The sequence below is a fragment of the Octopus bimaculoides genome, chromosome Z (genome assembly GCF_046866305.1).
Source record: "Octopus bimaculoides isolate indiv1 chromosome Z, ASM4686630v1, whole genome shotgun sequence".
Classification (NCBI taxonomy): Eukaryota; Metazoa; Mollusca; class Cephalopoda; order Octopoda; family Octopodidae; genus Octopus; species Octopus bimaculoides.
The window spans coordinates 39,661,282-39,733,370 of record NC_142944.1 but is presented as its reverse complement, the minus strand read 5'-3'; the positions used below and the strand labels follow the sequence as shown (position 1 = coordinate 39,733,370).

At 37.3% G+C, this 72,089-nt stretch overlaps 2 protein-coding genes across 28 annotated transcripts in view; both read left to right on the top strand.

Annotated features, from left to right (window-relative positions):
- LOC106878999 (chromatin remodeling protein domino) overlaps window positions 1-4,453 on the top strand; it is a 137,416-nt gene extending 132,963 nt beyond the window's left edge. For 15 of the 26 annotated variants that reach the window (XM_089365216.1, XM_052973552.2, XM_089365217.1 and 12 more), the window contains 2 exons: window positions 1,395-1,490; window positions 3,216-4,161. In XM_089365216.1, the coding sequence (XP_089221342.1) occupies window positions 1,395-1,490; window positions 3,216-4,129 (1,010 nt within the window). In that variant the 3' untranslated portion in view covers window positions 4,130-4,161. Of the gene's footprint in view, window positions 1-1,394; window positions 1,491-3,215 lie in introns of all 26 variants that reach the window. The other 11 variants (XM_089365223.1, XM_089365221.1, XM_089365226.1 and 8 more) reach the window with 1 other exon arrangement.
- Window positions 4,454-20,171: 15,718 nt separating this feature from the next.
- On the top strand, window positions 20,172-69,485 carry LOC106881676 (THO complex subunit 6 homolog). 2 transcript variants are annotated; one of them, XM_014932143.3, is made up of 14 exons: window positions 20,172-20,308; window positions 25,745-25,860; window positions 27,915-27,979; window positions 44,836-44,890; window positions 46,112-46,163; window positions 47,222-47,262; window positions 49,222-49,264; window positions 55,935-56,012; window positions 58,942-59,044; window positions 60,181-60,233; window positions 62,211-62,279; window positions 64,557-64,670; window positions 66,660-66,788; window positions 69,358-69,485. In XM_014932143.3, exons 2-14 carry the CDS (start codon window positions 25,772-25,774, stop codon window positions 69,463-69,465), a joined length of 999 nt encoding a protein of 332 aa, XP_014787629.1. In that variant the 5' UTR covers window positions 20,172-20,308; window positions 25,745-25,771; the 3' UTR covers window positions 69,466-69,485. The 2 variants fall into 2 exon arrangements, with proteins under 2 accessions (XP_014787629.1, XP_014787628.1); XM_014932142.3 differs by lacking the exon at window positions 20,172-20,308 and adding an exon at window positions 20,319-20,430.
- Window positions 69,486-72,089: the final 2,604 nt, after the last annotated feature.

The following is a 72,089-nucleotide window of genomic DNA, read 5'->3' as shown; positions in this document are numbered from 1 at the left end:
TCATGTTATGGAACCCTATGCACACATAGAATTATATCATCTGTTAACTTTTCTGTTATTTGTGATTTACTTGTTGTGTATGAGTTATGAGTATGGCGTTTATGACATCAAAATATCAACTGTTGACTACATATATATTGCACATCTTAAACATTAACCATAGTATTTATTTATTGAGAATATTAAGGCTGAAACTTGTCACAAGAACAGCTAGAGTATTCATGTCTTTAACCTTTATTTTGTTTTGGCATTTAGCTCTATTTTAAATATTTAATGAATATGTCTATTCCTTCCCAATCCCTTTTTTTCATTTGTGTTGTACATTGTCTAGTTCATAGCTTCCTTACTATTTGTAAGTTTGTGCTAGGTCTAAGGCAAAACTGACCTCAACGGGATTTGAACTAACTAAATAGTGCAAAGCATTTTGTCCAGAATCAATAATGATGGACAAAATACCCAGCAAAATTAATCACAGGCATTTATGTTCTGAATTCAGCTATACCTCACATTCTTCCAGAGCTGATAAAATGAAGCATCAGTCTACATGCTCCATTCATTACTAGGACTGTTTGCTTATGTTTTTGCTTTACTGACTTGTGGGCCTCAAGATAAACAGCTGCTATTATGTTGGCAATGCACCATGCTATTAGCCAAATCTTCAAAAAAAAAACAAAAAAAACAAAGACATGCTTTCCTTTGGCAGGGAAGGTTGGATAGTCTTCCTCTAACTGGTGGGTACAGCGAAGGAAATTGTGGGGTGATTGTAATAAAAAAATTTGAAGACAGACTTTTTAGTTTCTGGCCAGCCTTCTACAAGTTTTTCAAGTGCCACTTGATGAGAAGTTGAGAGTGGAGAGAAGGGTTGTGTGTTTCAGTGAGTTTTACAAAAAGGTGTGTGTGAGACTGATGAGTTTCAATGCAACATTCTGATTATACATTCCTTAACAGGAGGAAAGATAAATGAAAAATAATTGTTTTGATTCCTTGGAATACCTTGATAGTTGTTTTTGGGTGATTGTCCTACTTTAAGGACATTTTAAACAATTTGTGTTGCTGTGCACACGTTCAACCATTTATCATCATCATCATCAGTGCAACCACCACCACCACTACTGCAACCCCTTCTAGAAAGTTACACTACTTTTACTGTTTTAGAGGTGATTTCTGAGTTTTTGGAGAACTATGGCCAGTTCTTGCTTATTTCTCATCACATCCCTCATAAATAATATCCTTGGAAAAGTTAATAAAACCACACCACTCGTTTTTTTTATTTTTTTTATTTTGCTCTCCGCTGTATTAGCACTTTCTGAGCATGTGTATAGAAAAGAAGAAAACAATAAGTTAGATTCATTACAGTTTACAATTATATATCTCCTTTCTTTTTTCCCTTTTAGGCAAAAGTGCTTTAAGCCAGCTTACACCACACATTAAACAACAGTTACAATATCAGCAAATTCAACGAAGAACTCTCCAAACACAGAAAGTTCCGAGTAAGTTGAGTTCACTTCATTATTTTATTTCTTAAACATGAAGCAGTGTTTACTGAATTTAACTAATTTAGATGGTCAACATTGATATTTTAAATGGTTACCCCTGAGTATTGCTCTTTTAGTGTGTATGTGCTAACACACATACACACCAGGGTGAAGGGATATGTTTTTCTCCAGAAATTTAGTAATGTGTCTGAAATAGTGGGAGTCTTCTCTTGTATTATTCTTGGTTCTTTACGTTCTGAATTCAAATCCTGCTGGGGGTCAACTTTGATTGTTCTGCTTTTGAGGTCAATATACTGAAGTACCAGTTGAGTACTGAGGTCAATGTAATTGAATCTTCTGCTCCCTCTGCTCTTCACAATTGGTGGCCTTGTACCAAAACAGAAACAAAAAGTAATAATACAACCAAGTCAGCAGTGGAGCTACTAGAATAGTAATGGGTTGGACAAAGTCCAGAGAGCTTCTACCTTGGCTGGTAACTAAAAGCCCCTCTCTCAAGAATGAAAGGCAGATTGTATGATGCCTGTTTGCAAACAGCCATGCTACATGACAGTGAAACATGGGCTGTAGCTATAGAGGACATGTGAAGGCTTGAAAGAAATGAAGCTAGTATGCTTTACTGGATGTGCAATGTCAGTGTGCATATACGACAGAGTGTAAGTGATTTGAGAGAAAAACTGGGTAGAATTAGCATCAGATATGGTGTGCAAAAGAGAAGACTGTGCTAGTTTGGTCATGTGATGCGTATGGATGAAAACAGCTGTGTAAAGAAGTGCTCATCTAATAGTGGAGGCAACATGTGGAAGAGGTAGACCCAAGAAGGCATGGGATGAGGTGGTGAAGCATGATCTTTGGATGTTGGGCCTCATCAAGGTGATGACAAAGGATCAAGACCTTTGATGATTTGCTGTGCTTCAGAAGATTTGTCAAGCTACGTAAAGTCATAGTCATGGACAGTGTCAGTGACAGGTAAAAAGTACCTGTGCTGGTGACACATAAAAGCACCAAGCTTAAAAATAAAGTAAGTTCTGGGGTCAATTTGTTCGACTAAAATTCTTCAAGGCTGTGCCCCAGGATAGCCACAGTCTAATGACTGAAATAAGTGAAAGATAGAAAGATATATCAAACAATATATATTCTGGATATTAATTTAGGACATGTTGAAATATTTAGATATTAAAACTTTACAACTGATGCCTTTCTTTGCCAGAACCAAAATTGGTGGTCTCATATGGATTGTTATCGAAAGGATTAAATTGGTATTTGGAATGTAACTTTACAAATGATAGAACTAGATATGATGGTTTCAGGTGGATTATGAAATGATTGGGAATTAATTAGTCATTAAAATAAAAAAAGTTTATTTATTTAACCCTTTGGCATTCAAATTACTCTCAAATGTAATTCTTATTTATTCACGTTGTTTTGAATTAATTATGCATTATCTTGAAGCTTCGGGATTTTGATGATGTGATTATTTATTTTTAGGATGATATTGTAAGATAGGTGTGAGAGGCCAGAACTGGCCAGTTTGAACATAAAACAGGTAGAACATTTGGGCTGGATATGGCTGGTTTAAATGCTAAAAGGCTAGAATATTTATCTGTTAGAATTGCGCATAAATTTAATAAATGTAATTGTTCCTTGTAAATTTACCTATATATTCACTGATTTTTTTTTCTTTCTTTCTATTTCAAAAACATAAATACTTGCTGTGCACAGTTGCTGGTAAAGCTGCTCTTTCTCTTGGAACTACATCTGCACTACAGATCATTCCATCATCAAAATCTTTCACAGTTCACCAACTCAATCAGATGATTAAAGGTCAGCCTCTTATTACAACAACCCAACCAACCATTATTGCAGCTATGAACCAAGGACAATCAGCAGGTCCTCATATGGTTACTAAAGTTACATTACCAACAGGTTCAACAACTTCTCAGATACAGACAATTGCTGCTTCTCCAATTAATATAACACAGGGCTCTGCTGTAGTCACTGCCCTTCCTACTAGCACCCGAACTGTAAGCACCTTAGCTCAGAACACTCCTACTGTTGTAAAAACAACATTAGCACATGATACAGGGGTTCAGGTACATGCTGTACATACAACTCTAGCTCAAGCCACAAAGCTGACTACACTGTCTCCATCTGTGGTAACCCAGGCTCTGCAGTCATCTCAGATAAGTAATCAGTCTCTACAGCAATTACAAATGACATTAGCTGGACACGTGCAGTCAAATGCTATTGTGGCTTCTACGCAACCGTCTGTCCTCTCTACTGCTGTTACAATGACACCAACAACACAGACTATACACCACTCACCACTCACAGGAGCAGCTGTCGTCAGCAGCCAACCTGTACAGCAGCAACAACAGCAACAACAACCCCAACAACAACAACCCCAACAACAACCACAGCAACAACAAACACAGACTCAACAACAAACTTCACAGACTCTACAACAGAATATCCTTTCACAACAGGCTCAATCTTCTCAACAGCAACAGCCACAATCACAACAGCAGCAGCAACCACAGCAACAGCAGCAGCAGCAGCAACAACAGCAGCAGCAGCAGCAGCAGCAGAAATCATCTCACTATGCTATGAGAACACGCAATACACCAAAACATTAACATATTTTATTAAAACAATTTGAATTGAAAAAGCAGGAATTTGCATGTGTTAGTTTGCAAATTAATGTGGATTTTAAGTTCATTAAATTTTGAATTTAGATTTCAAGAGGAAAATAAAAGACTGGTAAATAATTGTGTATGTGTATATGCATACTTACATACATGCATACATATATATATTTGTATATATATATATGTGTGTGTGTGTATATATATATATATATATATATATATATATTTCTTAATTGTTTGAGGTTTATATATTGTACATTTTCTTGTAATGTTGGTCTGTATATTTCATAGATTAAAATAGAGTTAAATAAACTCTGTGTGTGCTTGTATTTCATCAGTTCATGACTGTATTTTAGGATTTTATGGTACACAATTTCAGTGACAATTTGCATCTTTTAAATTGCGTCTGGTTTATCTGAAGCCATGGTTTGCATGTTTGGCCAAGTGGAAAAGAAATTAGCTTCCGTAATGATAAGGTTCTGGGTTCACTCCTGTTTTCTTTTCAACATAGTCTCAGGTCAATCCAAGCCTCATTAGTGAAATTGGGGTTGACAGCAAACTGTATGGAAGGCCTGTAAGATGGATTTGTATCTGTAATTTAAAAAGTGCACCCTTCTCACACATGTGTCTGTGGAATTATTCGGCCATTTATACGTTAATACAATGAGCTTGTATTCACTTGAATGAACAGATGGATGTTCATTGTTGAAATCAATGGTCTAAGGATCCATCACCACTACATTTAGATAGGGGTGCGTGTGAGTGTGTCTGTTTTTAGCACATGGTCAATTGAGTCATTGATGGAAAACTCAAACTTGCAAAAAAGTTTTAAAAAATAAAATAAAATAAAAAATTTTAAACAAAAAAAACAAATGTTTATGCATATGAGAAGAGGTGTTAAACTGCCTTGAAAACATCTACACGAAAAAACAAAAGAAAGAAAGAAAACGTGGCCACTCAACTGAGTAGTAAAAGACTCAGTTATTAACATTTTGGAATCGGTGACTCCTTCCTGCACATTAGACCTTCCATACTGCCTACTGCTCCTCTTTCTAGCACTCTTTAACACACTCATCTTTCATAATCCCTATGTCTTTTCACTACAAACCCAATTCTAAGGTACACTATTATGTTTGTTTTTTCCAATAACAAGTATCAATTTATATAAGCTCAAAATATATATTAACCACACATGATGTCTAGAAGAGTTTACAAAGCTCATGAGTCCTGTCCCTTCTCCTCACATTGATAAACATATCTTCTGACTGGAGTGAAATATCTGAATGCCACGTTGATTATAATTGGTTATATCTTTCTAAGATACAAGCAATCAGTAGTATGGCTTGATGGTAACCTACCAGCATTTTGAAGTTGAGACATGAGGGTGACATAAAGCTAAGAGATACTAGTTCATTTCTTTTTGTCTACTTTTTTCAGTTCCACTGCAACAGTCTTGTATGTCTCACAATTTCGAATTTCAAATAAAGCTCCTTTTGATCTGGTCATGACTGTATTACTAAATGTTAGGAATTATGAAAAGACAATTTCAGTGGTGCCTTGTATTTTTCAATTACTTTTCTGGCCTGCTACGTAAATCTTTTTGGCAGGAATATAAGCCTGCATGTGAACGTCATGTCTTAAGCATTCTACATGAGTCTACTGTATCAGTGTGGCTAGATACTTGCTGGGAGAATAGCTCAAATTTTGATATTATGTCTTGCCAATTAGCTTTAAAAATATGTTTTAGGTAAGTTCTATTAAAATAGTTTAGTCTTTTGGTAAAACATTATTATTCAGTTCATATTTTTGCTGTTGGAGGAGAATGGAAATTTTCATAGTTCTGTATAGTTTCAGCTCATATTTCTTGTGTTTCAGATATTGATGTGTTAATCTGACAAATGTTGTGCTGGACCCTGTTATCAATGATGAAATTTTATGACAATTTGTTGCTAAGATAGATAGAATTGTTGACAACATGAAATCTCTGGCCATTGGGATACTGGGATTTCCTAGGCTCAACTTATTTGTCAGTGATGAAAGAGTGATCACCACATATTTTACTGACCATTTTACCATTCTTCCATGGGCAGACAGTTTTTTACAGTATCGCTACTTGTCACTGTTCTTTGTCATCTTTGAGGACCTTCAGAGATCAATTTTCAATGCTTTCTTCCATGTTTCTCCACTTCTCCATCTGCAAGTTCCAGCCATTTCAAAAAATCTTATTACTTCTTCATGCAGCTCTCATCCTTCGTACTCATCACAAGTCTGTACCAGTGCAGTCTGAAGTCTTTTCTCTTTCATACTAGTACTAGGTCATCAGTAAACAGAAGTTCTCACAGATATTCTGTCTTAAACTTCTGTGTTATAACTAACACAGAAGAAAGAATATAATAAACAAGAGACAGCTGGAAATTAATTCAAATGACCCCTACCTGCACATTAACTTTTATTTCTGCATTCATGCTAACTCTCACTTTCCTGACTTCACTCTACATAGCTTCCAGAGTCCACACAAACCTTTTATCTGCCTCTAGTTTCCTTAGTAACCATTAGACTTCAGAGCATGAAACTCTGTCAGAGGCCTCTTCTAGCTTGATGAACAGTAAGTACATCTGAAGTTGCCCCTCTCAGAAGTGAGTATTGATGCTATCTTCTGGCATATAAGCAAACTGCACTTCATCTTTGTTAATTTTGTCCCTATTCAGTTGTGTTATATTTCTTTTGGCAGCTTTCACAACCTGGTCCAGCAGTTCAATGTCTATATAGTTTCCCCTATTTAGTGCAGTGATTTCCAACCTTTTTTATACCTTGCACCCTGAGGAAATGTTTGATCAAATTTTGCACCCCTTACAAAAGTAATTTCACATTTGAAAATAGAAAAAGAAAAGGCAATTTTCTAATAACTATTTTTTTTTTCCTGAAGTTGAATCACATACTGTAGTATGGGTGGACAAACTGAACTTAAAATAAGTTTTTGATTCAGTACATAAAATGTAAATGTAATTAGAAGAAAAATGTAAACAACAGTGAAATCAATCACAATTGTGGACATAAAATCCAACCACTTCTTCATTTTTGTTTCTCATTGATGACTTTATCAAAACACGAGACTTTCTTCCAGATAGTGATCTACAGGTTTGACTGTGGATTCAAGCAATTCCTAGATTTTGTCTTGATTGACAAACGAGAACATAATCATGCAAATATGTTGTAAACAAAATGAAGACACAACTATTGATCTTAATGTTAAATCTACAGATGTAGAATAATAAAATTTTTAATGTGTGCTTAATAGAAAAGTATTTTTCAGAGTTACTTTTATTCCAAAAAGTGATTTTAATAAATTACATACTTGTCCTTTTTGTATGCCTCCAACTGCCCCACCAAATGCCAAGCCATACTCCCAAGGGTGCAGGTACCCCAGGTCAGAAACGTCTGTGCTAATTCATCTACTTCATCCTTGTAGCAATTGATGATGATACTGCTATGCTAAGTCATGATATGAATGGTATGACATCTTCCTGTATTACCTTATTGTTTCTGTGAAATTTCCAATAAGCTGTCACCTTTTGTTGGTGATAATGATTAGAAGATCATTACTGTGTGTGTGCATGTTGTACTTGTTTGAATCTCTAACTGGTCATAGTGTCTTTTTCCTTCCTTTTTCTTTTTTCAGATCATCTTATGTCTGTGGATCTGTTTAGCTTTTAATCACTAAACTGTTCTTTGTTACATTCTTCACCAGAGAGCTACTTAGCATTTACAATTGCGTGTGTTTGTATATATTCTCAATTTTATAAGGTTCAGTATTTTAAACTCCTAAGACAATGTTGGCTAAAAATCAGAAATTATAAACAGTTCTAACATCTCAGTTTTGTTTTGGTTCTTGTCTGAATTCATGGAATTAGTCCTCTGGAGATATGAACTCATTTGATAATCCATACTTGCTCTTGTTATTCTGTAAGTTGGTTCTTCTCATAATATTGAAAGTCTTTTATTAAGTTTTGTGCATGAAGGGAGTTTCTTTGAACAACTGGAAGATCTATTGCTTCCCCATGAAGAAGAAATAGCTGCTGGGTTTACCAATCAAATCTGAACCAGTTTTCATGTATATCTCACTTGGAATCTGACTAAAGAATAGACAAATCATTTTTGAGCACCAAGGTTGAGCAACATTCAGTGCTTTGTTAATGGCAACTGAAGAGAAAGTTTGTTAAAAGCATTAATATTGAAATATCTACTGTTGTGTAAATCTTGTCAATGATCAGTTATGTCCCTTGTTTACACGGTACAGAATGGGATGGTCTTTGCAACATGGAATCATAGACTACTCAATGGTATTATGTGTAATTTTCGTGTTTTGTGTCCCAGGATAGTGTTAGCCAATTGTCTTGAATCTAGTAGAGATTCCATTTATACAGGTCTGCCAGGAGATGAGTTGCACTGCTACAGAGTTAAGGTCAGTGAAATTCATGGAACATCAATACTGTTCCATTATTTTCTATCGATGACCTTTTCACCAAAGTTGCCTGTCTTGTGGGTTTGCTGTGTCAGTTATCTACCTTTGTCAATGTATCACTTGTCATTGTAGGCCTTAGATGATGCTGTGAACATCTTAATATTTTTAAAATGAAGGAAGCTCTCAAATTGTTGACTCTCATCCAACTATGATCTAAATCTACATGTAGGGTATGGTTGAGATGTCTGTAGATAGATGTAAACAATGAGTATTGTCTCATAAATGCTTTGGTGTGTCTGTATTCCAGTATATTCATATGTTTAGTTGAGCTGTAATTCACCAATGTTGCGTTCACTATGCATTGTATGGTTGAACATAGTGGTTAGTGACCCTTTTAAGCCTGAGGAATATTTTTTATCCATCTGATGTGTCATATATATTTGAATATATATATGTGTGTGTGTGTGTAAAATATGGAGTCTTTTACACACACACAACTATGTGTCACTCTTTTCAGCTTCATAACTCTACTTTGTGTCCAAAAATAAATAGCTAACTCATTTCAGCCTCAAAGATAAATACTTTCCATTGCTTCAATTTTATGAAAACTTCTATAAAGTTTTCACAATAACTACAAAATAAATAATGTTGAAGTAGCTAGACAAATTTTTTTTTTTTTTTTTTTTTTGGAAAATGACAAGTAGTAGAGAATTTATACATTTTTTTTTTATTTGTAGAACAGTAAAACTTAGAGCAGATAAAGCCATGAGTAATAACCTGTAAACATTGGGTTAAAACATGCCTTGTATAGTAAAAGTCAAAAGCTAACAAAAGGAATAAAATCTTAATGACAAAGAATAAAACTTAACTGGAAATTTCACCATCTTAAATATCAGGAAATTTAGCAATGTAACTATGAATGAAAATGATCTTGCAGTACAACCTAATAATTGGTTTATGTGGCTGGCCAATAGTGTCCTTTTCTTTGTGACACTAGCAATACAACTTGTCTGTTTATCTTTTTCGTTTATATGTGAAATTCCTGATAAGTTCTCAAGATGCTATTCTTCCTGTTGCTTGTTGTTCACAATAATAGATTTTTGCTTACAGATATATCTATACACTTAGTGTGTGTGTCACATCCTCTGACATGCTGTATCTCCCTGAGAACTTTGTTAGAGATATGCATGTCTTTGGAGTACTCAGTCACTTGTACATTAATTTTACTTGTCGTAATTGATGGAGTGCCAGCTAATTGATGTATTAACAAAACATATCAATCTAATTTTAAGACGAAAGAACCTTTACAAAATAAAGTAAAATAAAAAGGGAAGACACATTGTGTTGTGATATAAAAATGCTTAGTTGGAAACCCTTCTGATCATAAGTCTCCTGGATTTGAGATGACATGGAACTGAGCAGCAAGAACACAGTTTTACAGTTTCTGACACAACTTAAAAAGAGTTCATTGACGCAGATCCATTTTTGATGAATGCAATCAACAGGATTTAGGATGCCTTATATAATGTAGTCTTAGATACATTATGACTGGAAAGTTGGACAGCATCAATGAAGCTGAGCCATTGCTATCAACCTAACTCAATTACTGCTCTTACTCAGGATTGATTGTAGGTCAAGTCATAGATGATTCCAGATAAAACATATAAGTTTATTTGGCATGGTTTATGATGTACTGATAATTCCAAAGGAAGAAGTAACGCAATACATGGCTACCAGATCAGGTCAGGAGTCATGTGCTGTAACAGCGTGTCGCTGCATCCACTGCCACTATTTGTTGGTGATTCCCTACTACTCATGTAGATAACACTTTATACCAGTCAGGCAACACCCCTCCAATTCATGGGTCTGTTTGGATAATCATTGCTGGTGAGGTTTTACGAGATAAGCGTGCAGACCATACCTTAACCTCTTTCAGTCGCCTTCTAACGACTGGAAATTTTAAGATCTCTGTAATTTGTTGGGAAAAGAAGGTGTACCGTATAATCTATACACCTTTGCTCTTTGATTTAAATTTCAAATTTTCAAACCGACCTTAACTTAATCTAGAAAGGATTGTCTTCCCTGATAGCAAGGATGCAAAACTTATTTAAGAGTTATTTCCCTTAGCTGTCATGGGAAATAACTCTTAAATAAGTCTCTGGATCGCATTTTTTTTCTTCCTTATTTATGGTAAGAACTTCACCCCTCGTATACTATGTAATGTCTCACATGCTACATATTCTAGAATTCTACATACAGAACGTTACCTGTGTAATATGCATCTCGATTGTCGGGTCTAAATTGTTTTCAAAGTCCATAATTCCAGATATAAAACCTTGGAGGGTGTAGAGGGGTTTGCACGGTACCTCCAGCGATGGAGAGCATTCGTGAAATTGGTCAGCTTTACGCATGACAGCGCCTTTGAGACCTCTAATTTGTAATGACCCTAGCCCCATCAAGCAAGAGCATGAAGCCAAGCCAAGCCAAGCTATATGTAACACAGCTACACGAATAGATAAAAGAACTTAAAAGTTTGGCAGTAAGGGCCAGTAAGATCGAGAGAGTGTGTAAATCGATTCCATCAATCCCAGTGCTCAACTGGTACATATTTTATCAACCCAGAAAGGACGAAAGGAAAAATCAACCTCAGAATTTAAAGGCGGACTAAATGCCGCTAAGTAATTTTGCTGGTGTGTTAACGATTCTGCCAGCTCGCTGCCTCACGAATAGAAAATATGTAACGGTTAGGTTTTAATTAGTGCATTTACCAATTGTAACTGGTAAGATTGATTAGGTACTCAATACTATGATGACGTCGGAGTCAGCAGTTGTGACGATAAAAATTTGTTGTTATAACGACAAGTTGCAGGATGTGAAAGATGAACAATGCATCAAGTTTTAAGGAAATATTTATTTACCGTTACGTTACAATACCTTGCCTCGACGGGCAGGTTATGATAGATCCAAAAGCATGCGAAGTAAAGTTTATATCCTCTTCATTGTTTAGTAGTAAATACAGAGAGAGATGGAATGATGTTGTAAGAGAACAGAATTAGAGGTAGTGAGAGTTGTAGGGTGTGGAACGTTGTCTCACAGTTGCTGACAGTAAACTTCATTTCTCCCTCGGATCAAGGTTCTAGCTGATCAGCCAGACTTCGTTCTCACTGACCCGTCACCATGTGACTGGACTCGCTGAGTCGTCACCAAATGACTGAACTGGTTGAGTTATCACCGAAGTGACTAACTAGTTGAGTCGTCGCCAAGTGACTGAATTATCTTTTTGCTTGGGGTTTATGCTTTTAAAACTATCCAGAAGGATAGACATATCATTAAGCTCAATAGATTTAATTGGTGGTCTTGTTATCTCTATTCTAGCTTTTGGTAGAGTAGAAGAGGTTAGAAAGGGTCAAGTGGTGGTGACATTATTTCGGCCTAGTTAAAAGCATCTGGAAAATGTAAAACTGCTGTCACAGAAAAACCATTGTTCCGCCGTGGGAGTGTTAATTTAAATTTGGCTATGGTGGATCGAATCCACTTCATGCTTGCAAGATTCACGACAAATATATCAAAGATGATACATAAACATATAACATTTATTATTCTTTCATATTTCATTTCATGTTAAATAAATTTATATATTACAAAAATTGTGTGTATTATCTGTTATATTATCTATAAATAATAATAAATGACTAGTTGTAGATAACTGAAAATATTTATTAATTAGTTGCTAACGGCAACAACGATGCAAACATTGTAAAACATGTTGTCAATTGGAACAGATATTGGAAGAGGAGAGTAATTATAAAACATATCTGTTTATGAAGTGGATTCGATCCACCATAGCCAAATTTAAATTAACACTTCAACAGAACTTTTCCCACGGTGGAACAATGGGTTTTTTTTCTGTGACAGCAGTTTTACATTTGCCAGATTGCCTTTAGCTAGGCCGAAATAATTGAAGGCAAAAAAACTGAGCAGTCCGCACTACTCTATGAATACATACATGCATGCATACATACATACATACATACATACATACATACATACATATTCAATTTATTACCGGCATAGTGAAGATTTGTAAGACGTTCCAAAAATTCTCCATCTGAGATTCTTATGTGGATAGATGCACACATGTGAGTGTGTGCATCGACAGCTCATGCAATGCATCAACTTAACCACATGTTTACAAACACCGATAACCTAAAAAGTCTTGTCGCCTTGTTAGCGACCTACTTGAGATCTCTCGAGAAGAACTTAAATGAAACTCAAAGAAAAAACATACATAAGTACAGGTGTATGTATATGCATACATACATAAGCACTCACACATATTCTTACATACACGTATATCTGCACACACACACACACACACACACACACACATACACACACACTGCTCAGATTTACAGAAAACAAAAGGCGAAGATAGGTGAAGGAGCAGCAAGCAGGTGTATTAGTTGAACGCATGCGCGCGTGCATTCAATATGAGAAGTTTATATACTCCCCAGAAATTTTATTTTTTTCTATTTTGTGGTTATGACGTCATAATAGCAAATGTGAAAGAGGAACAATGCATGAAGTTTTAAGGAAATATTCATTTACCGTTACGTTACAATATTGAGTGAGTATTTTAATAAAAAAAAAGTTTTGTGCTAATATGGTGCGAATAAAATGTTCAAGTATTTTTCACTGAGGGATATACTCTACAGGTTGAGTTCAAGTAACTGATACGCAAATCTGTGATATTAAGCAGAATATTTGCTATAACGATATCTCGGCATCAGCAACTCGGCGTTGAATCTGTCTGAAGTTTAATGGAAAACAGCTTCAAAACATTTGATGGCTGGGTGATAAAAGCAAAGTTTGAAGGGAATAGTAGTCATTTCCTTTGATTTTTAGATAGAAGCAAATAGGAAATCACACTTCCTGACCAAAGACAATAAATAAATAAAAATTTTGTTACACAGGGTTATAAGTGTGACTGGGCCTTGTACATGTTCATGCATGTGTGTGTGTGTGTGTTTATGTATGTAGCGTGTAGCTTTCGTTCTCTTTCACCCATTCTTTCTCTCTCTCATACCCTCTTCTTTTGTTTTCCTTCCTTTGTTCCTCTGTCTCATGCAATCCAGGGCTCGCACAATCAGTCCATCTCCATGTGTGTGTGTGTAAGTGCGCGTGCGTGTGTAAATGTAATACACACGCACACTAATCTTATGTGTCAGCACACAATGCCTTAGAATCTATGAGGGTGCATCTACATGTTAGGTATTATATCCTAGACACGATAGGAATGGAAGCTAAACACTCCTCAAATGACAGCATACTATTCCTTGTGGATATGTATGCATGAACCAAATATGTAGTTTCGTCACACCTTATGTTCATAAAAATGAAACTTCCTGGCGATTCACTAACCAGATCTCCCCCTATCCACCAACTGCTCTCATCTTCCCCAGCAGCAATACATACATGAATGTATTATACATTATGCATGAATGCGTGCGTACGTACGTACACACATACACATACATACATACATACACACATACATACATACACTCTTACACACACACACACACACACACGTATGATGTGATAAGTTATTTGAGAACATTGAATTTATCAGTTTTATTAGTTTTTAAATCCAATGGAAAGGATTTTATTTCTTTTGGAAGCCGCATGGCTGATAAAATTGTAACATAAGAAATTAGAAACCGTGCAGTCATTGATGCCATATGTGCTGAACCCTCTAAACGTTCGGACACTATAACTGTAATTCATTCAACAGGTCCAAAATACTATCGATTATGGTTCCGGAAAATCAATGAGGCCCATTCCCAAAGAACTTCTGGTGTCAGAGTAGACTATCAGAACTATGGTACACAAGAACATTCGAACCAAGTTGTATTTACTGAAGAAAGGCCAATTCATGTCTACAAAGACAGCAAAAATTTTGATCCGTTCCAAGCTGTTACTTAAGGTTAAAATCCATACGTACACGGTGTGCTTTGTTTCTTCACTGATAAGAAAAAAATTTAACCAACACCAAAAGTCTAACAGAAGAAATGACAGATGGTCATGTGCAAATCTTTTTTTTTTATGCTCCCAGAGTGATACACACTATGTTCCCAGTAACTGTGATGGTTTTAGGAGTGTTGAGTAATGAAATCATGTCATGCCTCCTCACATCATTATACGAGATGTTAGAATTATTGCTGCTGGGTAAGTTGAGGTGCAGGAGACAGCTATTAAGTCGTGGATGAAAGGAACACACAGTAGAAAGCCACGTGTATTTCAACAAGAATCAGCACTTTCTCACATAGGCCAAGGAACCGCAAAATAGCTGTCAGATACTTTTAACGAACAGCTACAGAATACCTTAGCTAAGATTTGAAAGCGAATCCACATTTTCCCCACATAGTCAAACATGTTCCTGGCCAATTCTCTTAGCTTTTTATCACTGAGAGATTAAATAGAATAAAATGATTACTTAGACTTTTCGATGACACTTACAGTGTCTGGTGTAGGAATTGCTGTGAGAACAGAGGATATGTGGATGACAGGCAAGGCTGTCCAGTAGGCCTTAGAGCAGCTGACATACAATGATTTCGTTGGATGTGTGGCAAGGGGCAGGGCTAGATTCGAAAGCTTGGCAACACAATATGACGCAGTTAGCAAGAAAAAGAGGAAGATGGTGCAGGAGAAACGGGGAGCATTAGTGAAGGAAGAACGGGAAAGTAGCGCAGAGGCAACGTGAAGACAGGGTACCTAGATTCTGCAAGTAGAATCCACAGAAGATGTAGTTTTTGGTCCAGGGAATGGTGTCTACGATGTTTACCCCAGCCCATCTAACATATTTTCATGGGGCTTAGTGAAAATCCGTGTCCTAAGAAAGGCAGCCTTGAGCACGTCTTAAAGCCACTAAGGTACTGAAGCTATTGCTAGAGACAAGATCAGGTACTCAAACCATAGCTGAGGCAATCATCGGCAGCAAAAGTGCCAGCACAACAGCCAGAACTATACACTCTATCAAAGAGGGGGAAAAGCCAACAAAAAGGACCTGAGAGCAGCTCCATGAGTTTACTTTCCACAGATAAATTTCGAGAGATAATTTTAGCAAATCAAGAATTTATGTTGTATGTTATTTGATATACCTGTATTTGCTGATGTTGTTTAAATGCATGCATCTGACTATTCTGAGTTATTTGTCTTGGATCTTGTTCAAAACGGGGGCACCAGTATTTTCTTAACGAAACACTTTGAAACTTGGGACACTGGTAGAATGTGTCATATAAAACATCTTTTTCTCTTAGTCTTCTTAACAAAAAAACGTACATCGCAAGTTATTCCATGTTAAAGTTGTCGTATTTCTGTAATTTCAACCAATGACTGACGTCCATTCAGCCGTGAAAATTAAGTGCTGACTACGTAAACAAACGATTCGCGGCGGTGATAAAATTATTATTTCCTTGTCAAAAAATGGCTGAAGCATATTGGCAGTAGCTAATAAACCTTTCTATTATAGGCACAATGCATGGTTTTTGAGGGAAGGAGCAAGTCAATTAGGGTTAGGGTTAGGGAAAACGAACACACGTGTGTTGCCTCTGCAAAATGTCAGAAGTAATGGAGATTAAATACGCTTTACACCGCTTAGGAGTAACTATAAACAGCTGAATACTTGTCAGTGATTGGTTGAAATTATCGAAATAAGACAATTTTTGGATCTTTTTTAAAACGGGGGCCACATTTTTCATTAACGAAACACTTTGAAACTTGGAACACTGGTAGAATGTGTCATATAAAACATCTTTGGATCTGTTTTAAAACGGGGGCCACATTTTTCATTAATGTTTTACGTAGTGTTTTTGGTACCGAAAAACTTTCAAACTTCGTATACTTATCTATTTTGTGTTATAGAACAGAAAAATATTTTTGTATTCGAATTTATTTCATGTAAAAAATTGTCTTATTTCGATAATTTCAACCAATCACTGACAAGTATTCAGTTGTTTACATTTACTCCTTTGCTGATTAAGCGATGTAAAGCGTATTTAATCTCCATACCTTCGTTTTATTTGCTTTTTTCATTTTAAATTTGCTTTAACCCTAACCCTAACCCTAGGGTTAGGGTTAGGGTTAATTGTTTCAGAATCGTTTGTTTATGTAGTCGGCACTTAATGTATATCGGCTGAATGGACGTCAGTGATTGGTTGAAATTACAGAAATACGACAACTTTAACATGGAATAATTTATGGATTTCTTTTTTTTTAAAGAAGACTAAGAGAAAAAGATGTTTTATATGACACATTCTACCAGTGTTCCAAGTTTCAAAGTGTTTCGTTAATGAAAAATGTGGCCCCCGTTTTAAAAAAGATCCACATTTTTTTCTCTTAGTCGTCTTTAAAAAAAAAGGAATCCCTAAGTTATTCCATGTTAAAGTTGTCGTATTTCTGTAATTTCAACCAATCACTGACGTCCACTCAGCCGATATACATTAAGTGCCGACTACATAAACAAACGATTCTGAAACAATTCTATCGGTGATAGGGTTAGGGTTAGGGTAAAACAGCAAATTTAAAAAGAAAAAAGCAAATGAAACGAAGAAAAAAAAAAAAGAAAATGAAAAAGCAAATTTAAAATGAAAAAAGCAAATAAAACGAAGCTATGACTTAATCAGCCAAAGGAGTAAATATAAACAACTGAATACTTGTCAGTGATTGGTTGAAATTATCGAAATAAGACAATTTTTTACATGAAATAAATTCGAATACAAAAATATTTTTCTGTTCTATAACACAAAATAGATAAGTATACGAAGTTTGAAAGTCTTTCGGTACCAAAAACACTACGTAAAACATTAATGAAAAATGTGGCCCCCGTTTTAAAAAAGATCCCAATTTTTTACATGAAATAAATCCGAATACAAAATTTTTTTTCTGTTCTATAACACAAAATAGAGGATCTTTTTTAAAACGGGGGCCACATTTTTCATTAATGTTTTACGTAGTGTTTTTGGTACCGAAAGACTTTCAAACATCGTATACTTATCTATTTTGTGTTATAGAACAGAAAAATATTTTTGTATTCGAATTTATTTCATGTAAAAAATTGTCTTATTTCGATAATTTCAACCAATCACTGACAAGTATTCAGTTGTTTACATTTACTCCTTTGCTGATTAAGCGATGTAAAGCGTATTTAATCTCCATACCTTCGTTTTATTTGCTTTTTTCATTTTAAATTTGCTTTAACCCTAACCCTAACCGTAGGGTTAGGGTTAGGGTTAATTGTTTCAGAATCGTTTGTTTATGTAGTCGGCACTTAATGTATATCGGCTGAATGGACGTCAGTGATTGGTTGAAATTACAGAAATACGACAACTTTAACATGGAATAATTTATGGATTTCTTTTTTTTTAAAGAAGACTAAGAGAAAAAGATGTTTTATATGACACATTCTACCAGTGTTCCAAGTTTCAAAGTGTTTCGTTAATGAAAAATGTGGCCCCCGTTTTAAAAAAGATCCACATTTTTTTCTCTTAGTCGTCTTTAAAAAAAAAGGAATCCCTAAGTTATTCCATGTTAAAGTTGTCGTATTTCTGTAATTTCAACCAATCACTGACGTCCACTCAGCCGATATACATTAAGTGCCGACTACATAAACAAACGATTCTGAAACAATTCAATCGGTGATAGGGTTAGGGTTAGGGTAAAACAGCAAATTTAAAAAGAAAAAAGCAAATGAAACGAAGAAAAAAAAAAAAAGAAAATGAAAAAGCAAATTTAAAATGAAAAAAGCAAATAAAACGAAGCTATGACTTAATCAGCCAAAGGAGTAAATATAAACAACTGAATACTTGTCAGTGATTGGTTGAAATTATCGAAATAAGACAATTTTTTACATGAAATAAATTCGAATACAAAAATATTTTTCTGTTCTATAACACAAAATAGATAAGTATACGAAGTTTGAAAGTCTTTCGGTACCAAAAACACTACGTAAAACATTAATGAAAAATGTGGCCCCCGTTTTAAAAAAGATCCCAATTTTTTACATGAAATAAATCCGAATACAAAATTTTTTTTCTGTTCTATAACACAAAATAGAGGATCTTTTTTAAAACGGGGGCCACATTTTTCATTAATGTTTTACGTAGTGTTTTTGGTACCGAAAGACTTTCAAACATCGTATACTTATCTATTTTGTGTTATAGAACAGAAAAATATTTTTGTATTCGAATTTATTTCATGTAAAAAATTGTCTTATTTCGATAATTTCAACCAATCACTGACAAGTATTCAGTTGTTTATATTTACTCCTTTGGCTGATTAAGCCATAGCTTCGTTTTATTTGCTTTTTTCATTTTAAATTTGCTTTTTTCATTTTCTTTTTTTTTCTTCGTTTTATTTGCTTGGATCTTTTTTAAAACGGGGGCCACATTTTTCATTAACGAAACACTTTGAAACTTGGAACACTGGTAGAATGTGTCATATAAAACATCTTTTTCTCTTAGTCTTCTTAAAAAAAAAAGAAATCCATAAGTTATTCCATGTTAAAGTTGTCGTATTTCTGTAATTTCAACCAATCACTGACGTCCATTCAGCCGATATACATTAAGCGCCGACTACATAAACAAACGATTCTGAAACAATTAACCCTAACCCTAGGGTTAGGGTTAGGGTTAAAGAAAATTTAAAATGAAAAAAGCAAATAAAACGAAGGTATGGCGATTAAATACGCTTTACATCGCTTAATCAGCCAAAGGAGTAAATATAAACAACTGAATACTTGTCAGTGATTGGTTGAAATTATCGAAATAAGACAATTTTTTACATGAAATAAATTCGAATACAAAAATATTTTTCTGTTCTATAACACAAAATAGATAAGTATACGAAGTTTGAAAGTCTTTCCGTACCAAAAACACTACGTAAAACATAGTGTTTTCCACACTATGAAAAATGTGGACCCCGTTTTAAAATAGATCCATTTGCTTTTTTCTTTTTAAATTTGCTGTTTTACCCTAACCCTAACCCTATCACCGATAGAATTGTTTCAGAATCGTTTGTTTATGTAGTCGGCACTTAATGTATATCGGCTGAATGGACGTCAGTGATTGGTTGAAATTACAGAAATACGACAACTTTAACATGGAATAACTTATGGATTTCTTTTTTTTTTAAGAAGACTAAGAGAAAAAGATGTTTTATATGACACATTCTACCAGTGTTCCAAGTTTCAAAGTGTTTCGTTAATGAAAAATGTGGCCCCCGTTTTAAAAAACATCCAAAATGGATAAGTATGCGAAGTTTGAAAGTCTTTCGGTACCAAAAACACTACATAAAACATTAATGAAAACTGGTGCCCCCGTTTTGAACAAGATCCTTTGTCTTACGTCACTCTTGTTAAGATTAATAATTTTAGTTTATTCTTTTCTACTCTAGGCACAAGGCCCTAAATTTTTGGGGAGGAGGGAGCTAGTTGATTAGAACGACTCAGTACGCAACTGGTATTTAATTTATCCATCCCGAAAGGATGAAAGGCAAAGTCGACCTCGGCGGAATTTGAACTCAGAGCACAAAGACAGTCGAAATACAGCTAAGCATTTCGCCCGACGTGCTAACGTTTCTGCTAAATCGCCGCCTTATTTTAGTTTATTCATTGTTTCGTGTATCATCAAACGGATAATTTCAGAGAGGTAAACTTTTTATATTTGACACCGTTAATACACTTAGTTTTTCTTTCAGTTCCATAGTTTCATACTTTTTTAAACTGATGCCTTCGTCTCTTCACAAACTTTTTCCCGAATCAGACATGCATGTAAGTTGGAGTTTATTGCTTCTTTACACATTCACTCGTGCGCGTGTGTATATATGTATGTCATGATATTGGTTTCATATTTTGGCCCCGGGAAGTAGAACGTAAATTTCATTGATTCCAGTGCTCAGCCGGCACATATTTTATCGACCCCCGAAAAGATGGTCATATCTACACAAGTGAACTCCCCACGCCGAATTTGTTTCATCATAACGTATCTACAAAATGAAACTTGAACTTTTGAGAAAAAATTGTGCTGTGTGTGTGTGTGCCTACCAGTTTGTTTTTGCACCTTAAATTCCGATATAATCGTAATCTACACCATGTGAAAGGTATTTGTAGAAAGTTATGGAGAAACAAAGTTGTTGTGGTGATGCGGGGGTAAATTTTTGTGTAGGTATTCCAAAGAATGAAAGGCAAAGTCGACTTCAGCGGAATTTAAACCCAAAACGTAAAGACAGGCGAAATGCCGGCGTGCTAACGGGTCTGCCAGCTCATTACTTTTCTGTCTGTCATGATAGACGTAAATGTTTATCACTATCGGTTTGTCTATTAGTGATTGATATGTCATGTTCCTTTTATATAAAAACGATTAAACTGAAGGATTTACACAATATTATTTAGTAAAGTGTATGTTTAGTAATATTAACAAGGAAACGTTTGACAGTGTTGTTAGAAAAAGCGCGAGACTGATATTAAAATCTAACTATTTAAAAGAAACTAAAATATAATTTAACGGCGTAAAAATCATCTAAACGGGATTTTTCACAAAGAGAAAGGAAAACCGAAGATGAAAGTATGTTAACAAGGGATGGAAAAATTATGTTGATATTTCTGCAACTTCAACATGTTTTTATAAGATTAAAAAAAAAAATTATATCTACTTTAAATAAACAAACTATTCCTGCATCATTCACCTTTATTTAAAGTTATCAATATCACATTCTTGTGCTGCTACATTTTTTACTTTCGTCCTTTCGCAGGCGATAAAATGTTTATTTGTTTCAAAGAAGCGCGATCGATGTAATAATCGATGATATTATGGTCACAGTTCAGTGGCTGAAACTAGTAAAAGAATTTGTAAATAATTTTAATGTATTATCTTCACCGGCATCGTTTTATTTTATTATTATTATTATTTATTTTTTGTTGACTTAATAAAAAAAATATAAATGAAACAATAGGCACAAGGCGTGGAATTTGGGGAGAGAGGGATAATCGATAACATTGATCCCTAGTAATGGCACTGTCATGGTATTAGCTGTCAGAAGCTAATTTTTCTACTTTCATTTCTGACAGCTAATACCATGACAGTGCCCTAGTAATTGATTGGTTACTCTACTTTATCGATTCCGAGGAGTTAAAGGCAAAGTTGATACCAGTGAAACTTGAACGTAATCAATCTTAAGAAATACCTCTAGGCATTTTGTCCGATGCGCTAACGATTCTACCAGCTTAAACAACAACAAATAATGATGATGATGAGACCGAGTTCATTTAAACTACTTCAATACTTAGCAGTTATTTTATCGAGCTTCCAATGATGAAAAAGTTTACTACGGTTAGATAAGAACTAAAACGTTAAGGGAGACAATTAAAATACTTGTACATTTCCAATCGTTTTTCTAACATCAAGGGTCAGCAAATTTATAATCATTGACTCCCTTCATGAAATTTTTGATACTTATCGACCCCATCATGAACATTTCAAAACTATAATTGAATACCATAATTAATAAAAGAAAAAAATGTCAAAGAAAGAATTGGAAGACAGGTTCTTCAAGCTGAGCCAAATGGCAGGAGATCCTAGGATAGACTGAGAATGAGATGGTTGGATAATATTTATAATGTCAGTAAGTCATGCTTGGTAATCTAGCTGGAAAATCTAATGATGATTGCCTCTGATAGGACCCTATGGTGGACGTGCCTACCCTCCCAAAAATAGTGGGGGAAGTGGATGGATAGAACAAAATATTTCTTGATTCAAGAACAATAATTTCTTCATTCTTTTGTGTTATTACTGCTTTTAATAAGAAATATTTCAAGAAATTCAATGAAAATAATGAAATTGTTAGAGAACAAAAATTCAGTCCTTATGTTGGTATTGTTAGAGTATTGACTTGGGTAGTCACATATACCTCAAGGGGTCTGTATTGAACACTTTACAAATCCCTATTCCAACATAAAGCACAAAACTGGAAATTTTCTGGTGAGTGGGTTTGTTAATTAAATAGATCTCACTTCTCTACTCCAAATGATTGATAAAAGTTGACTTGATGTAACAAATACCACAAGACATTTTGCCTTTCACTGTAAAAACTTTACCAATTCATCACTCTTCAAATAACAATAAGGATTTCTCTTATGATAATAATTATTTTTAATTTTGGCACAAGGCCAGCAATTTTAGAGGGCTGGGGTTTGTCAATTACATCAACAACAGTACTTAATCTGGTGCTTTATTTTATTGACTTTGAAAGGATGACTAGCAAAGTTAGCCCAGTGGAATTTGAACTTAGAATGTAGAGAACTAGAAGAAATGTTGCTAAGTATTTTGTCTAATATGCTAACAATAATAAAAATAAAGGTTTCAAATTTTGACTCAAGGCCAGTAATTGAAGAGAAAGAGTTATATTGGTCCCTGTGCTCAAGTCGTACTTATTTTATCAATTCCCAAAATGGTGAAAAGCAAAGTCAGCCTGAGCAGAATTTGAATTCAGGACATAAAGAACCGGAAAGAATGTTGCCCAACATACTAACCATTCTGCCAGCTTGCTACCTTAATAGTTGTTCATAAAGGGGAATCTTGATAAAAACACTAGTGGTTGTGACATCTCACCAACACAGTCCTCTTTATGAGTAAAATAAAATCATCACAGTTGTATTCACAAGACCTGAACCCCAAGTAAAAGTCTTTCGTATGGCAAGTATTCCACTGTGAAGCAGGTTGGGTCTGGTTGTTATCCAAATACTATGACAAAGATTAGAAGATGGATTCAAAATGAGAACTGTAGTAGAATGCTATTACAGAAGCGAGCCTACCAAAAATAGGATGCATAAAATATGGATAGAGAAAGACATGTTCCCTATCACATAACAAAGACTTCTAGACCAGTAAAATCTAATTGTGAAAGGACAATGGTCATCCCAGTTGGATCTAGCCAGAGAGCTTGAAAGACCAAGACAATAATTATTCCTATGGCAATTGGTGCACTTGGCTCAACACCCAATATGCTACTTAAAAGACTCATTATTTGAATGACATTAATTCTGTTCATAAGCCCTTCTTTAATGATAGATAAAACCTCATTTGTGAGTTTTTTTTTTATTTAATTTTTTTAGTTTCAGAATATTATTGTCATGGTGTGATGGTAAATGTATCGCTGTGAAATCTAACTAGTTAATAACAGTGTACATTACAATCATTATTTAGCACTAGATCAGTCTTAATTTCACAGACCTAAGGTCAAAAGGTGTTCCAGTCATGACCATCTCTTGTGTTTTTAACTATAGTATATCCATTACTATGTGATCCAGCCTGTCCTTTGATTTGTTTAAAATGAGACAAACCACAAATTCCTTCAGGTAGATGGCCCTGCTCGATCTGTAGAAAAAGCGTAGGTAGAAACTCTATAAGATGTACCCAGTGTAAGCTATGGACACATAAGAGGTGCAGCAATATCAAAGGGAGGCTAACTGGGAAGATAGCTTTTGTATGTGATAGAAAATGTGCAGAGAACATTCCAGGGAGAAAAACTAGAAGTAGTTGATAGCTTCCGGTACCAAGTGGACCAAGTCAGTAGCAGGGGTGGATGCTCTGAAAGTGTAGCTGCTAGAATAAGAATAGCCTGGGCAAAGTTCAGAGAGGTCCTACCTCTGCTGGTGACAAAGGACCTCTCGCTCAGAGTAAAAGGTAGACTGTATGATGCATGTGTGCGAACTGCCATGCTACATGGCAGTGAAACATGGGCTGTGACTGCTGAGGACATGTGTAAGCTTGCAAAGAATGAAGCCAGTATGCTCTACTGGATGTGTAATGTCAGTGTGCATACATGACAGTGTAAGTGCCTTGAAAGTAAAGTTGGATTTAAGAAGCATCAGATGTGGTGTGCAAGAGAGACGACTGCACTGGTATAGTCATGTGTTATGTATAGATGAGGACAGCTGTGTGAAAAAGTGTCACAGCCTAGCAGTTGAGGGAACTTGTGGAAGAGGTAGACCCAGGAAGACCTGGGATGAGGTAGTGAAGCACGACCTTGGAACATTGGGCCTTACCGAGGCAATGACTAGTGACCGAGATGTTTGAAGATATGCTGTGCTTGAGAAGACCTGACAAGCCAAGTGAGACCATGGCCTATGCCAGTGGTTGTAATCAGCCCATTTATGAATACCCCTCATTCATTGGACAATAAACCTTGCTAACCCTAACCCTATTGAGGCAAGTGAAATAAAAATCAAAATTGCTGACTTGGCTGATGACAGTACCGCCTGATTGGCATGAGTGCCAATGGAACGTTAAAAGTACATCCGAACATGGGGTGTAACCAGCCCACTTATGAGTACCCCTCGTTCATTGGACAATGAACTTTGCATGCGAAGACCTATTGAGGCAAGTGTAAACAAACCAAAATCGCTGATGTGGCCGATGACAGTACCACCTGATTGGCACTCAAGTGGAATGTTAAAAGCACATCCGAGCATGATCGTTGCCAGGACCATGGATTGACTCCCATGCTGGTGACATGTGAAAAGCACCATTTGAGCATGATCGTTGCCAGCATTGCCTTACTGGCACATGTGGGGGTGGCATGTGAAAAACAACATTCGAGCGTGGTCGTTGCCAGTGCCACCAGACTGGCTCCCATACAGGAAGCACATAAAAACACCTTTTGAGCATGGTCATTGACAGACCTGCCTTATCTCGTGCTTGTAGTAGCACGTAAAAACACCCACTACACTCTTGGAGTGGTTGGTGTTAGGAAGGGCATCTAGCTGTAGAAACTTTGCCAGACCAGATTGATCCTGGTGCAGCCTCTGGCTCGCCTGTCCTCAGTCAAACTGTCCAACCCATGCCAGCATGGAAAGCGGACATTAGACGATGATGATGATGATGAACATGGGGTGTAACTTACAGGAGATTTGGCTGCTATTCCTAGCAGTTTGTAAAACTACACAAAGGCTTCCTTGTATCGTTTTAATATAATTTCAGTAGTCATAAGAAATATTTAAAACATAAGTTTTAGTCCCAAAATAGAAGAAACTTTGTCTTAATTGATAACATCTTTTAAAGTTCTTTGTTGTTTTGTTACTTTTTCAGGAACGAGACTTAGCTGCTCGTCAGCAAATGTATACAAGTATTTATGCCATAGTTTTCTCACCTTGTGGCAAATACTTAGCAGCTGGTAACAACTATGGATATTGTGCTATATTCAGGTAAAAACATTTTCACTTCTTTACATGATTAATTCCCTTTTTTTTTTAATAATTTCTGAGCAAAATAACCAACTACTCCCAAAAACGCCAATACTAGTTCTTAGTTATATTCTTTCCATTGAAACCATTGTGTGGTGATGGGGAATATAAATCGCATGGCTCTTAGGTTAGAAGCTTGATTTCCAACCACATAGTTGTGGGTTCAGTCCTACTGTGTGGTACCTCGGGCAAGTGTCTTCTACTAGAGCCTTGAGGTGACCAAAGCATTGTAAGTGGATTTGGAAGATGGAAATTGAAAGAAGCCCATCAGCCCATCATTTATATATTTATATAAATATGTATATATATATATATATATATATATATATATATATATATATACATGTGTGTGTGTGTGTAAATGTATGTATATATGTAAATATATGTGTATATGTATGTAAATATGTGTATATGTATATGTATATAGATAAGTATATGTACATATATATATATGTATATAGATAAGTATATATATATATATATATATATATATATATATATATGTATATATATATATATATATATATATATATGTATATATATATTAATAGTCATCGCCAAGCCAACATGGCAGTCCAAAAAATAGGATGAATGCTGCCGTTGATTAGCTCCAAGAGGCCATCGCCTCTAGCTAGCTATGTGACACATGAACCTGTGTCCAGCAATTAGAGCAAGGTCATCTGCATAGAGGTGCTCCCAGGGGCATCCTGTCTTGAATTTCTCTATTATTGCCTTGAGGACTATGATAAATAGGAGGAGGCTGAGGACAGAACCTTGGTGGACCCCTACCTCTAACTGGAATTCTTCACTGTTCTCATTGCCAACCCTCACCTTACTGACAGTGTCCCTGTACATAACTTGCATAGCTCTCACTAACCATTCATCTATCCCTAGTTTCCTCATTGACCACCAGATAAGGGATTGGGGGACCCTGTCAAAGGCTTTCTCCATGTCAATGAAAGCCAGGTACAGATGTTTATGCTTGGCTAGGTATTTCTCCTACAGCTGTCTTACCAGAAATGTAGCATCAGTGGTGCTTTTCCCTGGCACGAACCCAAACTGCATCTCATCTAAACTGACTCTCTCCCTAAATAGTTGGGCTATGACCCACTCCGTGACCTTCATTACCTGATCCAACAGCTTGATACCTCTGTAATTATTTGTATCTAAAGCGTCACCTTTAACTTTGTAGCAGTATATATATATATATACTTGTCAGCCTGGGGCTACAGTTGAAGACATTTGCTGAAAGTGCCACGCAATGAGACTGAACTTGAAACCAAGTGGTTGTAAGGCAAGCTTCTTAACCACACAGCCATATCTGTGCCTGTCTGAAAAGGAGGAAGAAGAATTACAGACATACAACATAGAGGACAACTTGTTGAGTGCTACAGATCAAATCTGCAAGTCCCAACCAGACCCAAGGTGACATGGTGGAATTGTGTATCATACTAAATGTATATACACCGTCAAAAGGATAATATTGTGGAATTAGCTGAGATGAAATGAGGCATTTTGTTCACTACATAATTGATGATTTTGATTTAATGCTGTTTCACTTACATATCCCAAGGTTTTTTTTATTATAGCCTGGCAAACCTCTGCAATATCACTGAAAGCTTTCCTCTCTGTTTCCAATGTATTGAAGCACAAATTACACTTAAGCAAGTGTTAGTCAAGTGTATGGCATTGACAAGCCTCAACAATGGTGAAGTGTATCTGTTCTCATGAGTCACTGTAGCAATGATTTGTCTTGCTCCCATATATATGTATTGTTATTAACATAACAAGTCTATGAAGAGAGTTATCTCAGACAATTATGCAGCATCATGCCTTCTACCAGTGTGAATTCACATTTAGTATGTAACTCAGATTGTGATTTAATTTCATGCTGTTTCAATTGTGTATGCCATGTTTATTTCTTTTAATTTTTTCCAATTTACTTTTACTTTTATTTCTTTAACAAAAATTCTGTCGCAATTGCTTACACATGATTATGTTATGTCTTAAAATAGTTTACCAAGTTCCTTGTCTCCTGAAGCCACTGAAAATTCTTGGAAACCACTGTTTACATTTAAAGGTTAGTATTATCTATAATATGACTGTCTGTAATACTACTATCTAAAATATTTGGTGTCACATAACAGGCACCTGTGCCGGTGGCACCAAAAAGGCACCATTTGAGCGCTGGGCCTTACAGAGGCAATGTAACTGATGCTGGTGTCATGTAATAAGCACCTGTGCCAGTGGCATGTAAAAGCACCCATTACACTCTCGGAGTGGTTGGTGTTAGAAAGGGCATCCAACCGTAGAAACCATACCAAATCAGACTGGAGTCTGGTGCAACCCCGCAACTTACCAGCCCTGATCAAACTGTCCAACCCATGCTAGCATGGACAATGAACATTAAATGATAATTATTATTATTATTTTCAGGAATATTATTATCTATAACAACATAATCATCTGCTAGCTGGACTTGTACATATTCCATGCTTGTAGGCAACTTCTACAACATACTTATATTTTACATTTAAAAAATATTTTCCACAGCTATAAGATTGTATAAGAAGTATTATTTCAATGCAGAGCAACACGTGAAATGCTACAATATTTTCTTGGTGTGTACATTTCTTCAAGATGAATTCTTGTAGGAATTTTTAGTTGTAAAATTATTCATGATGAAGTTTCACTGTAGCTAGATAATTTTCTGTTCAAGCATCATCCTTATCATTAATGGCTGTTTATGATTGGAGTGGACCAAATGAAAGGCAACAATTGACTTGGTTTATGAATGCAATAATTTGATATATTAGAAAAAATAATAAGGTACTCAGAGATCTGGATGGTTGTGCATTTACAGAATTTTATTAATATGTCACATGTTTTTATAATTCATATATTAGCGCTTGCATCTACTCTAGTAGATTCTTCAGAAGAATCTACTAGAGTAAATGCAAGCGCTAATATATGATTTATAAAAACATGTGACATTAATAAAAATCTGTAAATGCACAACCATCCAGATCTCTGAGTACCTTATTATTTTTTCTAATATATAATTTTTATTTCTTTATTGCCCACAAGGGGCTAAACATAGAGGGGACAAATAAGGATAGACAAAGGGATTAAGTTGATTACATCGACCCCAGTGCATAACTGGTACTTAATTTATCAACCCCAAAAGGATGAAAGGCAAAGTTGACCAAAGCGGAATTTGAACTCAGAATGTAGCGGCAGATGAAATACCTATTTCGTTATTGCCCACAAGGGGCTAAACATAGAGGGAATAAACAAGAACAGACGAACGGATTAAGTCGATTACATCGACCCCAGTGTGTAACTGGTACTTAATTTATCGACCCCGAAAGGATGAAAGGCAAAGTCGACCTCGGCGGAATTTGAACTCAGAACGTAACGGCAGACGAAATACCGCTAAGCATTTCGCCCGGCGTGCTAACGATTCTGCCAGCTCGCCGCCTTTTTCTAATACATCACCTCCAAACCTTCTAATATATATATATATATATATATATGGTGGCTGTCTACTCCTTAAACAGAGTTTGACCACCTCCTGCACCTACACCTTAGCCCTTTGATGGCGTCTGATGTGGCTTTTTAAACCAGACAGTGTTTTGAAAAAACACCCACACAGATTGCACCTCTGATCTGCACTACCAATACCTGCAAGTAAGTTCTGCTCATTGTGGATCCTAACATGTCTTTTAAGACCCCCATTGGATTTGCAAACCCTCTGGCACACACCACATTCAAACGTGTGAACAGACATATAATCAGAATAGCTGGATGAGGTTTGTTTTCCATGGGTTCGCAGGTGAGATTTGAGGCCAGCCAAGGACAGACATGGTCTGTCACAGACTGTGCACACAAAAAGGTCCTTGTCATTCACCTTCTCAGTCTTTACATTTTTCCTTAAATGTCTCTTGAGCCCTGCTTGCATCATCCTGGCCTCTTCAAATGCTTTCACTCCACTCCACACCCTTGTTCGCCATCCAACTCGATCTGAAGCGAGGACTTCTATATCTTTTGGAGCCATTCCAATTGACTTCATAGCAGTCCTTATGCCATCCTTAAACCTTTTTTTAGGTTTATGCCGATAACGTTTCCCCTCTGCAAGCTCACCATAAAACAGCTGTTTCGGCATGCGTTCATCTGCCATTCGAACAATATGGCCACACCATCTCAATTGGTTCCTCAAAATCATGGCTTTAATTGAGGGGATGCCTGCAGATGCAAGGATATCTGTGTTTGGAGTAAAAGAATTCCATTTAATTCTTAAAATATGACGAAGGCATTTTTGGTGGAATTTTTCTAACATTTTAAAATGCCTTTCATAACAGGTCCAAGTTTCACAGGAATACAATAGGGATGTTAAGACAAATGATTTGTAAAGAGCCAGCTTTGTATTGTTATTTATATGTCGCTGGCGCCAGACGCGTGACTCCAAGCCACCAAATGCTTTTGCTGCCCTTTGAATTCGAAGGTGTATTTCCGTATCAAGATTTCCATCATCTTGAACAGAGCTTCCCAGGTAGACAAATGAATTGACAACCTCAAGTAACTTTCCCTTAACAAAAATTTTAGGGAGGTTACAAACAACACCATACGCAGGTTGATACATTACAACTGTTTTTTTCAGATTGATGGTCAGGCCAAAATCATCACAAGCTGCATCAAATGCAGATACAAGGGATTGCAGACCCGATTCAGAATGACTAACCAGATCGCAATCGTCAGCATACAAAATTTCCCTAATAAGTGAAGTAAAAACCTTCGTTTTAAACTTCAGTCGGGTCAAATTAAAAACATTCCCCGTTGTTCGATATTTTATGTAGATACCCTCCTCAGAGTTTTGAAAGGAATGTGACACCAACGGCAAAGTATATTGCAAAGAGGGTGGGTGCATCAAGGTCTCCCTGCTTTACTCCATTTTCCACAGCAAAAGATTCAGAAAGCCTACCACCAAAATTAACCCTAGCTCTCATATCCTGATGCAAAGCCTTGACCATGTTTATAAACTTTTCTGGGCAACCAATTTTCCCCAGAATTAGCCACAGAGCACTTCGATTAACAGTATCGAATGCTTTGCTCAAATCAACAAAGCAATGGTACAGAGCAAGATTCTGTTCAATGCACTTCTCCTGTAATTGTCTGACAGTAAAGATACAATCAGCTGTGCCCCTGGAGGAACGGAAACCACACTGAGACTCAGACACCATACTTGGAACTATAAAGGTATTTAAACGTTCTAACAAAATGCGGGCGAGCACCTTTCCAACCACAGACAAAAGGGAAATCTCACGAAAATTACCACACAGATCCTTTGGCCCCGATTTATATAAGGAGACAAGAATGGCATCAATCCAGTCTTGAGGCACTTTCTCACTTCTCCAACAGTGACAAATTAAAATATTTAAGAGTTCCATCATTTTGTCACCCCCATATTTCAAGACTTCTGCACAGATTCCATCAGATCCTGGAGACTTGTTGTTATTCAGCTTATTCATAGCTAAATAAATGTCATTTAGAGTTGGTTCAGATGCCATCTCTTCTATAACTGGAAGTTGTTCAATTTTTTCTATCGTCCTCATATTAACGGATGATGGTCTATTCAAAAGTGCAGAGAAATGTTCTACCCAACGCTTATGAATAGAAGCGGTGTCAGTCAGAAGAAAACATCCATCTTCTGTTCTCACTGGAGCTACTGAAGAAGATTTTGGACCATATACCTCCCTAACATAAGAATACAAACAACTGGCATCATTTCTATCAGCTGCTTCTTGTGCCCCGTTTGCCCTATCATTCCACCATTCCTGTTTAATTTTCCTTAGAGCAGTTTGCACCCTCCTTTTCAGCTTTCTGTAAGTTTCATTTGAGTTGGGATTCAATGACTGAGAGAGCAGTGTATTGCCTAAGTTTTGTTTTTCTAAAAGTAGATCGTGAATTTCTGCTGATCTATCTGAGAACCAATCTCTGGATTTATGAGATTTAAATCCCACTGACGAACTTGCAGCCTGAAATACTTTTGTTTTGAAATCTTCCCATAAATTGTTTGGGTCAAGATTAATACTTTCTATAGCGTCGTGGAATCTTTGCAAGTTGCTTGATAATTTAAAGTTTGCAACGTTTAACTTTTTGGGTATCTTAGGACCAGACTGTCGGTTTTTAGGTTTTATCGAAAAATCTATTTTGCCACGCAGTAGATGATGGTCAGTCCAGCTCTCTGCCCCTCTCATGACCCGGACACTAGAAACGTCTTTCATATCACATTTCCTAATCAAAATATAATCTATGAGATGCCAGTGCTTAGATCTTGGGTGCATCCAAGTGGTTTTATATTTATTTTTCTGCTTAAACAGAGTGTTGGTGACAACCAGATCATTCTCAGTACAAAACGTCAAAAGAGCTACTCCATTTCTATTGCATTTTCCAATCCCATGTCGACCTAAAACAGGCCATGAAACATAGTCCCTTCCAACTCTTGCATTGAAATCTCCCAAAATGACCAGCTTGTCAGAAATTGGTACTTTCCTCAATAATCTTGCTAGATTGTCATAAAACTGTCCCACAGTTTCCTCAGAATGGGACATTGTTGGTGCATAAATACTGACAACGGTAAGAAACCTACCTTTTGTCAGTTTGATACGGCATGACATGATCCGGTCAGATATACCACTTGGAAGCTCTGCAATGGAGGACACTAATGTATTCTTGAGAGCAAACCCAACACCAGATTCTCTACGCTGACCCTTAGGTAGGCCTTTCCAGAAGATAGTATATCCATAAGCAGATTCCATTACTTGACCCTCACCAGAGAGACAAGTTTCAGAGAGAGCAACTATATCAAGGGAATATTTCTTTAGCTCACATGCAATAAGTGCAGTACGCCTTTCTGGCCTCTTCGTGAAATTATCATCAAGAAGTGTGCGCACATTCCAACAGCCAAAATTCAAACGATGTTTATTTTTACTTTTTCTTGAGGACTGTTTGACCACAGTGGCAGAATGACGACCGGGTCCAGCCTGTGATACACTGGGACACCTGCCGGGCCAGACCTGTTCCCATGATGTTCCCAAGCCTTTTTTGCCATTTACTGAATTTGTTTCAGACATTTTAAAATAAGTTACAGGTGCATTTTTAGGTTTCTGCCAACCAACCAATTGAATGATTTTACTAAGATTTGGAGTACAGGAAGTACCTGTGCAGATGAATAATTTTTAGTGGGTGTAGCTTGCACTGCACTACCCCCACTTATTAGCCCAAGAAGACTTTCACCGGTGTGACAAGAGAATTGACAAAACCAGGAATTTCCAAGGCCTCAGGTTTTATTTCGGAGATTTCCTTCTCCTAGGTAGATTACCAACCAAGGTTAAAGAGCTTCTACCTGCCCATGAGGTAAGCCGTCCCATTCCAGACACCTAACCGATACTCAGATACTCTGTAAAGTGATCAAATATTACTCCGGTGACCGATGTGGAGCAGCTCATCAAAAAAAAAAAAAAAAAAAAAATTAAAAAAAAAAAAAAATAATAAAAATATATATATATAAATAAAATATAAAAGATAAAAAATAGTATATATATAAAATTAAAATTATTCATATATACATATTTACAGACATTCACACACATATACACACCCATACATATATATATATATATACATATTTACGGACATTTTGTTGGATGGTCGTTGACTGTTCAGGAGTTCATCCGCCCTTTGACAGGTCTTATTTTTCGTCCTGCAGGGTGTCCAACAACACCCTCCTCACCAAGCAAGCCTGGTGGGGTTGCCAGTTTAGTCGCCGACGACCCGACCATGCAACAGGTTGTACTGGATTACATGTTACCAGTAGCACTGAAGAGCGACCTGACATATATATATATATATATATATATATATATATATATAATTTTCTTATACAAACAAATATATATATCTCCACTGAAACACTCTCCTTATATAATTGTAAAGTGAATATGAATATAAAGTACAAATACACTAAAACCAGAAATTGTTATATATCATAATAATCATTAAAGTCATACAAGTGAAACAACTACCAATAGAAAAGTTAGCTAGAAAAACACAAGCAACTAATGATTCATGAATACAATAAGAGAATAAAATTTTCCTTAAAGTTCATTTAACATTAAATATCTCTCTATATATGTTCTGGATTGATAGGCCTTTATCACTAACACTTGGGGTAAGTTTATCCAAGCAAGACCAGTGATAAATGCACAGTGCAGAACACATGTGCTGAATTACTAATGGAGTGACAAAAATTATAATTATCTATAATAGTATTATCAATAATATTGTATCCTATAATATTATCTGTAATAATCATATCTATATTATTATTTGTTTTGTTATGTGTTCATATGTTATGTGCAAAGACAAAAATGAAAATGTTTTCCAAAGCAAAATGTGGAAGTTTTATTTTTAATATAAAGGATACACAAATCAAATATTTTAAAATAATTGTGCAAAACCATTGTTATTTAGTATAAATAATAAATAAATCTGAGATATGTGGATGTTGCATGAAGGAGTGGTGTAAAATAAACAAACTTGTCCATCAGTTCAAATATGTTTGGAGCACATTTGAACTGTAAAAAGGCTGTTTTCACTGTGGTTTGCCACGGAGAAAAATTCTTGCTTGAAGCAAAAAGTGAACCCTATGGACTGATTGATGCATTTCTAGCCTTTTGTGTTCTCCTCAGTCAAAGTGAAGCAACTCTAAACCAACTGGAAGACTTAGCTTATATGAAATCAGTAAAAAATTATCTAGCTGTCATGTGCTTTAGCTGCCAGGCCAGAAAAGAATATATGGTTGATGCACACATGTTTGATCTGTAATAAAGCATTTTCCTTGCAGTTTTCAAAGGAAAAAAATGTCTTGACCTACCAGGTCCAGCGATCACATAAGTAATTCTTCTACTGTGTGTTGACTAGGTCTACCATGCAATATCTTATTCTTTGGTACAGTTTCTGCCTGCTGGTTTCATTCACAAGGCATTGATCTGCCCAAGCCTAACGTAGAAGACATCTTCTTGTGTTACTCTGTGTGAATGAAGCAAAACTACATTGTTTTAGAACAAACATCTTAACCACACAGCCATGCCAGCACCTATATAGACACACACCATCATTGTCATCATTTAGCGTCTGTTTTCTATGTTGGCATAAGTTAGACAGTTCGACTGGTGAACTGCACCAGGCTCCAGTCTATTTTAGCTTGGTTTCTATGGCTGGATGCCCTTCCTTATGCCAACCACTCCACAGAGTGTACAGGTGCTTTTTACATGTCACCGACACAGGTGTCTTTTATATATTACCAGCATGGATGCCTTTTACGTGTCACAGGCACTAGCCACAACTACAATTTCACTTTGCTTGGCATGTCTCCTGAAGCACAGCAAACCACCACGTCTTGATCACTTGTCATTGCCTCTGTGTGACTCAACATCCAAAGATTATATTTCACCACCTTCTCCCACATCTTCCTGTGTCTACCTCTTTCACAGGTTCCCTTCACTGTCAGAGATTGGTTCTTCACACAGCTGTCCTCGTCCATATGCGCCACATGTCCATACCAGCACAGTCTTCTCTTTCACACACTACATCTGATGCCTCTTATACTCAATTTTTCTTTTAGCACACTCACACTCTGTCTTTGTCCAGCCTGTTTTCATTCTAGCAGCTTCCTCTGCTACTGATTTAGTCACCTAGGTAACTGAAGCTATCTGCTTCTTCAAAATCCTGGGCATTTGATAAAGTCTTTCTTTGTACATTCCTAGTGTTTATTATGCCTACTCATCTGCCACACACAAAGACTACTTTCTCTTTTAGCCTTCCTCTGATACTGCTGCACCTCTTATGTGTCCATAGCTTGCACTAGGTACACCTTATGGAGTTTACAGTTTTTCTACATATCAAGCAGGACCATATGTATGTGTGTGTTTGTGTGTGTGTGTATATATATATATATATATATATATATATATATATATATATATATATATATATATATATGTATATATATGTATATATGTATTATCATCATCATTTAATGTTGTCCATGCTGGCATGGGTTGGTCTGTTTGACCAGAGCTGGGGAGCTGCACTAGATTCCAGTCTGATTTGGCATGATTTCTACAGCTGGATGCCCTTCCTTAATGCCAGCCATTTTACAGTATGCTTTTATGTGGCCCTGCATGGGCGCTTTATACTACCTGATGGACTAGTTTTAACACTTCTGCTGCAGAGTATGGGTCTTCATGTGTACAGCAAGGTGCCAGGCATCTCAGTCCTTTGTCATCTCACCTGAAAGGTTCAGCATCCTGAGGTCATTCTTCAGTACCTCGTCCCATGTCTTCCTGGGTCTTCCACTTCTACGTGTTTTATCTATTTGAGAGAATGGCACTTCTTTAAGGAGTGGTAAGCATCCACCCATATCACATGACCAAACCAGCATAGTCTTCTTTCTTGCACACAACAACTAATTCCTCTTATACTTAACTTCTCTCTCAAAGCACCAGCACTCTGTCAAACATGTACACTTACATTACACCTCCAGCAGAGCATACTAGTCTCATTCCTCTCTAACCTTTGCATATCCTCTGCATTTAGGGTCCACATCTCACTACCATGTAGAATTGCTGTCTGTATACATGCATTATACAATCTTATTTTCACTCAGAGAGAGAAATCTTTTGAGGCCAACAAAGGTAACAGCTCGCTGATTTTCCTCCATCCTGTTCTTATTCTAGTTATCACACTCTCTATGCATCCTCCCCCACTACTAATTTGGTCCCCGAGGTTGCAGAAATTACCTACTACCTCTAATGAGCCACCAAGGCATTTGAGAGAATCAATTTCTCAAGTTTCTAAAGTTTTTATGTGCATCTCCAACATATGAAATCTATTTTCTCTGATAACTTTCCTATTAATCCACTGCACCTCTTGTGTGTCCATAGCTTGTACTGGATACACCATATGGAGTTCCTGCCTACACCTTTCCTACAAATTGAACAGGGCTGCCTGCCTGAATTTCTTGTCTAGCTCTGATATGGAATTCACTATGAGGGCAAGATCATCAGCATATAGTAGTTCCCAGGGGCTGCCAGTATTGAATTCCTCTGTTATGGCATATATGTTTATATATATAAACATACATATATGTGTGTGTGTATATGTACAAATTTCTCTGCCAAACAATAATATAACAATCCATTGAGATCACTTAATATGCCAGAAAAAGAAACTCTGAATCATTCTCAACTTGCATATTAGTGTCTTAAAAACAGGAAAGAGCATGATATCATGTTAAGGACATTAAAAAAAAAAAAAGAATGGGAAAATGCTATTGATTGTAGCCAGTACCGCCTGACTGGCCTTCGTAGGATTTTCGAGCGAGATCGTTGCCAGTGCCCCTGGACTGGCTCTTGTGCGGGTGTCACATAAAATACACTGTTTTGAGCATGGTCGTTGCCAGTACCGCCTGACTGGCCTTCGTGCGGGTGGCACGTAAAAGCACCTACTACAGTCTCTGAGTGGTTGGCGTTAGGAAGGGCATGCAGTGGTAGAAACTCTGCCAAATCAGATTGGAGCCTGGTGTAGCCATTTGGTTTCACCAGTCCTCAGTCAAATCGTCCAACCCATGCTAGCATGGAAAGCGGACGTTAAACGATGATGATGATGATGATGATGATGATGAATGCTCAACCAGGACCAACCTGTGGCTAAACAGCTATTAAAATAGTCAAGGTCCACAGATTAAACTGTGTGGTTAAGATGTTTGCTTTGCAACCATGTGGGTTTGGATTTGATACTAACCTATGGCATCTTTGGTAAGCATTTTCTTCTACCATATCCTTGACCATTTCCTTGTTTAATGTGTACTTGTGTATGAAGTATTAAAACAGGCAATAATGAAGACTGGGAGATATCTATGTTTGAGTTTTCAGCCCAGTAGTTCTTGGTCAGTCTGCATCAGCTGCACTCCTTATCTCATCACAGCCTCTCTCTCTCTCTCTCTCTCTCTCTCTCTCTCTCTCTCTCTCTCTCTCTCTCTCTCCTATTGTTGGTACACTCATGCCTCTACTATCCATCACTCTTTCTACCATGATACACTCGTTGATCTTGTCTCTGCTCTCACCAGTGTTTCTACTATTAATCTTCTCAGTCCCCACCTTAAGCAAATGTTAGCATTGAGTAGTGAGAAAGAACTCAATGACTAAGTAATTGTGCTCTTTAAGACTCTATAGCCTTAGAGAGTACAAAGCAACTTCACTAGTGTTGGTATCATAACAATATGTTATATTGCTGGCAAATAGTGGACATGAGATAAAGGTAGCCTTGTCTCTGTAGTCTTGTCATAGTTCTGTCAACTTGTCTATACAGTACACTTTATAAAGTGGTTGATGATAGGAAATAGCATCCAGTGTGAGAAATCATTTCAAAAATGAATTGTATGAGCCAGACTCGGTCCCCTGAAGTGTCTCCTAATATAAGAACTGATTCAGACTGTTATGACTGTCCATCCCATGTCATCATGGAAATCAGACATACAACGATGGTGATGATGTTTGAAAATATATAAGCAGTATTGTATCAAAAAGTATGACGTCGTGGTTCACCAAATACAAATTGATAAAATAAGTACTGGGTTGATAGGACACTTCTTGTCATCAATGAAACCCTGGAAAGTGATACCCCACCATGGCCACTCTCCAATGATTGAAACTAATAAGATATTTATTTAATCATCCTGCCTGATCCTCTGTTCTATGTATGTTCACTTTCCTGTAACTTGAGGGCATGCCCTGCCATCTCATCCCCACTATGATCACCTCTTTTTGCACTTGTGGTTAGTCTTGTATTTTCTCAAGATACCTGTTTCTGGCACTCCTTTTGACACTTGGCTTAAAGCCATCTCCCTCAATATGACACATCCGTTTACTTGAATGGTCTTGTCCTGCAAGTTACTTGGTGACCTCATTAGTGTTGGTGCCATGTAAGAAGTACCAGTATACACTCTGTAAAGTAGTTGCTATTAGGAAGGGCATTCAGCATACTGAAGTGGACATTGGAGCTTCGTGTAGTCCTCTGGTTCATCATAATGGAGCCTGAACATTTAACAATAATGGTAATGATGATGAACCATGTGAATCTGGTCTGAAAGACAGACAAAAATGTATACAACAAAATTTTATGCAAAAGAATAGACAAAAACCAATAAAAAGACAAATATAAAAAAAGAAATACAAAGGACATTTAGATATTTCTGTTGTTAAATCTTTTGTATCTTCCTTGAACTGAAAGATCTTATTTATCATTGGTGAATCTTTGAAAATAAATTGTACTGCCAACATTAGTAGCATTTTAAAGACCATTTTAAAAATGTTTTCTCTCTCACTAAAAGAATTTTTAAAAAAATTAGTTTTGAGTACAATCATTGGTGAACATTTTTTCTTGCACAAAATTTCTCATTTAACCCTTTTGATACCAACCCACATAAGACTTCTCCTGTTTCTATGATACAAACTTCCTGTTTTAAAGTGATCTAAATTAAAACCTTCCTTCAAAAATTTCATATTAAATTTATGTTTGAAACACCAACTTAACCCATAAACTGCGATAGGCCACCTCAGTGGCCAATGCAACAGTGCGACAGGCCACGTGCTTGGCCACGGAGGTAGGGCATGATCTGACCTAATTTTGATGACATACAATGTATGCATACGATACCCTTTCACCCCAGAAACAGTGTAGCCAATCACGGAAGGTGTTAAGAAACACTGAGTATTTTTTTCGAGTGATAGATCGACGTTGACGTTTACCCAAAATAGGCTCAGCTGTTCGTGTTACATACAGCAAAATCCCAGCAGCTTATGGGTTAATAATGACAAAGTTTAAATTCTTCATAATTTTCAAAATTAATTAAAAGGAAAGCTGTGTATTTCAGTAGAAATATGTTAACGAAGGGGCCCAAGTGATCTAAATTTAAACTTTCCAACAAAATTTCATGTTAGTTAATGTTCCAAACTCCAGCTTAATAATGACAGTTATTTTACTAAATTCTTCATTATTCTGAAAATTAATTAAAACAGCAGTGTATTTCAACAGAAATATGCTGATAAAAGGTTTGAAGTGATCTAAATTAAAACCTCCCATCCAAATTTCTTTTTAACACCAGCTTAATAATAACAAAGTTACTTTACTAAATTTTTCATTATTTTCAAAATTATTTAAAATGAAATTGGTGTATAACAAACTATTCATATTCATTCTTATTACATTCTGTCAGGTTTGAACATGAGTATATGATTGCTGTTGTTTATTGTCCTCGGAAAACATCTCCTCTCTTTAGACAATGCCTTCCTGTTTCAATTTGCCAGAATGTGTTAAGATTGAATAGATACATTATTGCTTGGGTTCTTCATTTTCTGGATGCACCTCATGAAAGTCAGACTAATTCAATGGAAATATGTAAAAAAAAAAAAAAAATGTTAATAGGTCACCACGGCCTATTTATTGCAATTAATAATTCAGCCATTCTTTCAGCTCTTTTGTGTTGCATCTCCACTATTGCTTAACATTTCATATACGTCAGATCATGCTTAATCACATTTCTACCTAGTCTGCCTAATTCTTCCATGTTCAGCATCCCTGTTTGTTGTTACTGTACATCTTCAGATCCTGTTAGTATTTGTCATTTAATATTAAGGAACCTTAACTGCTACAAAGGTAAAGGTGTAGATACAAATAATTACAAAGGTATCAAGTTGTTGGATCAGGTAATGAAAGTCACGGAGAGGGTCATAGCCCAACTAATTAGGGAGCGAGTCAGCTTAGATGAGATGCAGTTTGGGTTCGTGCCAGGGAAAAGCACCACTGATGCTATATTTCTGGTAAGGCAGCTGCAGGAGAAATACCTAACCTCTGTACCTGGCTTTCGTTGACATGGAGAAAGCCTTTGACAGGGTCCCCTGATCCCTTATCTGGTGGTCAATGCAAAAATTAGAGGTAGATGAGTGGTTAGTGAGAGCTGTACAAGACATGTTCAGGGATGCTGTCAGTAAGGTGAGGGTTGGCAACGAGTACAGTGAAGAACTCCGGGTAGAAGTAGGGGTCCACTAAGGATCAGTCCTCAGCCCCCTTTTATTCATCATAGTCTTCCAGGCAATAACAGAAGAATTCAAGAGAGGATGACCCTGGGAGCTTTTCTATGCTGACGACCTTGCTCTAATAGCTGAGTCACTATCAGAACTAGAGAAATTTCATGTGTGGAAGCAAGGATTAGAATCAAAGGGCCTTAGAGTCAATCTAGCAAAAATCAAAATCTTAATAAGTAGGAAGGCAGACAAACCACAAATCCCTGCTCGATCTGTAGAAAAGGCGTAAGTAGAAACTCCATAAGATGTACTCGGTGTAAGCTATGGACACATAAGAGGTGCAGCAATATCAAAGGAAAGTTAACTGGGAAGATAGTTTTTGTGTGTGGCAAATGCTCAGGGGCAATAAACACTGAAATTGTGCAGAAAACAATTTCCATCACATTCCAGGGCGAAAAACTACAAGTAGTTGATAGCCTCCGTTACCTAGGTGACCAAGTCAGTAGCGGGGGTGGATGCTCTGAGAGTGTAGGTGCTAGAATAAGAATAACAAGATCTCTCAATGGGAGAGAGGGTGTTATTGAGGGAAGTAGTTTTGTGCCAGTTGAAAGGTTATAGTATAATAAAGGGATAAAGAAAGGTGTCTTGCTATAGAAGAGATACTTGGCTACCCCAGTAGGAAAAGAAAGAGAGGGAGAGAAAGACATTGATTGTGTTGGAGATATATTGGGACACCTACAAGGTACAGTGGGGGGAATACAAGTGGTATAGAGGAGATTGTTTAGAGATGAGGAAGAGGTGTAGCAAGTGATTGTGAGAGAAATTGGAGTTGCTGGTGGGAGGGGTATGGTAGATAAGTGAGGGCATGGAGAGTGTGCAGGACCTGCGATGGGTAGTGATCATGGGTGGGGGAAAGCAGGGTCTTGGGAAGAGTTTTGATAGGGGATAGACTCTGTGTGTGGGGGGGGGGGAAGATGTCATGGCCATAAAGAATGTGCCTATATATATGGCCACAATTTTACTTAGCTTGTGTCTTCTCAAGCACAGCAAATTGGCTGATGTCTTAGTCCATTGTCATCTCCTCTGTGAAGCTTAACATCTGAAGATAATTTCTCTCCTCTTTGTCTCACATGTTCCTAGGTTTACCTCTTCCACGTGTTCCCTCCACAATTAGAGATCAGCACTTCTTGATATATCTGCCCTCATCCACTTGCATTATATGCCCAACCACTGCAGTCTTCTCTCATGTACACAACATCTGATGCCTCTTATACCCAATTTTTCTCTTAAACTGTTCATGCTTTGTCACACATGCACAGTGACATTGCACATCCAGCAGAGTATACTGGCTTCATTTCTTTTAAGCCTTCACATGTCTTCTGCAGTCACAGCCTATGTTTTGTGGTCATGTAACATAGCTGTTCATATACAGGCATCATACAATCTGACTTTCACTCTGATAGAGAGGACCTTTGTTACCAGCAAAAGAAATAACTCTCTGGACTTTGTCCAACAGGTTCTTATTCCAGCAACTATGCTTTCAGAACATCCACCTCTACTGCTAACTTGATCACCTTGGTAACGGAAGCTATCTACTACTTCTAAGGATTCCCCCAGACATTTGAAGGCATGTAGTTCTTGTACGTTTTTAGTGTTTATTGTTCTTGCACATCTGCCACACACAAAGACTACTTTCTCTGTTAACTTTCCTGTGATTCCACTGCACCTCTTATGTGTCCATAGTTTGCTGTTGCTACACCATATGGACTTTTTACCTTCGCCTTTCTACATATCAAGTGGGGCTATCTCCCTGAAAGGACTAGTAATTTGTCTGCTTTCCTACTTACTAGTACTTTGGTCTTTGCTAAATTAACTCTAGGGCCCTTTCATTGAGAACTTGCTTCCACACTTGAAATTTCTTCTCTAATTCTAGTGGAGATTCAGCTTATAAGAAAGTCATCAACATAGGGGAGCTCCTAAGGGCTACCAGTGTTAAATTCCTGTTATTGCCTGGAAGATTATGATAAACAAGGGGGAATGAGAATTGATCCTTGGTGAATGCCTTCTTGCATACTAAATTCACTGTTATACTCATTGCCAACTTTCACTTCAGTGTACATGGCTTGTACAACTCTTATCAACACTTATCTACCCTTAGCTTCTACATTGACCATCAGATGAGGAAGTGAGAGACTCTGTGAAAGGCTTTCTCCTTGTTGACAAAGGTCAAGTACAGAGGTTTATTCCTTGCTAAATGATTCTCCTGCAGTTACCTTACCAAGAAGATAACATCAGTAATGCTCCTCTACTGGTACAAGGCCAAATGCATCTCATCTAGGTTAACTCTCTTTTTAATTAGTTGAGCTATGACCCTTTCTGTAACTTTCATAACCTATGACTACTTTTCTATTCGTTGCAATTTATTTCTGTCTGGTGGCTAATTAAGATAAAATGTTAATTATTCATTAAGCCCCTCAACATATGTGAGTGAAGATGCCTTGTGTAATGATTTTGGTTGTTGGGCTTACAATTGTTAAGTTGTGAGTTCTTGGACTGGTGGCATATTACATTTTTGAGCAAAGTGCTTTGATGTTACTTCAGTCCACTCTGCTGAAAGGTAGTACCAGTAATATTTTTGGAGATTGGGGTTAACCCTGCAATGGACTGGCATACCATCTAGAGGAGAGTTCAGACAGATTTAATACAGATTTTCATTATTATCATCATTTAAATGTTCACGTTCCATGCTGGGATGGGTTGGATGGTTTGAAAAGATCTGATGGGTCCAAGGACTGCATTGTGCTGTACAGTCTGCTTTGGCATGGTTTCTACAGCTGGATGCCAACCACTTTACAGTGTATACTGGATGCACTTTAAAAAATTTCTGTGACACCAGCACTAGTAAGGTTACCATGCAGCTTGCAGGACTACAAATCTCCAGGGAAGAGCTTTATGCTAGGAGATGAGGGATTAAGGTATGAAAGAAGGAGCCAAAGCAGAACAGGTTTTTTGCTGTAGAAGATTTTGTTTGATGTTGTTGTCATCACCCTCCTCCTTCTTTAGCATTCTTATTGCTGTGTGAAATGTAATGCTTAGTCATTCACGTTGTTTTGAATTGATCATCCATTATCTTGTAGCTTTGGGATTTTGATGATGTGATCATTTATTTCTAGAATGACATTGCAGGAGTGGTGTAAGAGGCTGGATCTGGTTGGTTTGAACATAAAACAGATAGAATATTTGGGCTGGATATGGCTGGTTTAAATGCTAAAGGGTTAATGTTTGTTTTCTATGCTGGCATGCATTAGACAGCTTGGAACTGGCAAGGCCAGGGGAAGTACTATGTTCCACAGTCTGTTTTGGTTTGGTTTCTACAGCTGAATGCTTTTCCTAATGTCAACCACTTTTCAGAGTGTACTGGGTGCCTTTTTACATGACACTATTTATTGTTTATAAAAACGTACTTCTTTATATTCCATTTATTTGTCATATAAAATGGCAAATAAATGATACTGGAATTATGTGTGTTTCTTGCTTATTTTTATTGCCATTCCACTCTTGGACAGTTCAGTAATATATCAGATGTTTTTCTTTTCTCTGTGAGAAGGAGTTATTGGCACATGACAAAACCCTTCTCTGTTTTTCTAAAATGGGAAACTTTGAGTGGTCTCTCATCACCACTACAATCACCATTGCCACAATCATCACCATCATCACCATTGTTATTTACGTAAACCCTCGTGAAATAATGACAAATGTATTTAATTCTTGTGAATTTTTCTTTCTGCAGCCTCAGATGATGGTCCAATATGTTCCATGACGTCTACTAGTCGAGAATTAATATGGTAAATATAAGATTTTAATTGCAGAATTTTTGTGGCTGAATGTCCTTCACATTTTAAACCTTTATCTGTTTCTAAGTAGAATTATATTTCCCCCATGGCCAGACCTGTTTCCCCAGAAGGTTGGAAATGAGGGACTCAGCTTGTATGACAATATTTGTTTATAACTATCATGGCATGTCAGGAGGAGACACACACACACACACACACACACACACACACACGTACATATGTAACAGGCTTTACCAAATTCACTTGCAAGGCTTTGGTCAGCCCAGGGTTATAGCAAAAGACATTTGCTCAAGATACCATTTAGTGGGACTGAACCCCAAAACTATATAATTGGAAAATTAACTTCTTAATCATGCTGCTATACCTGCCCTTCAAAAACGAAAAGGTTATTTTACTTAATTTTACAAACTTCTACTGATATCACATTCTTGATTATCTTCAAAATAAATTAACCCTTTAACAATAAAACTGGCCATATCTGGCCCGAATATTGTACCTGTTTTATATTCCAACTGGCCAGATTATATCTATCCTAAATTATTCTTCTAAAAATATGAAATCACATAATTGTAATCTTAAAGCTTTGAGATAATGTGTGATTAAGTGAAAATAACATGAATGAACAAACATTGTATTTTACAGAATAATCTGAATGCTAAAAGGTTAAAACCCACCGTATTTCAGAAGAAATATGGTAATGAAATTTTAAAAGATCTTATAATCATAATTTTTCGAACTGAAGTTTTCATTTCTGATTCATTGTCAACCATAATTATAAAATTCTTTCTTGCCTTTAACCCTACAACGCGGAGTATAGGCCACTTATAATTGAGTTCCATGTCGCATTATTTTTCGTTTCTGTATTTATACTCTGTCATGAATGTCCCCCTTTCTCTAGTTCCTTTTGTGATGATCTACGCCACGAGTTCTTAGGCCTACCCCTCTTTCTATATCCATCCGGATTCCACTGTAAAGCACTTTTCGCTGCATTTTCCGTGTCTTTTCTGATTGTGCAACCAATCGATTTCCACTTTTTCTTAAATATTTGCTCCCTAATTGAAACTTGATTCGTTCTTTGCCATAGCTCCATATTGCTTATGTGTTCGGGCCATCTGATTTTATAATTATAAAAGGAGAATAGAAATAGATTTTACAGAATGTCTTAAAATATTTGATGATTGTCTATTAAATATTGTGAAAATATATTTTCAGTGGGTGCAGTGGCTACATAAAGGCATGGCTCTGGAGTCATATTATCAAACGAGTAAGTTGATTTAAATTCCCTTGAAAGAAATTTTTTGTTTTTTTGTATTTTCACTTTTGTTCTATTAAAGTTCACAAAACTTAGTGAATTACTATAGCAACAAGGATAGAGTTAGTTCATCCATTCTTTTAAGCTTGTGTCAAAATTAACATTGATCACAAAATGAAATTATTATTCTTGACATGAACTTCCTTTTAGTTTTTAAGACTTCAATTTTTTTAATTTCCTGTTGCTGCCTCTCCTGCTGCTTCTACTACTACTACTACTACTACTACTACTACTACTACTACTACTACTACTACTACCACTACTACTACTACTACCAAAACCACCACCACTATTATAGGTGTTGAATGTGCCTTCTTTGATTTTGTATGCAAGACTATTTTAATAGAAAGTTGTCAATGTTATGTAATACTGTTGCATACAAGACTACATCAATATAAAGCTATTATGTATCACTAGAGAAAATTGGATAATGAACTGGTAAAGCTAGAGAAATACTGTAAAGTGATTATGATTTGCTGATAAAAGTGTTGCTGAAATGAATACCTATCATCATCATCATCATCATCATCATCATCATTTAACGTCTGCTTTCCATGCTAGCATGGGTTGGACAATTTGACTGGGGACTGGTGAACCAGATGGCTACACCAGGCTCCAATCTGATCTGGCAGAGTTTCTACAGCTGGATGCCCTTCCTAACGCCAACCACTCCAGAAGTGTAGTGGGTGCTTTTTACGTGCCACCGGCACAGGAGTGAGACCGCTATTCTGGCACTGGTGCCGCTTGGATGTTGCTGTCATCAAATGGATGATGGTGCCAGTCATCAAATTTGGTTCAGTTTCAATCTCACTTGCCCCAAGAAGTCTTCGCAAGCTGAGTTTAGTGTCCAATGAAGGAAGGTTGGCATGGGTGCCAGTCATCCTCCCACTCCCTGCTCCTTGCTTTACAAATGTCTGTCATAGATCCTAATGCTCAGTTATCTTTATTATTAAGTTAAAAAAAAAAGATAAACTCATTGTATTTATTTTTTATTATCTTTTATTTTTCAGACAAATAAATTGGCCTGGGCTTTGATTATACCCACAAAAAGGTAAAGCGGCAAAGATATATCACCTTTGGCTTGTTTTATTTTGGTCGTAATTAAATATTTTTAATGGTTTTAGCATTAGCACGACCTTTGAACATGAAAGACAGAATTAAAATTTGTTTCAAGAGAAAAATCAGGTTGTTTTTGCTGTTGCTGCGAGAGAGAGAGAGAGAGAAAGTGTGTGTGTGTGTGTGAGTGAAAGATAGATAGATAGGTACATAGTTGTCACCATAACACCATAGTAACTAATGAGACTTTCACTGTATACACATGAATAACAAATGTTTTTAATGGCAGTGTAGTGATGGGTAAAGACCTAGTGATAATAATAACAGAACTGCAAAGTGTACAAGAAAAAACTTATGCATGGTTTAGATAGATTTTTAAAAGGCTTATGACATGTCACATTTGTGAATGCTGGAAATACTCAACATGTGTCATGCTGAGAATGTGTGTGCACTAATCAAGAACAGCATACCTAGTTGGAAAACATGTCTTTTCTGTAACAATCAGCACTTAGCCAAAGTAACGACCAAAAGAGGTATCTTCCAGGGAGGTTTTTGTTCACCTTTGTTATTTGTTATAGCCTTGGTCCTCTTTTCTATGCAAAGTCAACATATATTATGAGCTGAAGAAAAACAGACCACATCTCAACATCATGGATGATTTAAAACTGTCCACAAAAACAGAGAGTGACATGGAGAGGCTGGTTGAGACTGTATAGACGTGTAGCAAGGATATAGGGATGGAATTTTGGATCCCTAAGTGTGTGGTGTTCAATTTGAAACGGGGAAAAAGAGCAGATTGCAGGGGCATAAAACTTCCAAACATAGAGCAAATAAGAGAGCCAGATGATGATGGATACAAGTACCATAGGATTCTGAAGCTGGACAATATCTTGCATAGATATTGAAAGACGTTGCATAGACATTGTTATGGAAGACAATGTCACCATTACATATTTGAATCGCCTCAAACTTCTCTTGAAGTCAAAACTCAATGTAAAGAGCCTTGTGACTGTCATTAACATAGGCTATTGCTGTAGTCTGCTGTAGTGCACCCATTCTGAAATGGACACAAGCATAGATTTACCAACTTGATTGCACTATTTGAAAGGCGATGACAGTGCATGGTGCCCTCTACCATAAGGGGTACATACACAGGCTGTATATGAAGAGGGATAAAGGTGGATGTGGCTTGGTTAGTGTATGGAAATGCATCAACAGTGAAAGAAGAAATACCATAGAGTATTTGGTAAACAGCGAATAAGACCTGCTACAGTATGCTGCTAATGCAGAAGAATTTACCAACAATGGACTTGAGTGTGCTGATGAATTCCAATCATAAATAACCAAAGAGAGAGAAGAAACTCTACTCCACATGGAATTACATGGTCAGTTCCACCATGAAATTTACAACTTAAAAGACCAGAAAGCAGCAATGGTGACCTCAAAAAAAAGGACTGAAAACCTAATCATCACTGCCCAGTCCTGGGCATTGAATGCCAACTCAGTGAAAAGGGATATATACAACACAAGAGTGCAACAAATTTGCAGAATCTGTAGGAAGAAAGTTGAAAGCATGGCTCACATCATTAGCGCTTGTGGAAGTCTTGTGCAGAAAGAGTACAAGTGTAGACACGACCAGGTAGCTCAAAACCTTCACTGGCTACTATACCGGAAGTATGGATAAATTGCTGTCTGTCTGAGGTCCTTGTTGTGACTTGATAGAAAGTACAAATCCCTGAATGGCACTTTTAAATGGGTGGCACTTTTGGGTCAGCTGTAGGCAATATGTGTTTTTTGTGGGGCCTGGGAGGGCGGCAAACGGAAGGGCCGCCCCCAGGTGGCACACACTCTAGCTATGCTAGTGTGAATACTGTGCAACATCTTCAACAACAACAACAACAATATAGTAGTAGTAGTAATAGTAGTAATTTATTGTTTTGCTTTCTGTTTGCAGCTTTTCTGTTTCTGAGATTAATTCCATGGTTACTGATAACAAGGTAAGTTCATGTTGTAGAAATTTTCACTTTATATTTTTTAAGTCTTGAGTTTTTATCATTTTGCTTTTGTGAAGGTGTTTTTTTGAAACACTATGAACATCATTATCAACCATGGCTTCTGTTAAACCAGCCAACCCATGCCAGCATGGAAGACAGTTGTTAAATGATGATGATGATGATGATGATGACACTGGTAAAGAAGATGAGTGTGTGTGTGTGAGTGGTGTATGTGTCTATGCATGTAGGTATATATATATCATCATCATCATCATCATATATATATATATATATATCATCATCATCATCATCATCGTTTAACGTCCGCTTTCCATGCTAGCATGGGTTGGACGATTTGACTGAGGACTGGTGAAACCGGATGGCAACACCAGGCTCCAGTCCGATTTGGCAGAGTTTCTACAGCTGGATGCCCTTCCTAACGCCAACCACTCAGAGAGTGTAGTGGGTGCTTTTACGTGTCACCCGCACGAAAACGGCCACGCTCGAAATGGTGTATTTTATGTGCCACCCGCACAAGCCAGTTCAGGGGCACTGGCAACGATCTCGCTCGAAAATCCTACAGGAGCCAGTCAGGCGGTACTGGCAACGGCCACGCTCAAAATGGTGCATCTCATGTGCCACCCGCACAAGAACCAGTCCAGGGGCACTGGCAACGATCTTACTTGGCTTGCCGGGTCTTCTCACGCACAGCCCATTTCCAAAGGTCTCGGTCCGTAGTCATCGCCTCGGTGAGGCCCAATGTACGAAGGTCTTGCCTCACCACCTCAGCCCAGGTCTTCCTGGGCCTACCTCTTCCACGGGTTCCCTCAACTGTTAGGGTGTGGCACTTTTTCACGCAGCTATCCTTCTCCATTCTCACCACATGTCCATACCAGCGCAATCGTCTCTCTTGCACGCCACAACTGATGCTTCTAATGTTCAGCTTTTCTCTCAAGATACTTACACTCTGACGGGTATTCACATTGACATTACACATCCAACGGAGCATACTGGCTTCATTCCTTGCGAGCTTACGTATGTCCTCAGCAGTTACAGCCCATGTTTCACTGCCATGTAGCATGGTTGTTCGTACGCATGCGTCATACAGTCTGCCTTTTACTCTGAGTGAGAGTCCCTTTGTCACCAGCAGGGGTAAGAGCTCTCTAAACTTTGCCCAGGCTATTCTTATTCTAGCAGCTACACTTTCAGCGCACCCACCCCCACTACTAACTTGGTCGCCCAGATAGCGGAAGCTATCGACTACCTCTAGTTTTTCACCCTGGAATGAGATAGAAGTTGTTTCCTGTTTGTTTGCAGTCTTTATTGCACCTGAACATCTGCCACAAACAAAAACTAGCTTGCTAGTTAACCTGCCTTTGATGTTGCTGCACCTCTTATGTGTCCATAGCTTGCACTGGGTACATCTTATAGAGTTACTACCTACTCCTTTTCTACATACTGAGCAGGGCCATCTACCTGAAGGGGTTTGTGTTTTATCTACCTTCCTACTTATTAGGATTTTGGTTTTAGCTAGGTTGACTCTAAGGCCCTTCAATTCTAGACCTTGCTTCCACACCTGAAACTTCTCCTCTAGTTCTGATAGTGACTCCGCAATTAGGGCAAGGTCATCAGCATAGAGGAGCTCCCAGGGGCAACCTGTCTTGAACTCCTCTGTGATTGCCTGGAGGACTATGGTAAATAATAGGGGGCTGAGGACGGAACCTTGGTGGACCCCTACCTCTACCCGGAATTCATTGCTGTACTCATTTCCAACCCTCACCTTACTGGCAGCATCTCTGTACATGGCTCGCACAGCTCTCACTAACCATTCTTCTATCCCAAGTTTCCTCATTGACCACCAGATAAGGGATCGGGGGACCCTGTCAAAGGCTTTCTCCATGTCAACGAAAGCCAGGTACAGAGGTTTATCCTTAGCTAGGTATTTCTCCTGCAACTGTCTCACTAGGAATAAGGCATCAGTAGTGCTTTTACCTGGCACGAACCCAAACTGCATCTCATCTAAATTGATTCGCTCCCTAATTAGTTGGGCTATGACCCTCTCTGTAACTTTCATAACCTGATCTAACAGCTTGATGCCTCTGTAATTATTTGTATCTAAAGCGTCCCCTTTACCTTTGTAGCAGTTGACTATGATGCTGCTACACCAGTCATAGGGTATGACTCCTTCGTGTATCACCTGGTTCGTAATACGGGTGACTAGGCTATAGCCAACACTGCCAGATATTTTGAGCATCTCTGCAGTGATTCCTGATGGGCCGGGGGCTTTCCCGGTCTTCATACTCTTAATTGCTTTATCTACCCTGGTACTATCAACTCGGATAGCTGGTCCCTCTATTGGGTCGACATAAGGCAGGCTCTCTTTCTCCCATTCATTCTCTTTATTAAGCAATCTATCGTAGTGGCATCTCCAGACCTCTTTCTTTGCATCCTCATTTAATGCAAGCGTACCATCATCCATGCGAACACATTTTTCTCCTACAACATCACTATTCTCTCTCCTACACTGTCTTGCAACACGAAATACCTCGAGTCTTTGGTCCTCACGGCGCAGAACATTGGCAAATCTTTCTTTATCTGCTTCCCCTCTGGCTAAATAAACCTGTCGCCTAGCCTCCCTTCTGGCACATTGGTACAATTCCCTGCTACCACCGTTCTTCCAGTCCTTCCAAGCCTGTTTCTTTTGTCTAATAGCCCTGTCTACCTCCTTGTTCCACCACCACGTTACTCTGGGTTGGGAGGGGACCTTACACCACCCACAAATCTGGTCGGTGGCTTATATATATATATATATATATATATATATATATATGACGCATGTGTACGAACAGTCATGATACATGGCAATGAAACATGGGCTGTGACTGCTGAGGACATGCATAAGCTCGCAAGGAATGAAGCCAGTATGCTCCGCTAGATGTGTAATGTAAATGTGCATACCCATCAGAGTGTAAGTATCTTGAGAGAAAAGCTGAACATAAGAAGCGTCAGTAGTGGTGTGCAAGAGAGACGATTGTGCTGGTTTGGACATGTGGTGAGAATGAATGAGGATAGCTGCGTGAAAAAGTGCCACTCCCTAACAGTTGAGGGAACCCGTGGAAGAGGTAGGCCCAGGAAGACCTGGGCTGAGGTGGTGAGGCAAGACCTTCGAACATTGGGCCTCACCGAGGCGATGACTACGGACCGAGACCTTTGGAAATGGGCTGTGCGTGAGAAGACCCGGCAAGCCAAGTGAGATCGTTGCCAGTGCCCCTGGACTGGCTCTTGTGCGGGTGGCACATAAGATGTACCATCCTGAGCGTGACCGTTGCCAGTACCGCCTGACTGACCTTGTAGGGTTTTCGAGCGAGATCGTTGCCAGTGCCCCTGGACTGGCTCTTGTGCGGGTGGCACATAAAAGACACCATTTCGAGCGTGGCCGTTTTCGTGCGGGTGACACGTAAAAGCACCCACTACACTCTCTGAGTGTTTGGCGTTAGGAAGGGCATCCAGCTGTAGAAACTCTGCCAAATTAGATTGGAGCCTGGTGTAGCCATCCGGTTGCACCAGTCCTCAGTCAAATCGTCCAACCCATGCTAGCATGGAAAGCGAACGTTAAACGATGATGATATATATATATATATATATATATATATATATATATATACTTTTTTTTGTATCTGGTTTGCAAGATCCTTTATGTGAATTCATGTGTTGAAACAAATTTTGTTGTCTGGGGAGAGTCATACTGCCTTCATATGTAACACACTCACTGGTTCAATTTCCACTCATTTATTATTTATTTTTCGTGTATTCCAAAAATAAATAATGAGTGGAAATTGAACCAGTGAGTGTGTCAGATATTAAGGCAGTATGACTCTGCCCAGACACAACAATATATATATATTTATATATGTGTGTGTGTGTGTGTATATATATATATATATATATATATATATATATATATATATATATATACTGTAAATCCTTGAGCATAATCCGCATTTTTCCCTCAAAATTTAAAGGTCAAAATCCCTAGTGCGTACTAAAAATGAAAAATATTTTCTAAGCAATGTCCGAGTCTCTATTTGCTGTCTGGCAATGTTTATTCAGACGCATTTTGTGATGTTGGGCTTGTAACTGATAGTGATAAATATGTAAAGGCAATTTACTTAATATTTATTTTTCACTGACGTTATTACTGTTATTTCTTTATTTTCTGCAAACAAAGCGCACAAAAAAGCTACACGTTTGCATTATGTTATATATACAATAATAATAAAAGACGTTACCGTATATATGTTTACAAACCAAAGACGTTATATAGACCTTGACTCAAGTTAGAGAAGGGGTGCGTATTATACACACGGTTTAGGTTTTTCAGAAGTACAGTCCCCTAAAAATCCCCTGCATATTATACTCCAAGGTGGACTATACTCGAGGATTTACGGTATATGTATATTTCATTTTTGTTTTTGGTTTTGCATAATTCTTTATGTAAATTTGTGTACGGAAGCATATTTTATTGTGTCTGGAGAGAGTCACTCTGCTTTAATGCCTCATTTAATTAACACACTCATCAGTTCGATTTCAACTCATTTACTTATTTTTTCTAAAAGATTTTTCATTGCTTCTTGCAATATCTTCAGTAGTCGTTAACTCTGTCCGTTATGAGAGCTGTGTTCTTTTTGTCTGTTTGTTTGTGTGCATGCATGTGTGTTAGTATGCATGTGTATGCACATATGTATGTATGTATGCATGTGGGTGTATGTATGTATGTGTGTGTGCATATGTATGTATGCATGTGTGTGTGTATGTATGCATGTTCATGTGTTTGTGTGTGCGTGTACCTCTATCTTGTATGTGCATGTTTGAGTGTGTTTATGTGTATGGGTTTATGACTATGTGTGTCTGTTATGTATAAATGTGTGTCTCCATATGTGTCCTTGTGTGTGTGTGTGTGCGTATATGATCATGTGTTTTAGTCTTCTTTTATGTATGTGTGTGTGTGTGTGCTTGCCTGTCTATTACCCATTTACCTATCTATCTACTTATTTATGTAAATAAGTAGATAGATAGGTAAATGGGTAATACAGACAGGCAAGCACACACACACATACATAAAAGAAGACTAAAACACTTGATCATATATGCACACACACACACACACACACACACACAGAGGACACATATGGAGACAGATATCTATACATAACAGATGCATGTACATGGTCACACAAAGACACAAACAAACATAAAACGCAGCTCTGATAATGGACAGTCAACAACTATTGAAGAGGTTGCGAGAAGCAATGAAAATTTTTTAAAAATAAATAAGTAAATGAGTGGAAATCAAACTGGAAGCACAAAGCATCAAATTTTTGGGGAAGCGATTAAGTTGATTACATTGACCCCAGTATGTAACTGGTACTAATTTTATCGACTCCAAAAAGACGAGAGGGAAAGTTGACCTCAATGGAATTCAAACTCAAAACCTAACGGTGGCTGAAATACTGCTAAGCATTTAGCCTGGCGTACTAATGATTTTGCCAGTTCACTGCCTTAATATAATATAATAATCTGAAATAATAAATGTGAATGTCAGTGTGTCACTGTTTCAACTTTACTCCTAGAGGCCGTAGCCCAACATATCATACCATTTTGGAATCAAGCTGACTCCATGAGTAAATTAAAAACAGTCCAGGTTAAATCTGGACTCACAATCCTGAAATTTTGGATTCCCAATCTTTCATTACTGTGATGGTTTTCAGCGATTTTTTTATGTGACTTTTTGCGACAGATATGATCATCATTGGGATATGACTCTGGAGGAAGCAATTGCAACAAATTCTCCAAAATAAGTCAGAGATCTGTTTGCAGATCTTCCCATTCAGGAATTTCCTCCACTCAACACAACAGTATATATCAGTTTAACTGATTTAGAACAACTTTAGTGCAACCTGTTGAAAATAGCAACTAAATCTCCCTCAAATTACACTCTGCCATTTAGAAATAGACAATGTTGTTAATAGGGTATCCAAAGTGATAGAATGGTCATTTTCATTGTTTAAAACAGTGATTCCCAAAGGGGGCAGTGGAATGATCCAGCTGGGCATTGAAGAAAAGTGGGGTGATAATGGGGTTGTCAAAAGGGGACAATGGATGTAAAAAGAAACCCCAAATAATGGGTTAATTAGGTTAAGTTATTGTGCATTTGCTGCAAAAAAATGGTCAGTGGTTGTGGTGGTGGTGAGTGGGTGGGGCACTAGGAATGTGGCCAGGGTGCCAAGGGGACAGCAGCCTGAAAAAGGTTTGGCAACCACTGATTTAAAACGTCAATAGTTTCGATTTTTAATGTTCAACATACATCCAAAATAATATATTGTTTTTTACCTCTGTTCAAGTAGAACAGATCAAAGCATTCCAGCCATGACCATCACAACTGATTTACAGATAATATATCCATGGCTACATTACTGAATGTGTCCTTCCTTCTTTTTAAGAACTTGAGCAATGATTTCTGAGGAATTTGGATACTGCTTCTAATGGGTTAAACAATTATGTAGAGGCTCCTTCATTGGTTTGATATAGATGTGTGTGTGCATGTATGTTTCCTCTATAATAAATATTGTTGATGATTTCAACCTAAAAGTACTTTTGCTTCTTTCAACATCAGAATGGAGAGAAAAACCTTTATGCAGGATGTGGTGACAATCTTATCTACATTTATGATCTGGAAACTGGTTCATTAAAGGTAAATTTTATCAAATTATAATTATTATTGTTATTACTAATATTGTTTTTGTTAATATTAGTTCCAAATTTTGACACAAGGCTAGCAGTTTTGGAGGTGGGTATAAGTCAATTACTGTTGTGATAAGAGTTTTGCTGCCCCCTTGTGAAAGATAGACTAGTCCAAGTAAAGTATAAATAGCAACAGTCCAAGTGAATTCAAGGTTCAGAGTTTGGAGTCGAGTGAAGTTTGTGTGAGTTTGCAGTGAAGTCGGAAGTAGTTCACAAGGAATAGTGATTGTTGGTTCGTAAAGAGATTTTTTAATTCGTTACATTGTTGTTACTGTTGTCTGGTTATCTTATTTATTGTACATAACAAATTACATTACAACATGTAGCGACAAGGTTTTCGAAGCTTGCGTTGATTATATAACAATTAGTTTGTGATACAACTTGTTAAACAATGGAAGACCTATTAGTTTCCATAATACAGTTGCTAAAGCAACAAGAGCAGCAACAGGAGTTGCAGAAACAACTATTACAGCAACAACAATTATTGGAGATATATTCAAAGAAGTCCAAAAATGAGGTTTATTTTCGCCAGATGACGTTTCAAACTCGATTAATGAATTCAGTTATAACCCTGAGGAGGATATAACTTTTGCATCATACAGATATGCCGACCAGAAAAGTACAACCAAAAAAGAACGCCATATCATAATCTATGTTATGGAGGATAGGGGGCATACATTTCAGAAAAGACTGTCCATTTAAAAATCAAAAAGTTACAGTTGCAAAAGAATTGGTCACAAGAGTTCACACTACAGAACAAAATTACAAAGGTCAAACATTAAAAATCTTAGAGTGTTCCTGGCAGAAACAAAAATCAACTCCCAAATAAGAAAATTCATACATGTAAAAATAAATGGAATATGTATTAAACTTCAATTGGATACTGGAAGTGATATTTAAATAATAAATATGGACATATGGAAGAAAATAGGGAAACCTATATGGAGTAAAACAATGAAATCTGCTCGTAGCGTAACGGGCGACAAATTACATTTCATAAGCGAAGTGTGGACTAATGTTACATTTCGAGGGAAAACATGCAGGGCAAAAGTCTTTGTCGTTAAAAATGCAACTGATCTGTTGGGTACCAATTGGTTAGAATTATTCGATTTAGGAGACCTCCCCCATAAATTTCTGTTGTAAAAACATAAATGATTATCCTTCTAAAAGTAATTTGTCTGAAGAGTTAAAGAGAAATTTTTTTTAAATGTTTCCACAAGTACTCTCGCACAAACTAAACCATAGCCAAAGACTGAGAGCCCATGGTCCAGGATACATATCGACTATGCTGGACCAGTGAATGGCACATACTATCTAATTGCTATGGATAGCTATAAAAAGTGGCCAGAGATATGCAGATGTAATAAATCCACAGCAAAGACAACAATAAAGTACTTACTCGAGTTATTTGCTTGATATGGTGTTCCAGACACATTAGTTTCTTATAATGGAACATAATTCATGGCATATGAGTTAAGAAATTTCAGCAAAGTACATGTTATAAAGCACAGTCCTACCACCTGAGGTCAAATGAACAGGCGGAAAGATTTGCCGACACATTCAAAAGAGCTCTAAGGAAAGCTAGGACTGAGCTAGATAATGACGAAGCACTAGCAAAATTTTTGAGATTATGTAGAATAATGCCAAATCCAAATACTAATTCAGGAAAGTCACCAGCAGAGTTAATGTTCACGCATAAAATATAATCGATCTTTGATAAATTATTGCCAAGAAAAAATACGTATAAAGGAGACAAAAAATACAGTTGAAGGAAATGCAAGAAATAATACAAAACATTTCAAAGTTCATTTTAAAAATTATAAAAATGGTAACGAAGGTTGGGAGGGTGGCTGTGTAATCAAAAAATAACAACAACAAAACCTTAAAGCAAATCAGTTAAATACCAGAATTTGAGAGAATTTATGGTATATTATTTTAATTGAAGGACAACATTTGGAACATAAAAGACATCTTAGCCAGTTAAAGATGAGATATACAGAAGAACAAAGGGTAAAACCAATGGAAGTTTTCTATGATATGTTTGAAGTGCCAGCACCGAGAGATATTGCACCCCGTAGAATTAGCTTCAGAAAATGAAAATGGACTGAATATCTGGAAGTAATACCTAATGGAAAAGATATTAGATTTTCAAAAAAAAAAACCCAGTGCTAACAAGAGTATAATGAAAGAGTGCTGTGTGCAATGAACAGCACCTCTCCCTCTTTTTGTTTTTAAAGCTGTTGTATCTTAATTGTCGCCTGACTTTTAGGGTATTATAGTTTGTTGCACACAGCACTATCTCTTTTTGTTATACTCTTGTTAACATTCTGGATATAGTGTAAGAAAGCCACACAACTGTCTTGTGAAAATATCTCTTGTAAAATGTATAGTAGTAAAAAGCAGAGAGGTATCAGTTGCTGGCAAGAAGTGTCTAGCAGTAGGATTGCTAGATTCTGGGATTTCTGCAAATTTGCATGTCATCAATAGCAGTTGGCCACTATACATGATGTTTTCTCTAAAGTCAGTACCACAATATTGTGATGTTAGAGAAATATACATATTTGAAAAAAAAATCTCAGAAAGTAGATGCTAGCTTAACACTGATCAAATATTATATAGAACATTTAAAATAAAAACAATAAAAAAATTATCCAAAAATCTTTTGGTTTTTGATTTACCAATTTTACTTTGAATTTTCTTATATTTGCATGCAGTTGCTATTGGACTTACTGTTATTAACAACAACAGCAACAATAGCAGTAGCAACAAGAACAAGAACTATTTAACCACTTCTAACATCTGAAAAGTTTAAAAAAAAAAAAATTAAAATTTGTAAGTATTTTAGGAAATTTTTTAGAAACTAAATTTTATCATTGCAGTCAACATTGTCAGGACACAAAGATTATATACATTGTGTGACACTGTGTAACACTCGGCAAGAATGTGTGTCTGCTGCTGAAGATGGTACTGTCCGAATCTGGGGTAAGTTATGTTTCAATTAAAAAAAAAAAAAATACAAAACCTTAGAGCAAATCAGTTAAATTACAGAATTTGAGAGAATTTATGGTATATTATTTTAGTGATCCCAGAAGGATAAAAATAAAAAATAACCTTGGTAGAATTTTGGACTCAAAACATAAAGGAGTGTGATTAAAATACTGCGAGGTATTTAAATATAAAAGCATTGTAGTTTGCTTGAAACATAGAAGTAGAAAATACAGAAAGCTTCTAACAATGCAGAAAGTTGTATAAAAAACTTAATATTTCTGGTGCAAGGGCCCATCGTCAGAAGGAAGTAGTCCATAAAATGTCTAGTTACACCAGTTTTGTTATTTTATTTAAATATTTTTTTAAATGTTTAATAAGAGGTGGAATAGTAGAGCCCATGAGACATTTAAGGACCTTTGAAACCAGTGGGAGGTCTGAATGCATGAAATAATAGATTTCTTGGTAGTCGAACCAAGAAAGAAAGGTCAGGCTTGGCTGAACACCGGTCATGTGGGGTGAGAAGAGAGAGAGGTAGAGGCAGAGGGATAGAAGAATTAAGGAGGGGCGAGAAAAAAAGTGTAAAAAAAATATACCATGAACTCTTATCAGAATTTTCTTGTAGCAGAGGGCAAATAGGTGCAGAAATGGTGAGGTGAAAGCAACAAATTGATAGTCATAACAGTGTTGGCGAGAATGTTTCTCAGGATTTGTTCTGATTGTCTCTGCTCTGAGTTTACATACATGAGAACATGCAAGGCTGAGACAATTGGGGACTTGATGTATTGTAATTCTGTCTAACCCAGGTCGTCATTGAAAGTGGGTGTTGAATTGCTAATGTCGAGGCTGGTGATCACAGTGACATCAATGAAGATGATGTTGTAGCTGAGATTGTTCATGAAAATGACTTTACTTCACCTTATTTGACAATATAAAAAGGACCTTATAAGTGCAATACACCAACTATCTATTCTATCCTCCCTGCTGTCTAATTAAAATATTGTTCCTCGTTAAATATTATATTATGGTTGAGTTTCTGTTGGAGCATATCATGCTATTTAACTATTAATGACATCACTAAAACTGGAATTGTGTTATATCAGTGCCACTCTCTCTTTTTCACCATATTCTAGATGCAAGATCTTCCAATGAAGCCATTTGCATGTTGGAGCCATACAAGAATGAGGTAAATCATAATTGTATTCAATGATACCTGATTTATAATTTTTAATATTTCTTTCTTTTTACAGATTTATTTGGAATTATCACTTCTGTAAACTGCTTTCACAAGTTTCTGTTGATCATTTTTCTTAATTTTTTTTTTCCCATGTTATTCACATGTAAAGAATGGCCAACATTAGCTAAAGATGGAATGTATTTTTAACTACATACTTGGTTCAGTTTATCTATAGTGTTGTGAAATGAGAGAATGGCCAATATTATGTAAAGATCAAAAGGTTCTTCCTCATTTTCTCACTCTACTGAGAAATGACTAAATTACCCTGTTAATATATCTGCTATATAAGTTATGTATATTGTACCATAGCTTGAAACTGTGTGGTCTAAGATCCCTGTTGACGGGGCCATGATATTAAGTAAAGTATTGATACATATGCTATGCAAGTTAGTAGTTCCAGTTTTCTGTAGCTACTGTAATTGTTGAATATATAAATAGATTGGCTCCTTGTTTCTTTTGGATTAGTCAAATAGATGTAGACACCTCTGATGAGAATCCAATAGGATTCAAAAATTGATTAAGGTTGTTCATCATTTATCAATCTATAGAGAAATAGCTGAATTAGTTCTATTTATGTATCTACTATATAAGTTACATCTATTTTAACTACACATTGATAGTGTGACTGTCATACAAGCATTGCCATTTATTTACAATATTCTGCACAAACATGTCTGGCCATGAGGAACTGTTTGCTTGAAAATAGATTTGGCAACAGGAAGGCATCAGACTGTAGAAAATCTGCCACAGCCAACTTCGTCCAACCCAAACATGCATGATAAAGTGGATTCAATAATATTGATGATGATGATAACAATCTTTGGTTCAATATATTTCTAACTACATATGATAAACATTTCAAGCTCTTTTTCTCTTCTAAGTTAAGTGCTTGTCTTACAGGCCCCATGAATCTTCTCCATTTTGCCCTATCCTCTACATCCTCTTTCCCCACCTGTCACAAGACCTTTTTACCTTAATTTTTTTCCCATCACCTGTAGCCACATCTATATCAATCTTTCTCTTCTTCCTCCTCTCACTTATAGTGAACGGGAAGATTAGAAGAATGGGAAGAATAAGTACAGCATGTAGAAGGAGATGGTGGAGAGATGTGCAGGTATATAACAGGGAAGGCAGGGTACATGTACTAGTGTCCCACCCCCATCCCACTATTTTAACCAGATCACAGAGCTGGGAACCCTTTCAACGGCCATCTCTAGGTCAACAAAGACCAGACATAGGGGCTTGTTCCTGGCAAGATACTGCTTTGGTATCTTTCTAATTAGGAAGATGGCATCAGTAGTACTTCTTCCTACCACAAAATCAAATTGCATTACTTCTTGGTTAATTCTCTTTCTAATCAATTGAGCTATAACTGTAACCTCAAAAATCTTGTACTATAGTTTTAACTTTTAACATGCTGTATGATATGAATCTATCCAGTGTTGCAAATATCTGCCAGTATTCTACTGCCTTAAAGCACCCAGATCTTAATCCCTTTGTTTATATTTGTTTTAAAGGGAATTATGTACATCTCTGATATTAGAGGAAAATCTTTAATCCCTATCTATTTACATACCAAGATGGGATTTATTTTTGAAGGTTTTTTTTTATCAAAACCTTCGTGCATATCTAGTTAGTTTTTCTCCGAGACAGTTCAGCTTAGCTACAAATTTTATAATTAAAAAACATAAAATCAGCTTTTTTGTTTGTGATATTTGTATGTCCATGTTTGTTACATATAATGTTTTATTACTTCACATTTTTTTTTGAGTATCTCTTAGATGTGCAGTGAGTTAACAGCTATACATGAACATTATTATTTTTATGACAAATGACTAAGTCTTTTCTGCAATACTGGCAATTATCACAGGAATCTGACCTTAAGTAAATTATGTATTGTACAAATTACTTCTTCATTAATTTTAGATGTGTGGCCGTCCAGAATTTGGCAAGTGGTTAGGATGCGTTGCCATGGATACAGGAGATGATTGGCTGGTAAGTAATTAATTACTGTGGTGTGTGTGTGTGTGTGTGTGTGTGAAAGAGAGAGAAAGTGAGAATGAGAGTGTATGTGTATGTGTACGCAAGTGGTGAATCATTGTATTCATGAGTGAAACACATTTCCTCCATGGTGGGGTAAAAGGGACAATTTAACTAAAGTTATTTTTGTTGTTATCTAGTCTCAGAGCAGACCTAAGATCAGAGATATTCCAACCATGATTTTCACAGATATTTTCTTTAAAACACATGTTCCAATGTATTTAACAGCAAATTAGGCTGTTAAAGAGAGACTGAGAATGATTTCCTTATTGGTTATTGATTAATGTCATTACTCTGATATAATTGTCATGTCTTTTGATGACAATAATTATTTATTTACCACAAGGGCTAGTGGAGGCGCAATGGCCCAGTGGTTAGGGAAGCGGACTCATGGTCATAGGATCGCGGTTTCGATTCCCAGACCATAAACGACGGAGTGCCAACAATCACAAGGGCATTTGGGTTCCTTTTTTTTCATGGTACCTGCATTAGTGAAGTCACCATGTACCCTGCAGAACTAAGATCATTGACAAGTTAGGCTTGAGTCGGGAAGGGAGGTAGCTTTATGCTGAGAGATGAGGACTTAAAGTATGAAAAAAAGGGGCCAGAACAGAACAGGTTACTTGCTGAAGAGGAAATACCATCATTACTCATATATTAAAAAAAGTAGGTGGGGGTGATTGGTTGGAACTGGAAAGAAATATAATGATGATAGTGAATGAATAAGCAAGTCCTCAAGGTACAAGAAGGTGAATAGAAGTGAATGGAGACAGAAATGGAACAGAGTGGTTAGTAGATGTTGCTAGATTGTATGAGGAGAGTGAGGGATGGTTAGTGAGTGGTTAAGATGGTTAAAAGTGGGTGATGGTGAATATAAAGAATGATGAGCAAGGCTTGAGGGTTGTTGATAAATATGTTGAAGGGAAAGTAAGAGAGAGTAGGTGATGACTGTAGAGATTAGGTGGGAGGTGAGGAGTAGATGTAATGAATGGTAGACAAAGATGGAGGGATGATTGAAGGTACAGACAACTTAGAGGGAAGGTAAAGGAAAGCAGGTGGTGACTGGCAATACAGGAAGGGGTAAAGAGCAGTAGAATAGTAATAATAAGTAGTTACCAATGTCGCCTTCTTAACACTTGTGCCAGTGACACGTGAAAAGACATTCGAGCGAGATCATTGCCAGTGCCCCTGGACTGGCCCCTGTGTAGGTGGCACTTAAAATACACCATTTTGAGCGTGGCCGTTGCCAGTACCTCCTGACTGGCCTTCGTGCCGGTGGCACGTAAAAGCACCCACTACGCTCTCAGAGTGGCTGGCGTTAGGAAGGGCATCCAGCTGTAGAAACTCTGCCAAATCAGATTGGAGCCTGGTGTAACCATCTGGTTCACCAGTCCTCAGTCAAATCGTCCAACCCATGCTAGCATGGAAAGCGGATGTTAAACGACGACGATGATGATGATGATGATGAATAATAAGATGGGGGAAGGATGAAAGGGAAATGACATGTTAGTGTATAGGTTACATGAAGATATGGAGACAGACTGACATAGTACCATAGCATACTATTAGTATATCATAGTATCATTGCATACCATAGTATATCATAGTACTATAGTATATACATCATTGTTCCACAGCTTATAGTAATATATTGTACTTCCACTGTATATCATATTATAGTGTATCATACTATACCATAATATATCATAGTTCTACTCTAAATATTAATTGCTAGCCAGGACACAGTGTTTTGTTTTTGCAACCATAATATACTAGTATATTAAAGGTTTATAAGTTAATATTGTGTTTTACTTCTTTCTCTGTGTTAGCAGTACAATATTCTCATTTAAGTTTATCTATATAGATTGTCTATAGTATCCAGAACCAACACTGAAAGTTACAACATTTCGTATACAAATACGTTTATGTAAATAATGTAATCGAAAATATCGCATTGTTTACATAGATGTATTCATATATGAAACATCATAACTTTCAGTGTTGGCTCTAAATTCTATAGAATTAAACTTAAAAGCATAGTACAGTAGCATAGTGTATTGTTGTGTATCATAATACCATAATAGACCCTAATATCAGGCTATTATAGAAAATCACAAACCATAGTATGGAAAATCTCATTCTGTTAGACCTGTGACATAATTGAGATTAAACTCGAGTTCTTCAGGCTACTGTTATGTTCTGTTATCATGAATATGTTTCATCATTTTACAGGTGTGTGGTGGGGGACCAAAGCTCTCTTTGTGGCACATGAGATCTTTGTCTGCAACAACTGCATTTGATACTCCCAAGAGTTGCCAAAAACATGCTTTGATTCACCAAGATACAGTAAGTACAACATTACTCAATCTCTAGATTATTATTTACTTACTTAAACAACACACACACACATGCATATATACATCCATAAATATATTTGATGATGATCATTATCATTTTAAAGTTAGCTTTTCCTTGCTCACTTCATTGAGGCAGATTTTTTTATGGCTGGATGCACTTCTTGTTGCCAACCCTCACCTGTTCTCGAGCAAGGTCATATTTCCCCATGGTTGGACATGTTTATGGGGAAGACTGGAAACAAATGACAACATTTGTGTGATGGTTGCACTTCTTTGCAGCTGTCGTGCACTATCAAGACAAGGAGACACAAACACATATATACATATATACACTCATACACACACATACATATACCTACATGCACAAGTGGCTTCTTTTAGTTTCTGCCTGCCAAATCCATTCATAAGGCTTTGGTTGGCCTGGGGCTATAGAAGACATTTGTCAAATGTATCATTGAACCTGAAAACAAGTGGTTGGAAAATGAACTTTGTTAACCACACAACCATACCTACGCATATAATTACACATGTATGCATGCAGATACGTTACTTTTATGTTTGTTTTCTCATGTTCACATGGGTTGGATAGGTCTTCTGCACAGTTTCTCATCACATACTATCATCCTTTGCCACCTCCCTTGTGAAGCTTGTCCTCCTCACATCATCTTTCACCACTTCCTCTTCTTCCCATGTCTTTCTTGTTCTGCCTTTTACACCGTTTCCCTGGATTGCTTTGACATTTCTTTACCCAATTTTTTTTTTTTTCTCTTCACTGTACTTACTCAAACTGTGGAGGTGCAATGGCCCAGTGGTTAGGGCAGCGGACTTGCAGTCATAGGATCACGGTTTCGATTCCCAGACAGGGCGTTGTGAGTGTTTATTGAGCGAAAACACCTAAAGCTCCACGAGGCTCCGGCAGGGGATGGTGGCGAACCCTGCTGTACTGTTTCACCACAACTTTCTTTCATTCTTACTTCCTGTTTCTGTTGTGCCTGTAATTCAAAGGGCCAGCCTTGTCACACTGTGTCCCGCTGAATATCCCCGAAAACTACGTTAAGGGTACACGTGTCTGTGGAGTGCTCAGCCACTTGCACGTTAATTTCACGAGCAGGTTGTTCTGTTGATCGGATCAAGTAGAACCCTTGACGTCGTAAGTGACGGAGTGTCAACAAGTCAAACACATCTATTTTTGTGTTACTAAGAAGTGGTGCATCATTGTCACATCATCCTCACAGAAACCTGAATTATATCGCATCTAATCTTGTCTTCTTAATCAATTCTGCTATGATTCTTTCTGTCACTTTCAAAACTTAGTCCTTCATTATTGATTCCACTGTAGTTGCTTTTTTTTTTTAAAGCATCTCCTTTGCCACTGTATTATCTGGTAATGATACAGCGACATTAGTCATTATGAGTGGCCTCTTCTTGTACTACCTAATTAACTATGCAAACGACAAGTGACCAATATTGTGTCCTACTTTGCCAAATATTATCAGCCTCCCAGAAACGATCTTTGATGGTTTGACTGCTTCCCTACCTTTTAGTTTAGCTGGTTCATCTCTTGACTACACTTGGGGTAGCATTTCCCCTTGCACATTATCCTTATTCAGAAATCTCTCCAGTTAACATTCCATGACTTCATATACATATCTGTTTGTTTTTTTACATCTGTTTTCCTACTTTATCATGGGTTGTTTTACATTTGGGTGCTCTTCCTGTCATTAATCCTTACCTGTTTTCAAGTAAGGATCTCTTATTTCACATGTCTTCAAAGACATGAAGCGAATGACTGTTCAGGAGAAGTAACAACAGTAACAAACCACTCATGACTTTCATAGAGTTCAAATATGAACTAGACACACAGACATGCTATTGCAGTCACATCTACATAAAATTACACATATTAAATATATTAAACATTATATAAAGATTAACAAAATAATTAACTTTTATTTACAATTTTCCAATTCTTTCTCAGATTTTATCAGCCGGCAGTGAGCCCAGTGTGTTCCATTGGTCGCTAAATGGCGAACTGAAAGCTAAAATTCCTTGTACACCAACATGTGTCTTCAAAGTGGATGTAAATACTAACTCCAAAAGTAACAAGGTAATATAAAATTATCCACTTTTACATATTTAAAATGCCTCAGTTATTGACTAAATTAATTTTGTGTTCTTTATTTAGAAAAAGAAAAAGATTCCCCCTCCCTTACAAGGGGAGAAAGATAGAATATATATTGGTTTCAGATTTTGGCACAAGGCCAGCAAGTTCAGGGAAGGGGTTAAGTTGATTACATCGACCCCAGTGCTTAACTGCCACTTCTTTAATTGGTCATGAGGGATGACAGGTAGCGTCAACCTTGGCGGGATTTGAACTTAGAACATAAAGATGGATGAAATGCTGCTAAGAATTTTGCCTGGCATGCTAACAACTCTGCCAAATCACTACTTTATTGTGATAAAATATTGACTTCAAATTTTGGCAAAAGGCCAGCAATTTTGGGGGTGGGGTAAGTTGATTAGATTGACTCCACTGTTCAACTGGTATTTATTTTGTCAACCCTGAAAAGATGAAAGGTAAAATCGACTTTGGCTGAATTTGAACTCAAAACATAAAGATGGACAAAATTCCACTAAGCATTTTCCCCAGTGTGTTAATGGTTCCGCCAGTTTGCTGCCTTCAAGACAGACAATATATTGATGCCAGGTATTGTGTCCTTTTGTTCTCTGAATAGTTGTCTTTGTATTTTAGCAATACATAGTTACATAGAATTAATGTATTGTAATGTTTAGTGTTGAGGTTAATGCAAAGAATGAACGAAAGAATGAAACAAGGATTATGACAAGCTACTCTTATGACTGGCAGTTAAAAACATATTTCATGCAAACATTCAAACAGGCACACACACACACACACACACACACACACACACACACACTGTTGTTGCCAGTGTATGTAACTGGCACCCATGCCGGTAGCATATAAAAAGCACTGTTCAAACGGACCTCATGGAGGTATACTGTGTGCTTGAGAAGACCTGTCAAGCCAAGTGGCTGATGCTGGAGGCACATAAAAGCACCCACACTCATGGAGTGGTTGGCGTTAGGAAGGGCATTCAGCTATAGAAACCTTGCCAAATCAGACTGGAACCCGGTGCAGTGCCCCAGTTTTCAGTCAAACCATCCAATCCATGCCAACATGGAAAAATAGATGTTAAATGATGATGATGATGGTAATATATATGTATATCATGAGCTTTGTGTAGTTTTTGTCTGCTAAATTCATTTGCAAGAGGCTTCAGAGGCCCAGGTCTAGAGTAGAAGACACTCGCCCACAGAGTTGCATGGTGGGACTGAACCCAAACCACAAGGATAAGAAGCAAACTTCTCAACCGCACAGCTATGTCTTGGCTCCTCACAAATTTAACATTTGTTATTGGAAATGACTTGCATATTATTGTTGTTATTGATTGCACTCAATCAGATTTACTCATCAAGAGTTCGATAAATTAACATTAACAATTAGCCTTATATGTCTTGTATGGCCTTACTGTGATAATAAGACATGCAGTCACTATATCAAAGAAACTACAACAGAGCCGAAGTGAGCGACGTGAAGTCTGCCTCAGACAGGGGCAAGTAAATCTTGCTCTCAGGATAGGGGAGTTGTTACCCTTGATGTGATGAACCCAACCTTTTTAAACTGGATCATATTTCTAAATATTAGAATACTCTTATTTTATGTACTGTTCATGCACTTTTGGGTAACTTTTCTTCCATAAAGCACAGATACAAGCTTACACACAGACACACACACACACACACACACACACACACACACACACACACGTATAGGCATAGCTGTGTGGTTAAGAAGTTCTCTTCTCAACCACATGATTTCAGGCTCAGTTCCATTGCACAGCAAATGTCTTATTATTACTCCTGTCCAACCAAGATCTTGCGAATGGATCTGTTGAAAAAAACTGATTGAGAAGTCCATTGTGCAATTGGTGCTCTACATGGTAATGGTGGTGGTGGTGGTGATGATGATGAGGGTTGTGGTGGTGGTGGCACTGATAATGATGAGGGTTGTGGTGGTGGTGGTGGTGGTGGTGCTGATGATGATGATAGTAATGGAAAGATGGAGTAAAAAAAAATCAATGGAGAGATAATAATGATGATGGTGATGATGATGATGGCCAAAACCACCATCACCCATGTACTGAACCTCTTGTCTTTTTTTCTTGTACAGTGGACCCAGGAACACATCCGATGCATCCTTTTATTTTTATAACAATAAGGTGTGATTTGAGGGTAATTTGGCTGCTATTTCTGCCAGAACAAGTAGCCATGTAGAGTTTGTCTTGTTAACTCATAACTGGGGAACATTCTTAAATTATTTTTCTCTGTTTCTATCATTCTCTCTCTCTCTCTCTCTCTCTTTGCACGTCTGTCTGTCTGTCTGCCTGTCTGCCTGTCTCTCTCTCTCTCTCTCTCTCTCTCTCTCTCTTTGCTCTTCTGTCTGTCTCTCTCATATCTTTTCTTTCTTTTTTTATTTCCTTCTCCTCCCTTTAACCCCCTTTTGTTTCCCCTTCCTCTATGTACAATTCATTAATGTTAATAACATCTTATATAATATATATATATATATATATTGTCTTCTAATCTATCTTCAGGTTCTATGTGTGGCAGGGAACAGTTCAAAACTCGATGTGTCTACCAACTTCCGTTATAAAGCTTTCTCATTGACATTTCATTCATCTGAAAATGTTTTCACCAAATAAAGACTATTTTACTTCTTTTATTTGTTGTTCTTATTTTTGCTTCTTTTACAATGTTTTTACATTCTGAGTTCTAATTCTGCCAAGGTGACTTTGCTTTTCATCCATTTGAAGTTGATAAAATAAATACTAGTGAAATACTGTTGTTGTTGGCACTCCGTCGCTTACGACGTCGAGGGTTCCAGTTGATCCGATCAACGGAACAGCCTGCTCATGAAATTAACGTGCAAGTGGCTGAGCACTCCACAGACACGTGTACCCTTAACGTAGTTCTCGGGGATATTCAGCGTGACACAGTGTGACAAGGCTGACCCTTTGAATTACAGGCACAACAGAAACAGAAAGTAAGAGTGAGAGAAAGTTGTGGCGAAAGAGTACAGAAGGATTTGCCACCATCCCCTGCCGGAGCCTGGTGGAGCTTTAGGTGTTTTTGCTCAATAAACACTCACAACGCCCGATCTGGGAATCGAAACCGCGATCCTATGTCCGTGATTCCATTGCCCTAACCACTGGGCCATTGCGCCTCCACATCGGTGAAATACTAGGGTTGATGAAATCAACTAACCCTTTCCCTCAAAATTTATTATTATAATTATTATTGAGTGAGAGAGCAATGCATGCCATCAAAGTGATACTGGGGTAAAATATACAAAGGCCAGTATACCTATCATGACTACCTGTCTGATAAGGGTACACCAGGTACATGCATCACAACCATATGTGTGCGACATATCAAAATCAACAGTACATGATCTCGGGTCAAGTAGCCCATCCTGCTCAAAATGCCCTTGAATAAGATTTGTTTAAATATGATGAATAAAACACCCATGATTGCAGGGGGGAATTATTCAAACCCAAAGAATTCCTCACAACACATGGCTATGATGCTTCCCCATTACTTCTGCTCATGATCAGAGATGCACACATCATCAGCCACCAAGGGACATGCTCATCTGGTTAAGGTCAAGGAAATCTGTGATATTGTGCAGAATATTTGCTGTAACCCATCTTTTCTGCTAAAACTGTATTGAAACCATTTGTGGGGAAGAAAGAGAGAAAAACCCAACAATGCAGCACCAAGCGCTTCAACTGGTTGCACATCACAAGGTCCAACAGAACCTACTGAAGCAAGCCAGCATGCTCGCAGTAATACCACGGGCAATGGCAAGGCTAGGGTGTTGAGAAAGCCAAGCGCCCTCATGGACATCACCTGACACTTCGGTGAGGTGAGCTGCCAACATTTACAAGAACTTCGCGGTTAGTGGCCCAGTCTCTCCGAACGTCTCAAACGCCACAGGCTGGAAGAGATAGTTCCCTGTCAGATCCCGATACTTCAGGGTTTCGTTCCATTCGACTACGGAAGCAGTAACCCTCCCATTTAATGCAGCATCCAGGATGCGGGAGGGAGTAAAGGAGTCGCAGACTGTAGTGTCTCAAATGAGGCACCTACCTCTAACAGAGGGACAGTGGGTAAGACCATCTGGTCTCTTTCCACCCTGACGGCCCCAAAACTGAGGGAATTAACAGATCGTACACTTAATCCATCAACGAGTTTAACACCACCATCTATGCCACTTGGTTATAATTAGTGGGATCCACGTTGTTAAAAGAATTCAAGTAAGGTTTCCAGTCAGTGGATTCTATTACTACTTGTGTGAATTGTATTCTTCCTCGATAAATTAAAATAATTTTTGTCAGTGATAAATAAAATCTAATAAAGTGAATGTGCAAATGACTCTGTGTGTGTGTGTGCCTGTGCGTTTAGTAATTGTACAAGAGTTGTTGTAGTCTCCCAAACATCGCATAAAAAAACTAGAAAAGCACTCGGAGAGCTCAGACCTCCGCTGAGCAGCTCATTTCCACCCATATACACGCATGCTGAAAATCGTCCAATTTCTCAAACTAACACCGGCAAAAACATAACCTCCTTGGTAAAAAAAAAGAATAACACAGCCATATGATTTTAAGAAAAAAAACCCTTTAAAAATAGGAATCATCTGAAGCAGTTCACAATCACCAACATCAACAACATTGTCATTGCTTCCACTTCAACCATCAATGTTATCATGACGGTTACCTTGACAGTCACTTTCACCACCACAACCAGTATAACCACTGCAATACCATCATCACACAACTAACGCTATCATCAACACCACTATTATCATCATCACCTCAGCATCACACATCACACCGCTCCAGTCGCCATTATAACCACCGATATTATTTTATCCTCCTCCCATACTTATCTCGACCGTCGTCATCGTTAACACTATCTTTAAACAGCAACGCCACCATAGGTTACGTGGAAACGATGTGTTTTCAAGGAAGATAATCAAAGAATGTAACATTGTAATACTTCATGTAAAGTAAATATAACAAATGAAAAATCCTTCAAGAATCCATAAAAATTCTGGGATCACTACCAAAATTTCATCATCTGTTCCTTGTGTCATTACCAACTTTTCCTGCAAGTTTCATTAAATACCGTTCACAACTTATGGAGTTATTTTGCACACAGACGGACAAACCAACGCCAATGAAAACATAACATCCTTCCTTGTCGGAGGTAATTTAAAAAAAAAAAAAAGACAAACCCCAACGCATAGGGCAAGGGAAATAAATAC

Coding starts and splice junctions, on each gene's coding strand:
- LOC106881676 (XM_014932142.3), top strand. CDS start 20,386: ATGCCTTCGTCTCTTCACAAACTTTTTCCCGAATCAGACATGCAT. Junction 25,861..27,914: donor GGATATTGTGCTATATTCAG/GTAAAAACATTT, acceptor GTCTTAAAATAG/TTTACCAAGTTCCTTGTCTC. Junction 27,980..44,835: donor ACCACTGTTTACATTTAAAG/GTTAGTATTATC, acceptor TTCTTTCTGCAG/CCTCAGATGATGGTCCAATA.